Raw genomic sequence first — 72089 nt, 5'->3', positions numbered from 1 at the left:
ATTTTACATTAGACAGATAGTGTATTCGTACTACACTTCCTAGTAGATTGTCATCCACTTGTGACACCGGATTTTGGGGATTCAACATATTTCTCTTGATTGTATTCCTCTATGATCTTTTGGTTTATATTTTTTTTGCCTATTCGGACATTTAAAATAATAATATCCATATTTTCTATAAAAATGAGTGATTTTCAATCCTTATTACTTTAATTACTTTGAAATGCATTTTGGATTAACAATTAATGTACTGATATATTTGTTGGCTTGCCTAACGATGGCGTTGGGTGCCATCATGCCCTATAGTGGGATTTTGGTCGTGTTACGACCCCAAATACCGGGTCGTGATGGCACCTATCACAATACTAGGCAAGCCAACCCAACGAGTAACCACAGTCAATTTCTTTTACTAAAAACGTTTTTCTAACATTTAATTAAATCTCAATTTTCATAAGGAATTCATAAATCACTGAAATGTGCGGAAAACATTATAGAAAATAGACCAACACGACCCAAACATCTGGTGTCACAAGTCTATAGCCTCTAAATACACTGATCCGATTGTCTACTACATACCAAGTCTAAAAAAGCAGAAAACAAGGATAGAAAGAAGGAAATTAGGGTTGCGGACGTCGTGCAGCTGTCTTGTAATCTCCGATAAGCTATGGAAATGCTGAAAACCCTCACTCTGCCGCTCGGGCACCTGGATCTGCACATAAGGTGCAGGGAGTAATGTAAGTACGCCAACTCAGTAAGTAACTAAAGTAAATAATGTCTAAAACCAGTGACGAGCAGTTAAAAATCATATAAAAAAGTAAACAACAGAATATCAAGTCAAACTCAACAGTTTTAAAACCAGTTCCTTCATAAAGCTTCAGTTTCTATTGAAATACTTATAAAATCATTTAATTAGCAGTTTTCAACAAAGGCCCATTATAAAAGGAGAGTGAAATCAGCAAAAATATCAAATATGGGCCCCTCGGGAAAGGTATGACTCATAAACATAGCCTCTCGGGCAAGCCTCTCAGTCACTCGTGACTCAGCTCTCGTCACTCAGTACTCACACTCAGCACTCAGGCTCAAATACACCTCATAATAGTAATAATCATAATAACCGTTACAGCATGTAGTCCGATCCATAGTTTATAGTCGACTACGCTCACTGGGGGTGTACAAACTCCATAGGGGCTCCTACAACCCAAGCGTCATATCGCTATGACGTGCAGCCCGATGCAATATATATATATATATCTATCGATGCTTTGTCCAGCCCGATCCATAATATATACAATTAATATTGTTGTGGAGTGTAGCCCGATCCGTAATATTTATAATCCTCACCATTAGGTCCTCAACTTCTCTCAGTCATTAACCTTACAGCCACTTGGGCATAACAGTGGAATCAGGGAACTCAGTCCAAACAGTTCTCACATTTTAAGAAGTAGAGTGATAAAACCAGCTTTAAATAATAAACAAGTAAAACATGACTGAGGATATGCTTTCAAACAAATAGAGTGAGGAAAACAGTAAAAAAAAGCCCATAAGGGTCTCAATAGGTCGGCACAAGACCCCAAACATGGCATACAACCCATAATACAGTATAAATTTCTAAAATACAGGCTATCTTAATAGTTGCTACGGGATAAACTTAGTCACAATCCCTATTGGTGTACGCCCACATGCTCATCACCTAGCATGTGCGCCATCGCTTTTGTCAAAACAAGTCAAATACCGGGATTTTGTACCCTCAGTTCCAGATTTACAATGGTTACTTACCTCAAACCAGATGAATTACTACTCCGTGATGCCTTTGCCTCTCGCCTCGGCCTCAACTCGCACCAAATCTACCAAAAATCAGAATCATAACATTAAAATATGCTAAGGGGTCGAAGCCCAAGTGAAAAATCAAATTATACCAAAAATCCTGAAATTGGTCCAATCCGACCATCGGGCCAACGTCTCGAAATTTTATAAAAATCACATCAGCGGAATCCTTATCCTCCTACGAGTTCATATATACCAAGAATACCAAAATGCGATCACAAATTGCCCCTTAAATCCTTAGGTTAAAGTCTCAAGTTTCAAGCCCTAACTCCCCAATTTAGGCTTCAAATCTCCCAAATTTCATGTTTAATTAGGTAGAAATTGCAATAGGATCGAGTATTAAGTCAAACATTCTTACCTCCAATAAGTTCTCTTTGATTCCCTCGTCAATCTCTCTCAAAAAGCTCCAAAACCGAGTCGAAAACGGTGAACAAAGGCCAAAACTCGCGAAAATGGACTTTTAAACATTCTTCCCAGCGATCAGAAATCCTTCTTCGTGAACGCGGTCAAAGCCTCGCGTTTGCGAAGTAAAAAATTCCATTGACCAAAAATTCTCCTACGCGAACACGACCACCCCATCGCGAACACGATGCTTCAGCCTCTCGAACCTTCGTGAACGCGATATACCCATCGCGAACACGGTGAACAATGACCAGGCCCTTCGCGAACACGGGACCCACATCGCGAACGCGAAGGCCAATGCTCCTGCCTCACAACCCAACCCTTCGCGAACGCGAAGCACGATTTGTCTGCAACACTACAACAGATTTTTGTAATTTTCTTTAACTTGAAATTGTCCGTTCAACCATCCGAAACTCACCCGAGGCCCTCGGGACCTCAACCAAACATGACAACATATCCCATAACCTCATTTAAACTTGTTTCAACCTTTGGAATGCCCAAAACAACATCAAAACACAAAAATCACATCGGATTCAAGCCTAAGAATTCCAAAAAATTCCAAATTCCGCTTTCGATCAAAAAGTCTACCAAACCACGTCCGAATAACGTGAAATTTTGTACACACATCCCAAAAAACACAATGGACCTATTGCAACTCCCGGAATTCCATTCCGACCCCTATATCAAAATCTCATCTATCAACCGGAAAACGCCAAAATTCCAATTTTGCCAATTCAATCCTAAATCTACTCCAGACTTCAAAAACACTTTCCGATCAATCTTATAAGTCCCAAATCACCTCCCAAAGTTATCCGAACCATCAGAATTCACATCCGAGCCCTTTTTCACATAAGTCAACATCCGATTGAATTTTCCATCTTAAGCTTACTCAAAAGTGACTAAGTGTCTCAAACCTTACCAAAACCTCTCCGAACCCGAACCAATCAACACGATAACATATAATACAACTGATCAAAGCAAAGAGAAGCATAAATGGGGAAAATGGAGCGGTAATTCATGAAACGACAGGCCGGGTCGTTACATCCTCCCCCTCTTAAACAAATATTCGTCCTTGAACGAGTTAAGAAACACACCTGAAACCTCAAATAGGTGAGGATATCTGTTCTGCATCTCGCGCTTGGTCTCCCAGGTAGCTTCCTCCATGGGCCGACCTCTCCACTGCACTTTCACTAAAGCTATATCTTTTGACCTCAAATTTCGAACCTGACACTCCAAAATAGCTACTAGCTCCATATCATAAGTAAAATCATCATCTAACTGAACCGTGCTGAAATCCAAAAATGAGACGGATTGCCAATATACTTTCGGAGCATAGAAACATGAAATACCAGATGTACACTCGATAAGCGGGTTGGCAAAGTAAGCTCATAAGCTGTATCCTCAATCCTCCGATGCACCTCAAAATGCCTAATGAACCGAGGACTCAATTTACCCTTCTTCCCAAACCTCATAACACCCTTTATGGGCTAAACCTTTAGTAGAACCTTCTCACCAACCATGTAGGACACATCCCGAACCTTCCTGTTGGCATAACTCTTTTGCCTCGATTGCGCTGTACGAAGTCTCTCCTGAATCCTCTTCACCTTAGCTAAAGCATCCTATACCAAGTCTGTACCCAATAGCCTAGCCTCACTCGGCTCAAACCAACCAACTAGAGATCTACACAGCCTCCCATACAAAGCCTCATATGGAGCCATCTGAATAGTCGACTGACAACTATTGTTATAAGCAAACTCTGCGACCGGTAGAAACTGATCCCATGACCCTCCGAAATCAAAGACACAAGCGTGCAACATGTCCTCCAATTTCTGAATAGTTCGCTCGGACTGACCGTCCATCTAAGGGTGAAAATCTGTGCTCAACTCAACCTGAGTACCCAACTCTCGCTGTACAGACCTCCAAAACTATGAAGTAAACTAAGTGCCCCTATCTGAAATGATGGAAACTGGGACACCATGCAAACGAACAATCTCTCAAATATAGATTTCTACCAACCACACTGAATAATAGGTAGTACACACAGGAACGAAGTGCGTATATATGGTCAGCCGATCTGCAATCATCCAAATAACATCGAACTTCTTCAAAGTCCGTGGGAGCCCAACTACAAAGTCCATGGTGATCCGCTCCCACTTCCACTTTGGAATATCCATCTGCTGGAGTAAGCCACTCGATCTCTGATGCTCTTATTTCACCTGTTGATAGTTGAGACACCGAGCAACAAATCCCACAATGTCTTTCTTCATTCTCCTCCACAAATAATATTGTCTCAGATCTTGATATATCTTTGCGGCACCCGGATGAATGGAATACAGCGAGCTGTGGGCCTCCTCTCGAATCAACTCCCGAAGCCTATCCATATTGGGCACACATATCCGACCCTGCATCCTCAACACCCCATCATCACCAATTGACATCATCGTGCTGAACTCTGTCCTTAAGGACAAGCAAATGAAGATCATCATACTGCCGCTCTCTGATCCGATCAAATAAGGAAGACCGAGAAATCACACAAGCTAATACCCAACTGGGCTCTGAAATATCTAACCTCACAAACCGATTGGCCAAAGCCTGAGCATCAACTGCAAGAGGTCTCTCCCCAACTGGAATATATGCCAAACTCCCCATGCTAACCGCCTACCGGCTCAGAGCATCGGCCACCACATTGGCCTTTCCTGGATGATACAAAATAGTAATATCATAATCCTTTAGCAACTCCAACCATCTCCGCTGCCTCAAATTGAGATCCTTCTGCTTGAACAAGTGTTGGAGGCTACGATAATCAGTGAACACCTTACAAGAGACACCATACAAAAAATGCCTCCAAATCTTCAACGCGTGAACAATGGTAGCCAACTCCAAATCATGAACAGGGTAGTTCTTCTCATGGGGATTCAACTTAAGAGAAGCATAAGAAATAACTCTACCCTCCTGTATCAACCCACACCCAATACCAACTCTTAAAGAATCACAATACACGGTATATGAACCTGAAACTGATGGCAACACTAACACTGGAGCTGTGGTCAAGGTGGTCTTGAGCTTTTGAAATATCTCCTCGCACTCATCCGACCACCTGAATAAATCACCCTTCTGAGTCAACTTGGTCAAGAGTGATGCGATAGATGAGAATCCCTAAACAAACACGCGATAATAGCCCGCCAAACCAAGAAAGTTGCGAATCTCTGTTGTTTAGGACGGTATTGGCCAACTCTGGACCGCCTCTATCTTCTTTGGATCAACTTGAATACCATCGTTGGACACCACGTGCCCCAAGAAAGCTACTGCACTGAGCCAAAACTCACACATGGAGAACTTTGCATAAAGCTTCTCCACCCTCAATCTATGCAACACAACTCTCAAATGCTCCACGTGCTCCTCCCGACTACGTGTATACACCAAAATATTATCAATGAAAACTATGACAAATGAGTCGAGATACGGCCGGAACACGCTGTTCATCAAGTGTATAAATATTGCTGGGGTATTGGTTAGACCAAAAGACATCACCAAGAACTCATAATGACCATATCGGGTCCTGAAAGCAGTCTTAAGAATATTCGAGTCCCTAATATTTAGCTAGTGCTAACCTGAACGGAGATCAATCTTGGAGAACACTCTCTCTCCCTGAAGCTGGTCAAACAAATCATCAATACGAGGCAGGGGATACTTGTTCTTAATTGTAACCTTGTTCAACTGCCTATAATCAATGCACATCCTCATAGTGCCATCCTTCTTCTTCACAAATATAACCGGTACGCCCCAAGGCGACATACTAGGCCAAATGAACCCCTTATATAGGAGTTCTTGAAACTGCTCCTTGTCGCGCCCCCTTTTTCTAAAAGCAAAATCGGGTTCATGACATTTGGGAGGACAACTCGTTCCCTATTGGGAATTGGTTTTTTTGGGTTGAAGAGTCGCCACCTAATGATTAAAGTGCATTAGGACACTAAAGAAGAGTTCGAGTTGGAAAACCAGAGTTCGGGTAAGGGTTAGAAATTATCTCGAGCGGAAGGTGTTAGGCACCCCCCAAGATCCACTAGTGTGGTTCCCGGCCATGTTACAATTGTGACTTTAACTAACAAGTAAGTAAATAAAGGTCTCAAATAGAAGAGTATTTACACATAATGTTGCAAGTGAATTGAAAGTTTGAAGAAAGATAAAGAAAATAGAAATCTTAAGCAAATAGTATGGACAGTTAAAAAGGGATAACAAGTAAAGGGGAAGGGGTCCTAGGTTTACAAACAATATGGATCACATTAATGCAATACCCGGCAATCACTCCTCAGAAGAGGGGTCGCACGTGGTATTAGCGCACTGGTCATCATGTCCATATCTACCCTTTCCTACCCCGTTAAGGTATTAAATGAGGAATAGTGTCGTTACTTATTGCATGCTATTACCCGTATCGATCCTATCAGTCCCGGAGGCATTTGTGACTACTATTCCTAAAGGGAGGGAGGTTGGGGCTTTTCAGAGTTTTAAAAGGACAAAATTCTAATGCGACAAACAAAACACATAAGCAAGTAGGGGGAAACAAATAGCAGTTTAAGGGCTCAAATAGGCCCCCTCACTTAAAGGAGCAAATTATTTAGCATGACTTCAAATACTGGTTATAGTCTGAATTAAATTTAAAGCATTAGGACAAGCTGCTTCATCACGTATTTCTCAGATGAGGAGTCCGAATTAGGCCTTGTCTGGTTGCAATTTATTAAAACTAACACAGTTAAACAATTACCTACTGCTTACCTAGGTGGAAGTATACTGATTTTAAATAAGGGTTACTGATTTTAGAACAAATTAAATTCTGCAGATATTAAACAAACATTACTACTGATTTTAGACTTATAGATAAAATAGACGAATCAGATTCAGAAGACTGCTCCTATACGCATGATTTTTAAGCATTATTGTTTTTAAAATGATTATGTAAGTGCAGGAGCCCTATAGGCATGGTATCTAGAATAAAGTTGATTACTATTAAACCTATGATTGTCTGTATACTGGCAGATGAATATGCAGAAATGCAGAAACAAAACTATAGTCATGATTTCTATATGCAGAAACTTATAGGCATGACTTCTAATGCAGTAATGAAACAACTTATAGGCAAGACTTCTAAATGCATAAGTGCAGAAACTTATACATGATTTCTATATGCAGAAACTGATAGGGATGGTTTCTAACGTAATAATGAGACGACTTATAGGCAGGAGTACTATATGATATGCATAAATGCAGAACAGATGGTAATCCCTATGAACATGCTGTCTACCCATATACATACATAAATGACCCTCCCCTTTTTATCTAGAGCCCCATAGTTATTACAAATTAATACAGACCCGAATGAATAAAAAAAAATACATCAGAACTTCCAGCTGCAACCAAATAGCCTAATTCAGACTCAAGGTCTAGCAATATGAGATAAACCAACTTCCAGGATCCGTTTTCCAAAAGCCTTTCTCTTATTTGGGATGTGTCAAAGTTCCCAAGAGTCTCAAAGGGACTCAGGGCAGTGCTTACACCCCAAACAGATTGCAAAATTAGATTATAGTGTAGTGTGGAAGAGTCAACCCTCAAATGTCCAAGCTAAGAGGGAACATAGGGTCCCAAAGCATAGCTCATAAGAGGGGGACATAACTTACAATCTAAGAGTAAGTGTATGTGCATAGAGGGGGATTAGGGGAGGCCATGGCAGGCTGGTGGTCTGCCCAACAATTTAAGAGTGCTGGAACACTCTTGAACAGCCTGTTAGCCAAAATTGGGAGTTAGGATCCATTGAGGATCAGGTTTGGACCTGGGCAGTAATTTGGATACTGCCAGGCCATGAACCTTAACTCAAACACATAGAAGAGAATAGGGGTAGGGATTCATAACAGAAAATAGATACAAGGAAAGAACACATATAGTTAACATTAATCATGAACAACAAAGTAAACAAGATTGCAGAAAACTGTAAATAAACACATAGGGGTGAGGCAGGACAGCTAAATTAGAACATACCAGTTTTAGGGAAAACATACAAGTAAAAGTAGTCTTGAAAAAGCCAAGTTGCAAGCAAAAGTTCCAAAAGATCCCAGAAAAGAGTAGAATGTTGTAAGAGTATTGAACTCAAAGCAATAAAGTGTGTAAGTAAGTTGAAAGTATTGATCTAAAAGTTTGAGGTATTGAACTCGAAGTGCTCTAAAAAGTGCAGAAGGGTAGTCCCTTTTATAGTGCAGAGGAACAAGTAAGAAAGGCAAGAAAATATCGTTGAAATCAATCTCCCTTTGGTTAAGGGATTCTGATTCCAACAGGTAAAAGCTAGTTAAGGAAATAAATTTTAATTAAAACCTTTCAAAGTAGCACAAAAGGGGTAAATACATAGAAGTTATTTAAGGAAAACCATCAATAGGTTCACGGTTTGTGCCAAATATGGCAAGGGAATCAATCAAACAGCCATGAAACCAAAATTACAGGTTCAATTCGAAAGGAATCATCAGGTTTCTCAGAAAAAGAGTCTAACATTGAAAGACTTAGAGTCACAAACAAAAGGGAATCGAGTTCAGTTACTGACTCATAGTGAGTCTGAAAGCCTAGGGTCCTAAAATGGAACCCTAACATCACTTGCCAAAGAAACCCCCAAATCCTAGGGTTTCGAATTGAGTCAGCCATAGAGGTGAGAGAGCAGGTCATTGAAAGAGGCTCAGAAGTCTCTTCCAAAGACTTTATGAGAAACAAACATACATGATAGAAAGAACTAATTCAAGGTCATGAGAACATGTTTGAGAAAACTTGGAGTTTAAATAAGCTTAGAAGAAAGAGATGATACGAGCTCAAACAAAAGCAGGTGAAATATGCTTAGCAAGAACACAAACAGAGCTAAATAAAGTGAACAAAATAAAACAACTCACAGTAAACACATATAGTAGAAGAGTAAGGAAAACATAACACAGATTAACATATGAGTACAGGAGTACCGTGTATAGTAGAAAAAGGAAGTAGAAGAACAGTACATGCATAGTAAAAGAAGTCATACGAGCATAACACAAACAAACACACATAAAGAAAGAACAAAAAGAATCAGAAATATGCTTTCGAAAAACCTTTCCGAAATCCTAAATCGAAATTAAACAATTTTGAAAAGAGAATTTGGGGAAAACCTTTATAAAGTACAATAGAACACAAACATTTTCCAGATCTAAGAAAATAAACAAGTAATGAACCTAGGACAGCTTAGGGTTTCAGGGAAAATCCTAGAAATAAGAAAGGTCTTGAGGAAAGTCAGATCCTGAGTCGAAAAGGCTCATAGTGCTTGAATATGCTGGAGTAATGGCCGGAGAAGCCATAGATCTACAGATCTGAGAAGGATCTGAAGGAGACCATCGAGGTCAGGTCTCAAAGCTTCGAACAACCATGGTTTACTGATGGAGGGGAGTGAGTACCAACCATCCATGGCCTGAGAAGCCATGGATTCTGGTAGAGTGGTGGTTGAAGAGGGGTAGAAGGAGGCTAGTGTTTCAGAGAGTTTGAGAGAGTTTGAGAGACGAGAGGTTTCAAAGGAGGCTGAGAGATGGGATAAAGAGCAGAATGTTGTAAGAGTATTGAACTCAAAGCTATAATGTGTGTAAGTAAGTTGTAAGTATTGATCTAAAAGTTCGAGGTATTGAACTCGATGTGCTCTTAAAAGTACAGAAGGGTAGTCCCTTTTATAGTGCAGAGAAACAAGTAAAAAAGGCAAGGAAATATCATTGAAATCAATCTCCCTTTGGTTAAGGGATTCTGATTCCAACGGGTAAAAGCCAGTTAAGGAAATAAATTTTAATTAAAACCTTTCAAAGTAGCACAAAAGGGGTAAATGCATAGAAGTTATTTAAGGAAAACCATCAATGGTACACAGTTTGTGCCAAATATGGCAAGGGAATCAATCAAACAACCATGAAACCAAATCTACAGGTTCAATTCGAATGAACCAAGTCAAGAAACGTAAAGGAGGTCCAATCGAAGAAAAATCAGTGACAATTCGTTAGCCTTATTAAAAAGATTTCAGAATCAATCAATCAATTGGTAAAAACCTTTTGAAAGAGAAATTTCACATATATAAAGCATACCAATCAAATGAAAGGAATCGTCAGGTTTCTCAGAAAAAGAGTCTAACATTGAAAGACTTAGAGTCACAAACAAAAAAGAATCGAGTTCAGTTACTGACTCATAGTGAGTCTGAAAGCCTAGGGTCCTAAAGTGGAACCCTAACATCACTTGCCAAAGAAACCCCCAAATCCTAGGGTTTCGAATTGAGTCAACCATAGAGGTGAGAGAGTCGGTCATTGAAAGAGGCTCAGAAGTCTCTTCCAAAGACTTTATGAGAAACAAACATACATGATAGAAAAAACTGATTCAAGGTCATGAGAACGTGTTTGAGAAAACTCGGAGTTTAAACAAGTTTAGAAGAAAGAGATGATACAGGCTCAAACAAAAGCAGGTGAAATATGCTTAGCAAGAACAAAAACAGAGCTAAATAAAGTGAACAAAATCAAAGAACTCACAGTAAACACATATAGTAGAAGAGTAAGGAAAACATAACACAGATTAACATGTGAGTACAGGAGTAACGTGATTAGAAGAAAAAGGAAGTAGAAGAACAGTACATGTGTATTAAAAGAAGTCATACAAGCATAACACAGACAAACACACATAAAGAAAGAACAAAATAATCAGAAAGATTCTTTTGAAAAACCTTTCAGAAACCCGAAATCAAAATTAAACTATTTTGAAAAGAGAATTTGGGGAAACCTTTTAAAAAGTTCAATAGAACACAGACACTTTCCAGATCTAAGAAAATAAGCAAGTAAAGAACCTCGGACAGCTTAGGGTTTCAGAGAAAACCCTAGAAATGAGAAAGGTCTTGAGGAAAGTCAGATCCCGAGTCGAAAAGGCTCATAGTGCTTGAATATGCCGGAGTAATGGCCGTAGAAGCCATAGATCTACAGATCTGAGAAGTATCTGAAGGAGAACCATCGAGGTTAGGTCTCGAACCTTCGAACAACCATGGTTTACAGATGGAGGGGAGTGAGTACCAACCATCCATGGCCTGAGAAGACATGGATTCCGGTGGAGTGGTGGTTGAAGAGGGGTAGAAGGAGGCTAGGTTTTCGGAGAGTTTGAGAGACGAGAGGTTTCAAAGGAGGCTGAGAGATGGGAAATGAGGGATTAGGGTAGTCGTTTGGGGTTAAAACATGTAAGGGTGGTTTATGGCCGTTGATCAAAATGATCAACGGCCTGGATCAATAGTAGAAATCGGGCGGGTCATTTGGAATTGGGTCATGGGTTGGGTCCAAATGGAATTAGGCTGGTTTAATTGAGTCAACTTAAGGGCTACAATTTGAAATGTAATGGGGCTGTTATTGAAATAAAAATGGGGCTAAATATTAAATAGCCAATTTTCCTTTTTATAAAAAGAGTGAAGATGATTTTAAAAAGCAAATTAAAAGTACTAAAACAATTAATAGTATATATATATTGATTTAAAAATATTGGACCCAATTTTACAATTATAAAATGCTATTAATCTTAAAGTAGGCTATAATTACAATTATATGCAATTTAGTCTTTTAAATACCAAATAAATTTGTAAAAATATACAAAAATCACCTTAACTATATTTTAGTATAAATATGGGAATAAAATAAATTATTCACCAAAATTGATGATTTTGGAAGTAATTATTGGATTTTGTACTGCTAAAAATAGGCAATAAATTGATTTTAACATCTTAAAAACTAGGAAAAAATACCAAAACTCCTGGGCATGTTTATATATGCATATACATGTTATTTTGAAAGCATTTTGTATATAAAAATATATAGGAAAAAATTGGGTATCAACACTCCTTTAACTCCTTCAACTCCGCTAGTGCCATATGATACAGTGGAATAGAAATGGGCTGAGTGCCCGACACCAAATCAATACCAAAACCAACATCCCTATTCGGTGGCATACCCGGCAGGTCTACATGAAACACATCGGAAAAATACCTCACAACTGGAACAGAATCAATATTGGAGTCTCTACACCGACATCCCTCACAAAGGCTAAATATGAAAGACAACCATTCCCAACCACATACTAGGACTTTAAAAACGAAATCACCCTACTGGGGACAAAATCAGTAGAACCTCGCCACTCAATCCGTGGCATACTCGGCATAGCCAATATCAATGTCTTAGCATGACAGTCCAAAATAGCACGACACGACGATAGCCAATATATGCCCAACATAACATTGAAGTCTACCATACATAACAACGACATATCCACTTGGGTCTCCAGACCACCAATAGTACACGACCTGTACACACGGTCTATAACAACAATATCGCCCACCGGAGTAGATACACAAACAGGTGAAACAAGAGACTCACGGGGCATATCCAAATAACGAGCAAAGTATGATGACACATAAGAAAAGGTGGAACCGTGATTAAATAACACAGAGGCATCTCTGCAGCAGATTGAGACAATATCTCTAATCACAGCATCTGAAGTATTATCATCTGGTCTACCTGGGAGGGAATAGAAATAAGCCTGGCCACCACCTGATCGACCTCCCCCTCTAGGGCTACCCCTAGCAGACTGAACCCCACCCGTAGATGCCTGAGAGGGTGGTAAAGTAACTGGAGATGAAGTCGAGGGCTGACCCCTCTGCTGAGACAGACCCTCAAGAAGACGAGGACACTGCCTCCTCATATGCCAAAACTCTCCACACTCATAACAACTCCCTAGTGCTGGAAATGGTAATTGAAGGGAACCCCTGGCACCAGAATAACCAGTAGAAGGACCTGGCATGGAAGAACCCAGAGCTGATGGAGCACGTGACGAACTCTAGGCTGGAAGAGCATTGAGTGATGAATGACCCTGATAAGAACTGTAATAACATGGCCCAATGATGCCCCACGATAACCTAGGCGAGCTGACTGAGCCTACCTAAATGGACAGCTCCTATCGTGCTGAAGTTGACCTCTCGCAGGAGCACTACCAAAGCTACCAGATCCCCGAGGCTTCTTGGCCTTCCTCTTCTCTCGCTCTTGGCGACGAACTGACTCAATCTCACGGGTGATGTCAACAACCTCCTCAAAAGTAGCACCTGACACCCTCTCCCTAGTCATGGGAATCCAAAGCTGATATATAAGGCCATCGACGAATCTCCTAATCCTCCCTCGATCTGTGGGAACCAACCAGACCGCATGACGAGCTAACTCGGAAAAGTGCATCTCATATTGTGTCACAATCATATCTCCTTGGCACAACTGCTCGAATTACCTGCACAGCTCCTCCTGGCGAGATTGTGGCACATACTTCTCTAAAAAGAGAACAGAGAACTACTACCATGTTAGGGGCGATGCACCAACAGGCCTACACCTCTCATAATCCTCCCACCAAGTAAAGGCAGCTCCAGAAAACTGAAAGGTAGTAAATGCTACACACTGGTCTACAGAATACCTGTTGTACGAAGAATCCTCTAATAGTTGTCCAAGAAACCCTGGGCATCCTCACCCTTAGTACCGCTGAAAGTCGGAGGCTGAAGTCTACCAAACCTCTCCAATCGACGCTGCTCATCGTCAGTCATAACTGGTACCACATACTCATGAGCTGGTGCAACCGGATGGGCTGGAGGTGCCCCAGTGTCTGAGGTCTCTGCACAACCTGCTCAGGTGTGCGAGCAACGGGAGTAGGAGTGCCTCCCCCGGCCTGAGAAGTAGCTGTGGCCTTAGTAACCGAGACCACCTGAGCCAAACCAATGCACACTAATATAATCTAAGCTAGAGCCTCCTGAAGGCCAGGATCACTATAGGCACAACTGGTGCCTAAGCTGGTGCTGCTGGAGCGTCCGCAACTTGGGCCTGATGATGAACTAGGTTAACTAGTATATCTATAGGTGCTGCCCTAGCTGCTGAGAGGGCTACACCCCTGCCCCTACCACGGCCTCGACCGCGTCCCCGCCTCTAGTGGCCCCCGCTGATGGTACTAGTGGTCATCTATCCTGACCGGTAGCACATGTCCTCACCATCTGTAATAGAATGGGATAACAAAAATTTAGTACTCGGATCAATAGATTCGCACGACAAGAATTTCAAGAACAAGAAGTTTTTCCTAAAGGTTATGCAGCCTCCTGAGTATAAGTACAGACATCTCCGTATCGATCCATGAAACTCTACTAACCTAGCTCATGACTCACGAGACCTATGTAACCTAGGCTTTGATACCAACTTTTCACTACCCCAAATACTGGGTCGTGATGGCGCCTATCACAATACTAGGCAAGCCAACCCAACAAGTAACTACAGTAAATGTATTTTACTAAAATCATTTTTCTAACATATAATTAAGTCTCAATTTTCATAAAGAATTCATAAATCACAGAAATGTGCGGAAAACATTACAGAAAATAGACTAACACAGCCTAAACATCTGGTGTCACGAGTCAAGAGCCTCTAAATATACTAATCCGATTGTCTACTACATAACAAGTCTAAAAAGGCAGAAAAACAAGGATATGAAGGAGGAAAGCAGGGCTGTGGACGTCGTGCAGCTACCTTGCAATCTCAAATAAGCTTTGGAAATGTTGAGAGCCCTCACTCTGCCGCTCGGGCACCTGGATCTGCACACAAGGTGCAAGGAGTAACGTGAGTACGCCAACTCAGTAAGTAATTAAAGTAAATAAGGTCTGAAAGCAGTGACGAGCAGTTAAAAATCATATAAAAGAGTAAACAACAGAATATCAAGTCAAACTCAACAGTTTTAAAACCAGTTCCTTCATAAAGCTTCAATCTCAATTGAAATACTTTGAAAATCATTTACTTAGCAGTTTTCAATAGAGACCCACTATAAAAGGAGAGTGAAGTCAACAAAAATATAATATATAGGCCCCTCGGGAAAGGTATCACTCATAAATATAGCCTCTCGAGCAAGCCCCACAGTCACTCGTGACTCAGCTCTTGTCACTCCATACACATACTCAGCACTCAAGCTCAAATACACCTCATAATAGTAATAATCATAATAACCGCTGAGCGTGTAGCCCGATCCATAGTTTATAGTCGACTACGCTCACTGGGGGTGTACAAACTCCGGAGGGGCTCCTACAACCCAAGCGTTATATCGCTGCGGCATAGCCCAATCCAATATATATATGTCATTGCGGCGTGTAGCACGATCCATATAAGTATCGCTGCAGCATGCAGCCCGATCCATAATATAAACATATAATATTGCTACAGCGTGCAGCCCGATTCGTAATATTTATAATCCTCACCATTAGATCTTCAACCTCTCTCAATCATTAACCTCACAACCACTCAGGCATAACAGTGGAATCAGGGAACTCAATCCAAACAGTTCTCACATTTTAATAAGTAGAGTGATAAAATCCAGGTTTAAACTATAAACAGGTAAAACATGACTGAGGATATGCTTTCAAACAAATAGAGTGAGGAAAACAGTAAAAATGTCCCTAAGGGTCTCAACAGGTCGGCACAAGGCCCCAAACATGGCATACAACCCATAATATAGTATCAATCTCTAAAATACGGGATATCATAAGATTCCAAATCAAATATGCGGCTTAATAGTCGCTACGAGACGGACCGAGTCACAATCTCTACCGGTGCACGCACACATGCTCGTCACCTAGCATGTGTGTCACCTCATTTATCAAAACAATACGAAATACTAGGGTTTTGTACCCTCATTTCAAGATTTACTGGGTTACTTACCTCAAACCGGATGAAATACTACTCCTCGATGCCTTTGCCTCTCGTCTCGGCCTCAACTTGCACCAAATCTACCCAAAATCAAAATCATAACATTAGAATATGCTAAGGGATCAAACCCCAAGCAAAAATAATCAAATTATACCAAAAATCCTGAAATTGGTCCAACCCGACCCCAGGGACCACGTCTCGAAATTCGATAAATATCACATCAACGGAATTCTTATCCACCTACGAGTTAATACATACCAAGAATACAAAAATCCGACCACAAATGGCCCCTCAAATCTTTAGGTTAAAGTCTTAAGTTTCCAAGCCCTAACTCCCCAAATTTAGGCTTCAAATCCACCAAATATCATGTTTAATTAGGTAGAAATCACAATAGGATTGAGTATTAAGTCCAAAATTCTTACCTCCAATAAGTTCTATTTCATTCCCTCTTCAATTTCTTTTGAAAAGCTCCAAAACCGAGTCAAAAATGGTGAACTTAGGCCAAAACTCGCGAAAATGGCCTTTTAAACATTCTGCCCAGCGATAAAAAATCCTTCTTCGTAAACACGGTCAAAGCCTCGCGTTCGCGAAGCACAAAATTCCATTGACCAAAAATTCTCCTATGTGAACGCGACCACCCCATCGCGAATGCGATGCTTTAGCCCCTCGAACATTCGCGAACGCGATATACCCATCGCGAACACGGTGAACAATGACCCGGCCCTTCGCGAACGTGGGTACCACATCGTGAATGAGAAGGCCAATGCTCCTTCCTAACACCCCAACCCTTCGTGAACGCGAGGGTCCACTCATCAACACGAAGCACGATATATCTGCAACACTACAACATATTTCTGCAATTTTCTTAAACTTGAAATGGTCCGTTCAACCCTCCGAAACTTACCCGAGGCCCTCGCGACCTCAACCTAATATGCCAACATATCCCATAACCTCATTCAAACTTGTTCCAACCTTTGGAACGCCCAAAACAATATCAAAACACCAAAATCACATCGGATTCAATCCTAAGAATTCCAAAAACTTTCAAATTCTACTTTCGATCAAAAAGTCTATCAAACCACGTCTGAATGACCTAAAATTTTTCACACACATCCCAAATGACACAACGGATCTATTGCAACTCCCGAAATTCCATTCCGACCCCTATATCAAAATGTTGCATATCAACTAGAAAACGCCAAAATTCCAATTTCGTCAATTCAAACCTAAATCTACTCCGGACTTCTAAAACACATTTCGATCACGCTCCTAAGTCTCAAATCACCTCCCAAAGTTATCCGAACCATCGGAATTCACATTCGAGCCCTTTTCACTTAAGTCAAAATCTAGTTGACTTTTCCAACTTAAGCTTACTCAAAAGAGACTAAGCAATAAGACGTATAAATGAGAAAAACGAAGCGGTAATTCATTAAACGACTAGCCGAGTTGTTATAGGTCGTGTCAAAAAGGGTGACAAAAATTTTGGTTGGAGGAACTTTACTAGAGAAATACAAGAAAAGAAATAAATAAAATAACGTTAATAATAAAAAAGGTCAAAAAGAGTGATAAATATTTTGGAAGAAGAGATTTTACTGAAAATAATAAAACTAACAAAAATAATAAAATACAACAAAAATAATATATACTTAGACAAAAATAAAATAAAGTAAAGAAGAGTAAGAGATTATTACTAGAAAGAACAAAAAATATATAAAAATAAATAACCATAGAAAAGGAAAAAATGAAAAAAAAGAACTTAAGAGTATAGAATTTTATTAAAAACCTAATCGGTGTGATTTTGGAGGAAAAACTTTTAGTGGAAAGAACAATATTTAAAAGAAAAAAAAATTACAAAAAAAATAATTTAAAAAATCGGATAAATAATAATAAAAATAGGATGAAAAATAAAAAGAGTAAAGGATTGTTACTAGAAAGAAGAAAAAAAAGAATTGAAGTAAAAAGTAATTCCAAAGAAGGAAAGAAAATCAAAAAGAAACTGAAAAGTGTGTAGAATTTTATTAGAAAGAAAAACAAGTGAAAAAATATTAAAATGATAAAAGTGAAAGAGTTGACCGGATGTTGAATTATGTCTAAACAACTCTGGAATGGAGCTTTGATGGTTCTGATAGCTCCATATGGTGATCTTGGACTTAGGAATATGTTCGGATATTGATTCGGAAGCCCATAGGTCGTTTTGGCTTGAACTGGCGAAAGTTGGAAAGTTGAAGATTTTGAAGGTTGACAAGTTTGAACGAGAGTTGACTTTATTGATACTAGGCTTAAATTTTGGTTCCGAGATTTGGAGTAGGTATGTTGTATCATTTATGACATATATGAAAAATTTGATGTCAATCGGAGTTGATTTGATAGGTTTCAACATCGATTGTAGAAGTTGAAAATCCATTAGTTTCAATAGGCTTAAATTAGGGTGCGATTTGAAGCTTTGACTAAGTTTGCATGATGTTTTAAAAGGTGTTGGCATATTTTGATGGGATCCCGGGGGCCTCATATGAGAATCATATTCATTTCGGATTGAGTTTGGGACTTAAGGAAAATCAGTTATGCTTCAGTTCTGGTGCAACAACACCCGCGAGGTTTTGGATACCGCAGAAGCGGCCACGGGATTGCAGGTGCAGTCCAGAGTTAGTTGGACAGTGGTCGCAGGTGCAAGGGTATTTTCGCATGTGCGAGCCCACAGATGCGACGAAGAGCTCAGGGAATGAAGAAGCGGAAGGTTTCCGCAGGTGCGGGGCTTGGACAGCAGAAGCAGACCCATACAAGCGAGATTTGTGCCGCATAAGTGGCTGGTCGAGAGTTTAATGAAACTCCGCAGAAGCGAGATTGCTTACGAAAAGGCAACTGGTGAGTCCGCAGAAGCAGAAATGCTGGAAAGAATGTTATAATCGAGGGTTTTGAGAATTCTCTCATTTTTAGAATTTGGAAGCTCGGCTTGTGGCGATTTTTGAGAGGCGTTTCATTCTAATTCAAGAGGTAAGCAATCTTTGATCACTTTTGTCCAATAATATTGAACATCCATTGATGTTTACACCAAGAGTATATGTTTTTGAAGTTAATTTGAGGGATTTGTAGTCTATATATTGGCGAGTAAGATTTGGGGATTTGAGGTTCGTTTTGTGGTCTGAATTGGATGATTTTTGTATGATTGGACTCGTTATTGAATGGGTGTGTAGTGAACCGGCTGGTCGTTTTAAGAATTTATACCACTATCCCCTATTAACTGCTTTTTCCGTGTTTGTTTTTGCTGCTGTGAGTTATCGGGGGGAATTATTGGGAGTTTCGGAGAGTTTTGGGATACTTAGTCCCCAAATGTGAGCTTAAGTTGTGGAAATTTGATTGTGCTCGAAATAGTGTAAAGACAGCCTCAGAATGCAATTTCGATGGTTCCGTTAGCTCCATTGGGTGATTTTGGGTTTAGCAGCGTGTTCGGATGGTATTTTTGAGGTCCATAGCTAATTTAGACTTGAAATGCCGAAAGTTGAATTTTTAAAGTTTCTGGTTCGATAGTGAGATTTTGATCCGAAGGCCAAAATGGAATTTCAGAAGTTGGAGTAGCTCTGTAGTGTTGAATGTGACATGTGTGCAAAATTCCATGTCATTCAAAAGAGGTTTGATAGACTTTTTGTTCGAAAGCGTATTTTTAGAGTTTTTGAAGTTCTTAGGCCTGAATCTGATGCAAATTTGGTGTTTCGATATTGTTTTGAGCGTTACGAAGGTTAGGAGAAGTTTGAATGATGTTATGGGATATGTTGGTATGTTTGGTTGAGGTCTCGGGGGCCTCAGGTGTGTTTCGAATGGTCAATCAGACCATTTCAAGTTGTGAAAAGCTGTAGAAAACTGTTGTTAGGTGTTGCAGAAAAATGACCTTCGCGTTCGCGAGTAGGCCCTCACGTTCGTGAAGGGTTAGTTGGTGAGGCTGAGGTTTTAGCCTTCGCGTACGCGAGGGAGTCTCCGCGTTCGCGTAGAGGAAAGTTGATCGGCTGGGTTGAGGTTGATTTGTTCTTCGCGTTCGCGGAAGGGACGTCGCGTTCGTGGTGAGTATGAGAGATAAGCCTTCGCATTCATGAGATGGGTGTCGTGATCGCAATAAAGGAGTTTTGGTCAAAATAAATTTGTGCTTCGTGAACGCAAGGCGTTGACAGCATTCGCAAAGAAGGATTTGATGCCTGGGCAGAATGTTTAAATAGCCATTTGGTCCGTGATTCTGGCTTTATCTTCCACCATTTTTAATGGGATTGAAGCTTTTGAGGGTGATTTTCTAGGAAACCAAAGGGGAATCACTTGGATGTAATATTTTTGACTTCATAACTCGTTTATATGTGATTAAAGACCTAATTAGTGGTGAAAATTTGGGGAAAATGGGTAATTAGGGCTTATGATTAAGAGAACTTAACATGGGTATTTGAGGGGCCAATTAAACTCTAATTTCAGTGTTCTTGTTATGTATAGACTCGTGAGAGTACGAGGTTTCTGAAAATATAAATTTAACCCAGTTCCGAGACATGGGACCAGGGGCGTTTTGGTCATTTTATCTAATTTCGCGTATTAGCTTAGAACTTATTTGTAGAATTAGTTACTTGAAGTGTTATTTGCATTATGCAATTGAATTGAATAGATTTAGGCAATTTGGAGTCGAGTACTCGTAGCAAGAACGTGGTTTCAGGTTGATTTTTGAGCTGGTTCGAGGTAAGTGGCTTACCTAACCTTGTGTGGGGGACCTTCCCCTTAGGATTTGGTATATTTGGTAATTGAAATGCCTTGTACGTGAGGTGACAAATGCATACTTGAGGTGATGAGTGCGTACGTGAGGTGACGAGTGCGTACTTGAGCTAATTTTCTTGGTACGACATTGAGCTTAATGAAATATTCCTTGTGTTGTTGCTGTGTGTTTTACTTTAGGACTACGGGATGGCATCCCATGCATGTATTTATGATGTGAGTTGAGGTTCGGGGTAATGAGAGATTCCTAGCACGTGTATTGAGGATACAAAGAGATCCTTGGGATACCAAGAGATCCCAGCATATATTGAGGATACCAAGAGATCCTCGGGATACCAAGAGATCCCTGGAATGTATTGAGGGTACTAAGAGATCCTCAGGATACTGAGAGATCCCCGGTTATTTTCTTTGAGAGGAGTGGTATTCCTGTTGCTTGTTTCTGTTTCTATTTCTGTTGTAGTTATCCTTAATATCATGTGTTGGTTCTTATTGTTATATTTCAACTGTACTGGTTCTCTTATTCTGTCATCCCTTATATTTAATTTAATCTCAGTAGGGCTCTGACCTTCCTCGTCACTACCCGACTAAGGTTAGGCTTGTCACTCACTAAGTATCGCTGTGGTGTACTCATGCCCTTTCTGTGCATGTTTTTCATGTGCATGTCCAGGTACCTCCACTCAAAGTCATCACGCTTGATACGAGGTGCTTGTAGAGACTCCAAGGTATATCTGCCGTATTTGCAGATCGAAGAGTCCCTTTCTACTCCCCCTTTTTGTGTTAGCCCTTTTGCACTTTCGTTTCCTTGTTAGATATTCTGGAGTTAGATGTTTGTAGAAAATTCAAAGGCTTGTGATCTTGAGATTCCGCAAATTGGTTCCTTTTCTGCATTGTTAGGCTTACCTAGTCGTAGAGACTAGGTACCGTCATGATGGTTCACGAAGGGCAAACTGGGGTCATGACAAGTTGGTATCAAAGCTCTAGGTTCATAGGAGTCATGAATCATAAGCCTGTTTATTAGAGTCTCGCAAAACGGTACGGAGACGTCTATACTTATCTACGGGAGGCTATGTAACCGTTAGGAAAATTCCACTTCATTTGATTTCCCTGTCATGCAAGATTTTTTTGACATCACAATCCTAAACCTCTGTCTTCCATTCTTTTACAGATGGTGAGGACACGCGCTACCAGTGATCATCAGAATCTCGTGCCCCCTGCGAGAGCCGTTAGAGGTCGGGCCAGGGTAGAGGCCGAGGATGCACACGCGGTGCATCTAGAGCACCCGCGCAATCTGCTACTGAGAATCCACCAGCAGTTCCAACCAGAGCCCAGGCACCTGATACGCCTACTGCTACTACTACTCCAGCACTTTAGGAGACTCTGGCACAGTTCATGAGCATGTACACCACTTTGGTTCAGGCAGGGTTGCTTCCCCTTGCTGCAGCTACATCTCAGGCCGGGGGAGGAGCACAGGCTCCCGCCACCCGCATTCCTGAGCAGCGAGTGCATGTTGATCAGATCCCAAAGATTATTCCTGTATAGCCTGTAGCCCTAGGTCAGCCCGAGGACAGGGCAGCGGTTTCAGAGGATGAGCAGCGGAGGCTTGAGAGGTTCAAGAAGTATGATCCTCCTGTATTCAGTGGTTGGCCTCTGATGATGTCCTGGGATTTCTGGAGGAGTGCCACCGCATCTGCCATACTATGGGTATATCAGGATCGAGTGGGGTGTCTTTCACTACCTTCCAGCTTCGAGGAGCCACCTATGAGTGGTGGCGCACCTATGAGTTAGACAGTCCGGATGAGGTAGCTTCACTGATTTGGACTCGGTTTATAGATATGTTGCTGAGGGAGTTTGTTCCTCAGAGACTCAGGAATGCATGGTGCGCAGAGTAGCATTTGTGCCAGGGCGCTATGACTGTCTTAGAGTAAGCTATCCGTCCCACCAGTTTGGCTAGACATGCCCCAGCCTTGGTTTCTATTGTTTGTGACAGGGTTTGCCGGTTAATTGAGGGGCTTATTCCTAGCATATGGTCTAGCATGGCTCGTGAGTTGGAGATGGATATTTCTTATCATCATGTGGTGAGCATTGCTAGGAGTATTGAGGGTATGCATGCTAGGGTGAGAGAGGAGAGAGAGGCCAAGAGGTCTCAAGAGTCGGGCCATTATTCTAGAGCCTATGCCCCAGATGTAGGTCGTCATAGTATGAGGTTATATGATTCGCCCTGTTCATTCAGCTCTTCTAGCATCCAGTGGTATTCCAGCTCCTCCTAGGCCTCAGGAGCCTTATTATGCACCTCCGGTATCTAGCGCACTTCCTGCGTGGGGTGCTTTCAGAGGTTAGTCCAGCAGACCTGGCCCGAGCTAGTCACAGCCGCCACGTCCTCCCTGAGCTTGTTTTGAGTGTGGTGACGCACGCCATGTGGTGAGGGATTGCCATAGACATGGGAGGAGTGTGCCTCCACATACTTCTCAGCCACAACGTGCCTTGTATTGTTCTCAAGCTATGGTTACAGCTCCAGTTGCTACCACACCTACTCAGCCAGCTAGAGGTGGAGGTCGGGGAGGTAGAGGTCACCTTAGAGGGGGAGGCCAGGCCCAATACTAAGCCCTTCCTGCGCGTACCGAGGTTGTTGCCTCCGATTCTATCATCACAGGTATTATACTGGTTTGTCACAGAGATGCATCGGTTCTATTCTATCTAGGCTCCACTTAATTTTATGTGTCTTCTTATTTTGCTCCGCATTTGGGTGTATCTCATGATTCTTTGAGTTCCCCTGTTTATGTTTCTACTCCTATGGGAGACTCTCTTATTGTGGACTGCGTTTATCAGTTCTGTTTGGTTGCTCTTAGTGGTTTTAAGACCAGAGCCGATTTATTGTTACACATCATGGTAGATTTAGATATTATCTTGGGCATGGACTAGTTGTCGCCCCATTATGCTATTCTTGATTGTCACGCCAAAACCATAACATTGGCTATGCTAGGTGTACCGCGTGTTGAGTGGAGGGGTACTTTAGATCACACTCCTAGTATAGTTATTTCTTTCCGTAAGGCTCAACAAATCATTCAGAAGGGGTGTGACGCGTATCTAGCTTATGTGAGAGATATCAGTATTGATACCCCTTCAGTTGATTCAGTCCCAGTAGTATGGGATTTTCCTAGTGTGTTTCTAGTTGATCTTCCGGGCATGCCGTCTGATAGAGATATTGATTTTGGCATTGATCTATTGCCGGGCACTCAACCGAATTCTATTCCTCCGTATTGTATGGCTCCTCCTAGGATGAAGGAATTGAAGGATCAGTTACAAGAATTGGTTGATAAGGGTTTTATTAGGCCTAGTGTATCACCTTGGGGTGCTCCCATCTTGTTTGTGAATAAAAAGGATGGTTCTATGCATATGTGTATTGATTATCGCCAGTTGAACAAAGTTACAGTGAAGAACTGTTATCCTTTTCCTCATATTGATGATCTGTTTGACCAGCTTCAGGGCGTACATGTGTTTTCTAAGATTGACTTGCGCTCAGGTGCCAGATATCCCGAAGACTGCTTTCAAGACTCGGCATGGTCATTATGAGTTCCTTGTTATGTCATTTGGGCTGACCAATGCCTCAACATCCTTTATACATCTGATACATAGTGTGTTTCGGCCATATCTTGAGTCGTTCATCATTGTCTTTATTGATGATATTCTGGTGTATTCCCCTATTCGAGAAGATCATGAGCAACACCTGAGGACAGTGCTTCAGACCTTGAGAGAAAAGAAGTTATATGCTAAGTTCTCAAAATGTGAATTTTGGTTGGATTCTGTGGCATTCTTAGGCCACGTGGTGTCGATTGAGGGTATATAGGTAGGTCCGAAGAAAGTAGACACAGTACAGAGTTGGCCCATGCCATCCTCAGCTACAGAGATCCGTAGTTTTTCTTGGCTTGGCAGGTTATTACCGTCGTTTTGTGGAGGGGTTTTCATCGATTATAACCCCTATGACCAGGTGGACCCAGAAGGGTGCTCCGTTTCAGTGGATTGAAGAGTGTGAGGCGAGTTTTCAGAAGCTCAAGACAGCTTTGACTACAGCCCCAATTTTGATATTGCCTATAGGTTCGGGGTCTTACACTGTCTATTGTGATGCCTCGACAATTGGCCTTGCAGCGGTTTTGATGCAGGACGGTAGGGTGATTGCCTACGCATCCAGACAGTTGAAGGTTCATGAGAAGAATTATCCTGTCACGACCTTAAGTTAGCTGCCATTGTTCACGCCCTGAATATCTAGCGTCATTATTGGTACGGGGTTCCTTGTGAGATTAATTCTGGTCATCGGAGCTTGTAGCACCTGTTCGAGCAAAAGGATCTAAATTTGCGCCATAAGAGATGGTTAGAGTTGTTGAATGACTATGATATCACTATTTTTTTATCACCCGGGCAAGGCCAATGTGGTGGCCGATGCCTTGAGTCATCGGGCAGAGAGTTTGGGGAGTTTGACCTATTTACCAGCATCGGAGAGGCCTATGGTGATGGATGTTCAGGCCTTAGCGAGTTAGTTTGTGAGATTGGATCTTTTGGAGCCTAGTCGGGTTCTAACATGCGTGGTTTCTTAGTCTTCCTTATTTGATCGTATCAGGGAGCATCAGTATGATGACCCTCATTTGCTTTTCCTCAAGGACAAGGTTCAGCATGGTGATACCAGAGATGTGACCATTGGTGATGACGGGATATTGAGGATGTAGGGTCGGATTTGTGTAACCAATGTTGATGGCTTCAGGATTTGATTCTAGAATAGGCCCAAAGTTTGTAGTATTCCATTCAACCGGGTGCCGCAAAGATGTATCAGGATTTAAGGCAGCACTATTGGTGGAGGCGGATGAAGAAAGATATAGTTGGATTTGTAGCTCGGTGCCTCAATTGTCAGCAGGTGAAGTATGAGAACCAGAGACCGGGAGGGTTGCTTCAGCAGATAATGGTTTTCGAGTGGAAGTGGGAGCGGGTCAGCATAGACTTTATGGTTGGGCTCCACGGACTTTGCGAAAGTACGATGCTAATTGGGTGACTGTGGATCGGTTGACCAAGTCCGCACACTTCATTCCTGTGTGTACTACTTATTCTTCGAAGTAGTTGGCAGAGATTTATATTCGGGAGATTGTTCGTCCTCATGGTATTCCAATTTCCATCACTTTCGATAGGGGTACTCAGTTCACATCATGATTCTGGAGGGCCGTTCAGCATGAGTTGGGTACTCGAGTGGAGTTGAGTACAACATTTCACCCTCAGACGGACGGACAGTCCGAGCGCACTATTCAGATTTTTGAGGATATGCTTTGTGCGTGTGTGATTGATTTTGGAGGGTCTTAGGATCATTTCTTTCCATTGGCGGAGTTTGCCTATAACAACAACAATCAGTCCAGCATTCAGATGGCACCGTACGAGGATTTATATGGTATGCGGTGTAGATCCCCGGTGGGTTGGTTTGAGCTGGGTGAGGCTAGATTATTGGGCACAATCTTGGTTTGGGATGCTTTGGAGAAGGTTAAGGTGATTCAGGATAGACTCCGTATAGCCCAGTCCAGACAAAAACGTTACACGGACCAGAAGGTTCGTGATTTCAGTTCAGTCCAATTGAACAAGGATCTATCTTATGTTGAGGAGCCAGTGTCAATATTGGATAGGCAGGTTAGAAAGCTGAGGTAAAAAAATATTGCATCCGTGAAGGATCAGTGGCGGGGTTAGCCAGTCGAGGAGGCGACCTAGGAGACCGAGAAGGATTACCCTCATCTTTTCACTACTTCAGGTTTGTCTCTATGCTCGTTTGAGGATGAACGAATGTTTAGGTGTGGGAGTATGTAACGACCCGGTCGGTCATTTTAAGAATGTATGCCTCGATCCCCTATTAACTACTTTCCCTGTGCTTTCCCTATTAACTGAGAGCTTAAGTTTTGGAAATTTGACCATAGTCGGATCAGTGTAAAGTCAGCCTCAGAATGGAATTCTGATGGTTCCGTTGGGTAATTTTGGATTTAGGAGCGTGTTCTAATGATGTTTTGGAGGTCCGTAGCTAATTTAGGCTTGAAATGCCTAAAGTTGAATTTTAGAAGTTTTCGGTTCGATAGTGAGATTTTGATCTGAGGACCGGAATGGAATTTCGGAAATTGGAGTAGCTCCGTAGAATTGAATGCGATGTGTGTGCAAAATTTCAGGTCATTCAGACGAGGTTTGATAGACTTTTTGATCGAAAGCATATTTTTAGAGTTTTTGAAGTTCTTAGGCTTGAATCTGATGCGAATTTGGTGTTTCGATGTTGTTTTGAGCGTTCCGAAGGTTAGAACAAGTTTGAATGATGTTATGGGGTATGTTGGTATGTTTGGTTGAGGTCTCGGGGGCCTTGGGTGTGTTTCTGATGGTCAATCGGACCATTTCAAGTTGTGAAAAGCTATAGAAAACTGTTGTTGGGTGTTGCAGAAAAATGGACTTCGCTTTCGCGAGTAGGCCCTCGCATTCGCGAAGAGTTAGCAGGTGAGGCTGAGGTTATAGCCTTCGCGTTCGCGAGGGAGTCTCCGTGTTCGCGAAGGGGCTGGGGTCCTGTGCATCGCGTTCACAAGGTGATTCGGCGTTTGCGTAGAGGAAAGTTGAACGGCTGGGTTGAGGTCAATTTGTTCTTCGCGTTCGCGGAAGGGACGTTGCATTCGCGGTGAGTATGAGAGCTAAGCCTTCACGTTCGTGAGCTAGGTGTCACGATAACGATGAAGGTATTTTGGTTAAAATAAATTTGTGCTTCGCTAACGCAAGGCGTTGACCGCATTCACGAAGAAGGATTTGATACCTGGCAAAATTTTAAAATAGCCATTTGGTCCGCGATTTTGGGGTTATCTTCCACCATTTTTGAATGAGATTGAAGCTTTTGAGGGTGATTTTTGAGGAAACTAAAGGGTAATCACTTTGAGGTAACATTTTTGACTTCATAACTCGTTTATATGTGATTAAAGACCTAATTAGTGGTGAAATATTTGGGGAAAATGAGTAATTAGGGCTTGAGATTAAGAGACATTATCATGGGTATTTTAGGGGTCAATTAAACTTTGATTTCAGTGTTCTTGTTATGTATAGACTCGTTAGAGTACGAGGTTTCTGAAAATGTAAATTTCACCCGATTCTAAGACGTGGGCCCTGGGGAGTTTTGGTCATTTTACCTAATTTTGCGTATTAGCTTAGAACTTATTTGTAGAAGCAGTTACTTGAAGTGTTATTTACATTATGCAATTGAATTGAATATATTTGGGCCATTTGGAGTCGAGTACTCGTGGCAAAAACCTGGTTTCAAGTTGATTTTCGAGCTGGTTCGAGGTAATTGGCTTGCCTAACCTTGTGTGGGGTACCTTCCCCTTAGGATTTGGTATATTTGGTAATTGAAATGCCTTGTACGTGAGGTAACGAGTGCGTACTTGAGCTAATTGTTGAAAATCCGATTTTCTTTAAGTAATCTCAATTATATTCCTTTTTATTGTTTTATACTACTTGCAATTTAAGCCTGTTGTTAGCTTAGAAAAGCATGTTTAATTGACTTAATTTCTTATTTACTTAAATTGCCTTAATTGTATTACGTGAAGCATGTTAGGTTAGAATTACTTGTTTACTTGGTACGAAATTGAGCTTAATTGAATATTCCTTGTGTTGTTGTTGTGTGTTTTACTTTGGGACTATGGGATGGCATCCCAGGAGATCCCCTGCACGTATTTATAATTTGAGCTGAGGTTGGGGATAATGAGAGATCCCTAGCACGTATATTGAGGATACCAAGAGATCCTCGGGGTACCAAGAGATCCATAGCATATATTGAGGATACCAAGAGATCCTTGGCATGTATTGAGGGTACTAAGAGATACTTTGGATACTGAGAGATCCCCAGTTATTTTCTTTGAGAAGAGCGGTATTCCTGGTGCTTGTATCTATTTCTGTTTCAGCTGTAGTTATCCTTATTATCATGTGTTGGTTCTTATTGTTATCTTTCAATGGTACTGCTTTCTCTTATTCTGTCATCCCTTATATTTCATTTATTCTCAGTAGGGCCATAACCTTCCTCGTCACTATCCGACCGAGGTTAGGCTTGTCACTTACTAAGTACTGTTGTGCTGTACTCATGCCCTTTCTGTGCATGTTTTTCATGTGCAAATCCAGGTACCTCCACTCAGACTTATCACACTTGAGACAAGGCGCTTGTAGAGACTCTGAGGTATATCTTCCGCGTCCGCAGACCGAAGAGTCCCTTTCTACTCCCCATTTTTGCGTTAGCCCTTCTGTACTTTCGTTTCCTTGTTAGATATTCTGGAGTTTGATGCTTGTAGAAAATTCAAAGGCTTGTGATCATGAGATTCTGGGTTTTGGGAAATGTTATTAGTTTTCGATATTTGTTGTTGTATGTGCCAAGCGGTACTTTAAAATACTATCTTATTTCACTATTTTGGTTTTTAATTATTTCTTCCACAAATTGTTTCCTTTTCTGCATTGTTAGGCTTACCTAGTCGTAGAGACTAGGTGTTGTCACGAGGGATCACGGAAGGCGAATCGGGGTCGTGATAGGGTGTTTAAATTTTATAAATTTTATCGTGTTCCGAGGCATGGGCCAGTGGTTGACATTTTGAATATGGTTAATGAACTTAGCTATATCATATGGAATCAATTCCTAGAGTTTGTATTGATTATATTGAGTATTTTGTGAGTATATCTGAGTCGTTCAGCGGTCGATTCACGAGGCAAAGGTTTGTTGGAGCATTGAGTTGTGCACTTGGAGGTAAGTAACACTTCTAAACATGGTACTGAGTGTATGAAACCCTGACATACGTATTATATGCTTGGTGTTGAGGTAACACACATGCTAGGTGACAGGCGTGTGGGCGTCCACTATCGTGATTATGACACGGTTGATTTTGTGGTACTATATAGTTTTCTAATCTTGTTTTATCCGTGTAAATTCTACGTGTTTAAGTAATTAAGATGTCATACATGTTATAAATCATTTAAGGCTATGTCTTATTATGTTGGGACCCACTGAGGTCATTTTTGTTGTTGAGTTATTTGCTTAAGTTGCAATTATGTACTCAGTCATATACATTCATTTGCATATCATATTTCAGTCTTTGTTATCCTTCACTGCTACATGATGTTATCATTTTTTGGGCTGAGTGGTATGAGATTTGTAAGCCTGTGAGACTGGAGAGATTGATGACTGAGTTGGGACTTGAGAGCCGTGTTGTGAGTGATAGTGTGGATCAGGTTGCACACCGCAACAAGACATATGGCCACTCCGGGGTCTAACACACCAGCAATGAGCACCGGCATAGTGATATTTATACACGTGCTTTGGTGAGGGGCATTGATGCCAGGCACCCGTACAATGCTTAGTGATTGTGTGTGATGGGTGGGAAATGAGATAGACAGACTGACTACGTTAAGAGTGGAAGAACTTGGGATTGTCATTATGATACATTACATTTGATATGTAGGCATAGAGATGATATTCCTCATGCTAGCTGTACTTGGCATATTTTTATCGATGTTGGACTTAAATTATTGAACTTGAAAGCATGCCTAAAAATTTTTACTGTGTACGAGCTAAATATGGAAGTTTCTCTAAGTTATACTATCATTACCCTGTTATATCTGTGTTTTAATTATCTTGATTCGGACTGTATCTTTCTAAGCTCGTCACTACTTTCAGCCCAAGGTTAGTCCTATTACTTATCGAGTACATTAGGTTGGTTGTACTCATACTACACTCTGCACTTCGTATGCAGATCCAGGTACATCTGGACGCGGTGGTTTCTAGATTTGGTGCCAGTATCTACTTGGAGATGATTGAGTTAGTTGTTGTGACGCTCATAGACCTTCGCTCTCATTCCCTTTCATTTGACTCAGTACTGTTTTATTTTTTAGACAGTTGTACTAGAAATTTAGACTGTGTGGACACTTAGTTGCTCATGCACTCGGTAACAACAAGATTTTATGATTGTTGTAGTGGAGTTGCAGTTGTTTTTATTAGTTATTTATGAGACTTTCCACTATTGAACCTATTAAATCATATTTTAAATTTAAAATGCATAGCTATTATGTGATTGTCGGCTTTCCTACTAATGAGATAGACTCCTTCACGACAGGTTGGAATTTTGGTCATAACAAGTTGGTATCATAGCACTAGGTTACTTAGGTCTCACGAGTCATGAAAAAGTTTAGTAGAGTCTTGCGGATCGGTATGGACACATCTGTAGTTATCTTCAAAAGGCTACTGAAGCATTAGGAAACTTCACTTTCTTGTATTCTTGTCATGCCAATTTGTTGATTCTGTAAAATAAACTTCGATTATTCTATTCTCTCACAGATGGTGAGGACACATGCAACTAGATTAGGTAGACGACCATCAGTGCCATCAGTACCACCAGCTACGGTCGACAGAGGCTAGGGTTGCGGTAGAGGTCGAGGTGCAGCTCTTACTACAGCTAGAGCAACACTTGTGGAGCCAGCAAATACTAGATATGGTTGAGCCGGTAGGACTAGCTCGGGCACCAGCTGAGCCCATAATGATTCAAGGCCTTTATGATGATTTAGCCCAGATATTTACTATATACATGAGTCTGGCTCAGGCAGTCTCAGTTCCGACAGCACCAACAACTTATCAGGCCAGGGGAGGTGCATAGACTCCTGCTGCCCGTACTCTAAAGCAGATGTTTCAGGGACTTCAGACATCGGGGGTACTACCATCCCAACTTGTTGCAGCCACTCGGGCCCAGGTTGGTCTACCTATAAGTGACGAGGAGCAGAAGAGGCTAGAGTTGTTTGGGAGGCTCGAGCCTCCAAATCTTAGTAGGGCTGAGTTAGAGGATGCAAGGATTTCTTAGACAGGTGCCAGCGGATCCTTCGCACGGTTGGTATGTTACATCTCGCATTTTCGTTCGTTAAAATTTCGTTTTAAGTTAACCGACGTAGACTCGGGGATGAGATAATCGTGACGTTAACATACTTACGCTATTTATAACAAGCGATAAATAAGTGTTATGAAGGAAAATGGGTACACGGATTAAAGAAAAGAAAGTTTCGTTGAAAGTGGCCAATTTGGAATAAAATACGAGTCGAGTGATAATACCCGATAATTATGAACTAGTACCATCCAAGGTACCATATGACCATGGTAGTATAATATATAAAGTATATATGAAGTATTTTAAAAATAAATAAAATTTTAAGTATTTTGTGGTAATTTTTAAATTATGCGGGTAATTGATTAATTACCTGGTAAAAGAACATTACCTAGTTAACTAATAAGCGGAGAAAACTTAACTAATTATGTCCAAAAGAAACGTGGCACAAGGCCACTAATAAATAAAGGTGACTCATTGAATATATGCGTAGGTGTCTAAAGTAACTTAATCAAAGATAAGTCTTAAGTTCAAAGAAACTTGATATAACAATTTAACATCAAAATCCATTCTGGAACAAAGTTTAACCTTTAGCTTAAATCCATTCTTTGGTTCACAAAACATTAGAAGCAGAAAACAATTTCGTTTCAATCCAAGTGTAGATTTCACTCATATTTCGTAGAAGTAGAAGCTTCATTTCGTTCAAATAATTCAAGGAACAAGTATGTTAAGGCCATCCCTTCTTTCTTTTGGCATGGTCCAAATTATACTAAAGAAACGAGCAAACGCACAGTTTTCATAAATTACTCTATTCATAGAGATACTAGGGGTGTTTATATTCTTGATTCCTTATGAGAATTATATTATCTTGTGTTCATGTGTCTCAGAATAATATGCAGTTGAAAAAAATTTATCTGGAAGGAATATTGAGATTATTACGTATTTTTCATGCATTTCACTCATTTATACATGTGCATTGACCCATGACCATATGACATTATATATGCGTATATATATAAATATATGTATATGGGATATGGGAAAAGGTTACGGCATTATATACGCACCACCACCTGATCAGCTGGTATATGTTGATGATGTTGCCCACAGTAGCCGAGACGATATGATGGGATGCCCTAAGTGGCTTGATGATATTATGTATACCCATACCTATGCATGGTACGACATTTATACGCACGTGCATGACATTATAAACGTTTCAGTATTTACAAAGTTATTCATATTTAAAGATGTGTTTCCTTATTCCATGTTTTACCTATGTCTTTTACGTACTAATTTTCATGCCTTACATACTCAGTACATTTTTCGTAACGATGCCCTATTTCACAGTTCATGCATTTCATTCCTGCAGGTGCAGGTAGGCAAGCTGACGGTCCCCCTTCTTAGGATCCCTGATCAGCAAGAGTTGGCGTGCTCCACTTGATCCGGATCTACTTTTGATTTTGGTACGATACGTTTGTATATATATATATATATATAGATATGACTTGGCTCAGTTCCGTCTTTGTATAATTATGTTTCTATTAGAGGTCTGTGGACAATATGTCTAGTTGGGTTGTATGTGGCCTTGTCGGCCTTCAATTTTGAATGTATAGTTGTCTATAGATGCCTTGCCGGCTCACCCACTGTATCGTGCATGTATACGTATATATGCCTTGTTGGCAGATTTCCCTCATATATGTTATTTTCATAATTAAGCAGATATTATTTAGATTCCTACCTTAGATGCATGCTTAGGGGTGTTTGACAGGTAGGACTCAGGCACCTGTCGTGGCCCATCGGTTTGGATCATGACAGGGTATTTTAGAGACTAGTGGAGTCTCATTTACTACTTTTCAGTTATCGGGGGCAGTCTTTAGATGGTGGAGGCCTATGAGTTGGGTAGGCCAGCCGACATTGCACCACTTATGTGGCATGAGTTCTTAGTTCTCTTCTTAGAGAAGCTTGTTTCATAGACCAGTAGGGAGGAGTTGTGTAGGCAGTTTGAGAATCTACACCTTGAGGGTATGTCAGTGACCCAGTATGAGATGAGATTTTCAAAGTTGGCTCATCAAGTGATAAGGTCGGTTCCCATAGAGAGGGAGAAGATTAGGAAATTCATTAATGGCCTTAATTATGGGCTGCATTTCGTCACGACTTGAGAGATTGTGTCGGGTGTAAGGTTGGAAGAGGTGGGTGATATTGCTAGATGCCTTGAGCAGGTTCGTAGTCACGAGCGTGAGGAGAGAAGGCCAAGAGGCCTCGTGGTTCGGGTGGTATTAGTAGTGCCTCGTCTAGAGGACAGTCCCACCATAACTGGGTTCGTCCTTATAGGCCAGCTCTAATGGTTCATCTTGGTGCATCAGCTAGCCATGGTTCATATAGTGCTCGTCCAGGTCAGTCCTCTCTCAATGCCCTCCCAGCTTAGAGTTCATATCGTGATCTATTAGTTCAAGGTTCATCTGTACCATGTCTTTTTAGTAGTTATTCTGGTTCTCGGGGTCCAATTTAGTCCCCACCGTCATTGATAGATCGGAGTTGCTTCGAGTGTGGAGAATTTGGACATGTGATAAGGTATTGTCCCTATCTTTTGGGAGGTCCAGTTCAGTAGAGAGAACATGAATAACTTCCGCACCAGTTACTTCACCACCTGCTCTGCTAGCTTGGAGTGGGGCTCACACAACTAGAGCTCGCCCAAGAGGGGGAGGCTGATTAGGTAGTCGTCAGGCTCGATGTTATGCTTTTCCCGCCAGGCCAGAGGTTGCTGCTTCAAATGTAGTGATCATAGGTATTGTTTCAGTGTGCCACAGGGATGCTTCCATAGTATTTCACCATGGTTCCACTTATTCATATGTATCATCGTATTTTGCTCGTTATTTGGATATGCTTCTTGATTCCTTAGTTACACTTGTTCATGTGTATACACCGGTAGGTATTATATTATTGTACATTATGTATATCGATCGTGTGTGGTGACTATTGGGGATTAGAGGCAAGATTTGATCTCTTGCTATTTAGTATGGTTGATTTTAATGCGATTCTAGGCATGGATTGGTTGTCCCTATGTCATGCTATTCTTGATTATCATGCTAAGACCATGACACTGGCGATGCTGGGATTGCCTGGAGAGATTCTATGGACTAAGTTCCCAGTATGGTGATCTTATATTTGAAGGCCCAACGGATGGTTGGAAGATTTGTCTGGCATATTTGGCCTTTGTGAGGGATGTTTGTGATGATACCCCTACTATTGAGTCTGTTTTGGTAGTGCGAGACTTTTCAGATGTGTTTCTTGAAGACTTGTCGGGCATACCACCTAATAGGGACATTGATTTTTGTATTGACTTGGTGTTGGGCACTCAATACATTCTATTCCTCTGTATCATATGGCACCAGCAGAGTTGATGGAATTAAAAGAGCAGCTTTAGGAGATTCTTAATAAGAGGTTCATTAGGCCTTGTGTGTCGCATTGGGGTGCTCCATTTCTGTTTGTGAAGAATAAGAATGGTGCTAAAAGGATGTGCATTGACTATAGACATTTGAACAAAGTTACAATTAAGAACAAGTATCCTTTGTCATGCATTGACGACCTGCTTGACCAGTTTCAGGGAGCTAGACTGTTCTCTAAGATTAATTTGAGGTCTGGGTATCACTAGTTGAATATTCGAGACTCTAATATTTTGAAGACGGCCTTCAGGACCCGCTATGGTCACTACAATTTCCTTGTGATGTGTTTTGGGCTGACCAATTCCCCAGCAATATTCATGCAACTGATGAACAATGTATTCTAGCCATATCTTTATTCGTTTGCCATAGTATTTATTGATGATATCATGTTGTACTCACGTAGCCAGGAGGAGTATGCACAACATTTGAGGATTGTACTACAGACGTTGAGGGAGAAGAAACTTTATACTAAATTCTCCAAGTGTGAGTTCTGTCTCAATTTTTTGGTGTTCTTGGGGCACGTGGTATCCAATGAGGGATCAAGGTAGATCCAAAGAAGACTGAGGTAGTTCAGAGGTTTCCCGCGCCGTCTTCAACTACTAAGATTTGGAGTTTCCTTGGCTTGGCCGGATATTATCGCCGTCCTTCAGATAGTAAGATTCGCTTAACTTCATACCTCTAAGCGCTCATGACTATTCGATGAACCTTTGACTAGATTGACCCAGAAGGGTTCCCCATTCAGGTGGTTTGGTGAGTGTGAAGAGAGCTTTTAGAAACTCAAGACTGCTTTGACCATAACTCCAGTTATAGTTTTGCCTTCAGTGGGTTCATATAAAAGATATTGTGATGCTTCTCAGATTGGAATTGGGTGTGTGTTGATGCAGGAGAGTAGATTGATTGCTTATGCTTAACTTTAATTGAAGCCTCATGCGAAGAACTACCCCGTTCACGATTTAGAGTTGGCAGCCATTGTCCATGCATTGAAGATTTGGAAGCATTATATCTACGATGTGTCTTATGAGGTATTTACAAATCATCGGAGTCTACAACACTTGTTCAAGCAAACGTATCTGAACTTGAGGCAGTAGAGATGGTTGGAGCTATTAAAAGACAATGATATTACCATTTTGTATCATCCCGGGAAGGTCAATGTGGTGGCCAATGCCTTGAGTAGAAAGGCGGTGAGAATAATAGCCTTGCATATATTCCTGTTGGTGAGAGACGACTTGTATTAGATGTTTAGGCCTTAGCCAATCAGTTCGTGAGGTGTGATGTTTCGGAGCCTAGATGAGTTCTAGCTTGCGTGGTTTCTCAGTCTTTTTTATATGATCGCATCAGAGAGCATCAGTATGACGAGCCCCATTTGCTTGTTCTTAAGGATACAATTCAACACGATAATGCCATAGCATTCAACCCTAAGACGGACGGACAGTCCGAGCGCATAAGTCAAATATTAAAGGATATGTTACGCGGTTGTGTTATGGATTTTAGGGGGTTCTTGGGATCAGTTTCTACCACTTTCATAGTTTGCCTACAATAACAACTACCAACCGAGTATTCAGATGGCTCCTTGTGAGGCCTTATATGGGAGGCAGTGTTGGTCTTTAGTTGGTTGGTTTGAGCAAGGTGAGACTAGGTTGTTGAGTACTGATTTGGTTTAGGATGCTTTGGAAAAGGTCAAGTTGATTCAGGATCGGCTTTGCACGGCACATTCTAGACAGAAGAGATACGCCAATCAAAAGTTTCGTGATGTTGCCTATATGGTGGGAGAGAAGGTATTACTCCGAGTTTTAACTATGAAGGGTATTATGAGTTCAGGAACAAGGTCAAGTTGAGCCCTTGATATATTGGCCCTTTTAAGGTGCTTGAGATGATTGGAGGGGTAGCCTACAAGGTTGCATTGCCACCTAGCGTATCGAGTGTTCATCTAGTGTTCCATGTTTCTATGCTTTATAAGTACTAAGGTGATCCATCTCATGTTTTGGACTTCAGCACGGTTTAGTTAGATGGAGATTTGGCTTATGATGTGGATTGGGAGGTTATTTTGGATCAGCAGGTTCAAAATTTGAGGTCAAAGAATATAGCTTTAATGAATGTTTAGTGGAGAGGCCAGCTAGTTGTAGAGGCTAATTGGGAGAGTGGGAATTGCCAAGCAGCTATCCATACCCATTTGAGACTTCAGGTATGATTCTAGACTAGTTTGAAATGGACGTTTGTTTAAGAGTAGGAGAATTTAATGATCCGACCAGTTATTTTTAGTATTGTAGCCCTGTTCCCCCATTTATTTCTTAGTTTATGTTTGTTTTTTGTTATGTGACTTACCGGGGTGATTTGTTTGGTTCCAGGGATGTTTTAAAATGAATTGAGACACTTAGTCCCAAGGTTGAAAGCCTAAGTTGAAAGAGTTGATTGGATGTGTGACTTATGTGTAAACGACTCTAGAATGCAGCTTTGATGGTTTCGATAGCTCTCTATGGTGATATTAGACATAGGAGTATGTCTGGATATTGATTTAGAGGTCCGTAGGTCGTTTCGGCTTGAATTGGCAAAAGTTGGAAAGTTAAAGGTTTGGAAAGTTGAGAAGTTTGACCAAGGGTTTACTTTGTTGATACCGGGCTCGGATTTTTATTTTGGGATTTAGAGTAAGTTCGTTGTATCATTTGTGATTTATTTTCAATATTTAAGGTCAATAGGAGTTCATTTGATAGGATTCAGCATCGATTCTAAAAGTTGGAAATCCATTAGTTTCAATAGGCTTGAATTGGGGTGTGATTCATGTTTTTAATGTTGTTTGGTGTGATTTGAGGCTTCAACTAAGTTCGCATGATGTTTAAGAGGTGTTGGAATGTTTGGATGGGGTTCCGAGGGCCTCGGGCGAGAATTGGATTGATTTCTGATTGAGTTTGGGATTTAAGGAAAATCTGTTATGATTCATGTTTACCGTGAAAATGGTAACAACAATTAAATTTATAAATGTGATTCTAAAAATATGTGATCTATTTTCTTGCTAGTTGTTAGAGTAGATGATACTAAGAATATGAAGTTAAAAGATGAAAGCATGCTAAAATGTGACAGTGATCGGACCGAGCGGCTTACAGCCATGGCTTCGGACTAGTCGATGGGGGACCTCGGGGTCGACACCTGGGCTCGATCTTAAGCTATTGGGGGTAGTCAGGAATGAGATAGCAGTTAAGATATGATTAAAAAGGCTCTTTATGGCCAATACCAAGCTATAAATGAAGAACAAACGGGAGAGCAGTAAGTGCTAAAGTGGCCTCGAGCTAGTAAGAACAAGCAAGTTAGAGAGAAAACGGAGAGAAATAGATAGAGAGAGATATTATTGATCTTGTGTAGAAATGGTTGGAGCAACATCAGCCTCTACAAAGTAGCGAGGGTTCCCTTTGTATAGGAGGGGAACTCGGCTATAAAACAACATGCATTAATTACAAAGTATGGAGATGGGATGGCTAGACGCGACGTGTTAGCATAGGCTTTGGATAGGCAGGCTTTGTCAGACTTAGCCATGTGCCTTGGAAGCTTCCTCTTCTATCCTCGCCTTGACCTTCGTCTTCTTCGAGTCGAGCCTCGATGAGCCCCAAGGGAGGGGAATCGGTTGTGGCTCCCCGCCTTTGGGGTCTCGAGGCATTCTTCCGAAATGACTTGATAGCAAGAAATTAAGTCCTCCAATTTTGCCGCATACAGATAGTCTCCGCATTTCCTAGAATGAAGCGATGGGAAATGATTCTAACACTTGATTCTTCGAGCTTCTTGCGGTGACGTCATGCCAATGATGCAACCCGTGGTGCAAGATTTTGTGGCAACCGGGGTGTCCCATGGACTTGTGCATTTCAACTTCGTTCTATGAATTGCTAATTCCCATTCTCCAATGTGAATGTACTACCGTCAATTCAATTTTTCAAGAATGCAGTAATTCCGCCCGCCGGTCAATCTTCCAAAGCCTCGATGACCGTGTCATTACCTTATATGAATGGGGGTGCCTTGGCATTGTTTTTCCTATCCCAGTACCTTCGTTGGCCCATTTGCCCATTTCTTCTTATCATCTTCTTCTATCTTCGAACATCATGCTTGGGGCTCATGGCCTCAAGGCCGTTTGGTGGAATTCGCATAGATCGTGTTGTGAGATTTTGCCGGGGCTTCCCCTTGTCGAGCGTAATCACGTTGTCATATTGTTGTTGTGGTTGTTGATATGTTTGCCATTGCTGTTGTTGTTGGCCCGAGACAATGACGGACGAGGAGTCGGTTTTCCCCTTATGTAAACAATCATTTGGACTATGCATCGCTGCTCACTCTCCCACCTAGACTTGGTGTGGCACTTCATCCCTTGGGTTTTTCCTTTTCCAAGGGATAAAATGGGACTACCGGCCGTCAATGCTGGGGACCGCCGAATCTTCAACCTTTGGCTTTGGTGGGCCATGTCTCTTTTCTCTGCCTCCTCTACATCCCCTCCTTTTCCTTTTCTTTATCTTTTCCCTCGGCGGGAACCACCTAGGGGATTAAGCTGGGAACCTAGAGGAGTAGGTGGTCAAAGAAATCTCCCTCGAGGATGTGCACTCAAGGGGGTGATGCTCGGGGATGCTGATACCGGAGATGGACCTTCGAGGATGGACCGGGCTCTTTGGTTTCATCACATATACATCATTCTATTCCTCCATTTTTGTGTAGAGATCCTCTGTGGGCTTTTGTAATTGTATGTAAGGACCCCTCGAGGGCTGTTGTACATGGATATTTATGAATATGAAGATACTTTTTTGATTTCTATTTTCGACTCTTGCCCCATTATTGTACGCTTTCATGCCCTCCGAGGCCTTCGATTTTTTCCCTTTGTTGTTAACTACTGATGTCTAATTTGGACGCGAGTGCTTTTTTCGATCTTCTGCAGATTGACATGGCTCTTTTCCGAGCCCACCGTTGTACCCCGGACCAAGCCTGAATTGACCTTATAGGCTCGGGTTGTCGGGACCTCCGAGCTGCATGGAGATAGTATGTTGAGTTTTTGGAGCTTTCGAGAGTGGTATCTTGAGCGAGGATCGACTTCGGGTATCTAGGGGCCTGCTCTGATATTGATGTAGATAGCTTTTCAAAGCGTAGTGGATAGACTTCTGTTGAGGGGTTGCCTTATGCTCAAGTGATGCCTCAAGCTCTCTTAGAGCTTTCATGATCAGAGCTTTGAGCGCTTATTTTTCTTTTGATAAAGGGAAACCATGAGACTGGGTACCGCCTCAAATTAAATGATGGCATTGAGTGCTTCTCTAAGCCCGACTTCTCTTTTTTGGCGGAGATCTTCAAGGTCGGGCACTACATCGAGACTGGAGGCAACACATTTGACTCTTTAAGGCATAACTTCTTGTCGATGGATGCCTCTTTACCGCTATGAGATCTGTATCGAGGCCGTTGGCCTCCCGAGCATACTCTGGATAGGTGAATCGTCATTATTTCCTGCATATATGTGTGTCAGACTTTGTTTCTTTGGAAGATCTCATTATTACGGATAGCTATCCCTCCGCCTCAGCGTTGGGTCCTTTGTGTTTTTAGGCGCAAAAAGTGTTGGAGCGTGTTTTTGCCTTAGTCTGTCGATTTTACCATAGCCATGGCAACTACTTCGGGGCCGGCCCAGCAGGGAGGGAAGAGTTCCACGCCCAACGTTCAGGATCTGCGGGGGTTCCCTCCAAAGACTGTGTCTTTGATAAGAGAGGAACATCTAGGGATGGTGAGGAGATACTGCGGATGGAGCGAGGAGATGATGTTGCAGGAGCTTTCCCCAGGTGAGAGCATTACGGACTCTGCTGATGGAATCTTGAGCGTGTACCTATATCCCTTCGCATTCGGCCACCTTAACAGGGTCATGCGTGATATCTGCCTGAAGTATCAGGTTACTTTAGCACAGATATATCCATCATTTTGGCGAGTGGTGTTGATGATGAGGTTATTAGAAGGTTGGGCTTGAGTTCACGCTCAGCCACCTTGAAAAGCTGTATCGGCCCTTTCACCATCAAGGCCTGTTAACCTTGCGGTGCCGTTTTTCCACGCCTTTTGTTGTTGGTGATAAAGAAGGTGATGACCAAGAGTGGATCAGTCGATTCGTTCGGGTCCAGACGACTGACATTGTCCCCGTGGGACTTATGCTGTTTCCCGAGTGTTGGAATTATACTCGTGAGTGGAATGCCTGACGCTTTCTCAAGTTTTGCTTATAGCGAAAGTCAGTTGAGCAATTGTTTTTCTCCTTTTGTAGCAATTTTGTAGACGCCGGGCGAAGTTCTCAATCTACCTGGCTGGGTCCGGAGGTTGGTGAACCATTCGACCTGCGACGAGTGTAGGTGGCGAGCTGTGTCCCATAAGAGATGGGAAGAGAAATACAAAGGTATGCACGTACGATGCCTTTACCTTGGTCTTCATACATTTGAGATGACACTTTCCTTTTTCTTTGGCACTGGTATTGTCGTTGCAGGTATCGAGCGGCTCCTTGAGGGGAAGATGTGCTCTTCCGGAGAGGGGAAGGAGTCGTCGGCCTTCGATCTGAGGGACGATGGTGACAAACGGGATTCGTACCCCTAGTGTGATGGAGCTTTTAGTGGGGATGAACGGGCCCGTGTCTTCAAGGAGAGGGCATCGTCCGAGCCTGTTGTTCCCAAAGTGTTTGATTCCCGGACGGCAGTTCCTCCGAGTGAATATGCTTTGCCCGAGGTTGGTTCTCCTGTGGACGAATGGGCAGGATCAATAGGACTATGCTATGACTTCAAGAAAGTCCATCAACTTCACTTCATGGTGAGTTTAGGTGCAGTTCTTCTGTATTTTGCATCCTTCTTTTCTTATCGAGTTTTCCTTTTGCAGGCCCTTGATAGGCTCAGGTCTGAGTTGCTCCGTCAAGGGTCCGGGCTTCGAAAAGCTCTAGATGAGGGTGAGTCCCTTAGGCTCCTTAGCAAGGATAAGGAGGTTGTGTTGCTGCATTAGAGATATGAGCATACCGGAGCTTGAACTACGAGCGCTACTTGATGGAGCAGGCAACCTTTCGTAGTACACACATCGCTCTTTTCTACCCTTAAGGTTAACCCCCTTTTGCCATCTTAGCTGCAAAAGAGAACAGAGGTCTTGTAGTACCTTAAGGGCGATACTGACCGCGTCAGGAATGCTTGCGATGAGCTAAGGGCTCAGGTGCAGGCTCAAGCTTTAGAGGAGAGAGGTGCTTTGGGCAAGGTCCCTGCCTTCGAGGCCTAGCTCCGCTTGGCTCATGATAACGCTATAGTTCAAGCGGATATGATAGGGAAACTCGAGTCCGATATCTCGAAGATTAGGGATGAGATAATCGACACCCGTGATGTAGCAGCATTAAGATGAACCAAGGCTGATCAGGAGATGGCGATTCGTATGAAGGATGCTGCAGATGCCCAAGCCGAGCTGAAGCAGGCCCTCGACCGTGAGAAGAGGATCGAGGAATATGTTCGTTGTAGATCCCGAAGAGAGTTACTCGAGGAGATCGGCGCAAGGGGCTTCGTTTTCTCGGAGGAATTGGCTCGAGCAAGGGCGGACGAGCATGATGCTCGGTCACTTCTTGTTGACGTCACGGAGAGTGAATCTTAAGCTGGCAGGCTATAGCCTTTTGGAGCGGAGTGTAGATTTCGTTGTTTTTCCGTTTTCTTTTTAATACATGCAGAGCATGTTTTTAGATGGAGAGTGCGCCTTTTGCATATGTAAAATAAGAGAAAACTTGAAGCTTTATTTCTTCTGCATCTCTTTTTGTGTTGCTTTTGACCAGGCGGGCTGGTTTCGGTGTTTGGCGGGATCCTCGTGGGTCCGGAACTAAGCAAGCAGACCCGGAGGCTTTTTAGTGCAATTTTTTATGTGAATAGGCATTGGGGTCTTTGCACTTTGCCCAGCTATTTAGGCTTAGTCTCTGAGTCAAACCATGACTCGAGCTTGCCTGACCTTCAATCTTCTATGCTCGTGCGGGCAGAGTGTAATTTTTCTTATTTCATGCCCTTGGGCATTTGCTGTTTCAACATTTTTGGGTCTAGTTTCCGAGTCGCGTTGCGACTCGAGCTTTAATGGACCCTTAATTTCTTTCCTGCCTTCATGGGCGGATGACGATAGCTTTTTGCTCCGTGGCCCGGAGGCTCATTTGGCTGGCGACAATGGCATTTATGTCGTGCCCTTAGGCACATTGTAGTTAACTATTTTGGATCCGATCTCCGAATCGGGTTACGACTCGAGCTCATTTTAATCCTCAAGTTTTCAATTTTCGAGCTGGTGACAGTTGCTTTTACGTTGTTTGGTCGTTGAGACCTTTTTAGTGTGCGGCCCGGAGCCTCGTTTGGCTGGCGACTGGCTCTTACGCTTTTGCCCGTGGTCTTTTTTGTAGGCTTTTTTTTCCTTTCGTTAAGGTCTTTTTGAAATTATTTTGCCTGACCCGTCATCGGTTCTGGAAGAACCTCGATGTCAAATCGTTAGCGGCGATGTTTGAGCACCTCGGAAGGTTCTTAGCTCGTAGGCTGAGTAGCTCGAAGCCTTGTGATTTGGAGCTGACATGGTCAAAGCTCATTTTGCCTGTTGAGGGAAGCCTATTTTAACCGATTCTTTTCAAAGTATATTTGAAGTAATGGCCTACGATTTTGTTAGCAACAGTCGAGCATCCTCGAGTTGCGTTAATTTGGCTGGAGCAACCATATTGACCGTAACTATATGTGTTCGGCCAGAGCCATTTTTTATCCCGAGTGATAGTTTAGGCGTCTACACCGTGGGTATGCCCTTTTTCGGATTCTTACAAATGCGACGTATAGCCTAAACTTCGGGATTGAGTTTTACGCATGTAGTAAGGTCTTACAAAATTTTCAGGCCTATTGAGGTCTTGCAGTTTGTCATGCCTGTTGAGGTCTTACAGTTTGTCATGACTGTTAAGGTCTTATAGCTTTTTCATGCCTGTTGAGGTCTTACAGTTTTTTCATGCTTGTTGAGGTTTTACTGTTTTTGTTGCTATGTGGAATAGATCTGGTTTTACCGAGTCTGCCTGTTCGGGGTCTTACGACTACAGGTTTTCCGGTGTAGGACATTGGCATCAGTCTCCGAGTCATCGAGTTTGTTTAGGCTCGAAGGCCGATATTTGTGAGCTCGGAGTTACCTTATTGGGGCTTCATGAGCCCGGAGTTCCGACCCTGGGGTCGTGCGGGTGCCAAATTGTTAACGCTAAGTCTCTGAGTATTTCGGGCCATATTTGGTTGAGGGATCTCTGCTGAGAGTATGCTGAAATGTCCTTTTCTGGAGTGTGAGCTGTTGAAAGATATTCTTTATTGCTTGGTGTAAATATATATATTCTTACATCCTTGTGATCTCGGCCTTCGTGGGCGCGGCTCCTTGGACCGTTTGGTCCGGTACATCATTTCCTATTGAGACTCAATCTGCCATTCTCTGGACCTTCCGAGCGGATGGCGTCCTCAAAAGAGGATCGTCGCTTTTCGTTTGACTGTGGAAGAATGTTTGTGATCTTGTCGGACCCTCTTCTAGGGTTATGTTGCTCTGCTAATAACCTTGCTGGCGAACCCTCCTCGGGGTGGAAGTCCGACCGAGGGGAAAGAGCGCAGCGGGTTCTGTTAAGACCTTGGGATCTTCGAATAGAGTTAAAACTTCTGAATGTCCCGGCCAATTGTCTGCATACAGGTTAGTGAAAAAATAACAAAGGAGTGAAGCAGATCTTCCTTATTGTGGGGTGTGTAGGGGATGTTTCGAGGTTTGGTATGTTCCTGCCTTTTCAGGGTGTGGGCTCTATACAGCCCTCTGTTATGTTTACTCGGGCTTGGTCGAAGATGTGGTTCGCTTACCCTTTGGCTCTTCCGAGAATGGAGATGTTGGTGCTGGCAGTGTGTTGTGTGATGCGGAATTTCCTCTTGCCGCGTGTCGCTTCCCTTCGATAGTTTTAACTCCATCCCTTGCGTGGAATTTTTTCCCCTTTTTGGCGAAGTGGGGACGGCTCTATCCTCGGGCTATGCGCCCGAGGTCGTCTGAATAAGGCATCCGTGCCTTGCGCTTTCTTAGATGACATGGAGCTCAACATTCCGGTCTGGGCCAGTCATGCTATGCTACGAGAAATTGTCTTCCCCCCTTATTGTAGTGATCGCCGTTTGGAGTCTATCAAGGATTTGGGAGGTTGTTATGTTTTGATCCGTCGGTCCAACAGTGTTAATCGAGTCACCTGAAATCATGAGCACATGTTTTATCAAAAATGGATCGAGTATGGAAGATAGTTACCAGTACATAATCGCGAGATCGAGACGAGGTCTCGATATCAGTTCTCGGTGGCGATTTTTATAGAGTGGCTTCACGTCTTTCCTTTGGTACTGGTGGCTACCTTCGGCCCTACCGCTGCACTTGATATGTAGTTCCCGTGCCAAGATGCAATTTTTTTGGGGGAATTCGATCGAATTGGTCCGAGCTATTTGACGTCCCCAGTTTCGTCTATGGCGAGCACGATGTCTGGTATAGCAATGCAAAAATTGTACTCTGGAGGAGACGCCTTTGCTGGCCATACATCCTCGTCGACTCTAGTTTTGTTAATGATTCTTTGAGGATAATGACCTTGGGTCATTCTTCGATCATTATGAGGTAGATTGCATCTCGGGGTGTTCCTCCTGTCTGCAATGCACGGGCGGTACCTCTCTCTGTTTGATTTCTTCATCAAGAGCTTGTTTGGGTATGTTAAGACCGAGGAGGCTCCCAGACAGGCATCCTTGACCTTAGTTTGTGACTGAGGCCGGGTACGGGCATCCGACCAGGTCTTGGCTGGGTAACTAATCAAGCTTTGTTTGAACTGGCCTGAAATCATCGGGCTCGATTAGTTGAGGCTTTAAGTGAAGACCTGTATTGCCAAGTCATCTGAGTCCGGGGGTAATCCTGTTCGTTCCATCGAGGAACGAGGTGTGAATCCCCAAAGCATTTCATTCTCCCTTTGCTCGGCTCTGGATGTGTCGGGCTTTCTCGTCGTGTTTGGATAGCGCTAGCGTACGCCTTTATGAAGGAGCCTGACGGTACGATAGGCAAGTTTATGGGATTGAGTGCTAGGTTGTGACGCCATATCACGGTCCCTGTCGAGAATTTTTCCCCAAACCTCTTTAATAAGAAGGGCTACATCTCATCATCTTTTGGGTCATTGTCTTTTTCCTGCGCACGTATAGGCGGTGATGTGTTCGTCGGGATCTGAGGTCCCGCTCTACTTAGGGAGTTTCGGCATTCTGAACTTCTTTGGGATGGGCTTCGGGGCTGCTTCCTCAGGGAATGGCCTTTATATGAACTTCTTTGAGTCCGATTCAATCCTGTTGGAGAGATCCCCAAGCTTCTTTGCTATGGAAGGGTCGACTACCAATCTGTTATTGCTTGACCTCTCGGGCATTTGCTCGGCGGGGGGAGCCGCTTCCGGTGCTGCTGTGTTGGGAGTCCCCGGGTGGCTTTGTAATTGATCAATGGCCAACTGTTGTGCCTGCAATATTTCAAAAATAACATGAAGACTAACTTCCTATTCTTCCCGGGCTGGGGTTCTTTGGGCTTCCTGTCAGTCGCTATGCCGTACGCTCCTGTCGGTGTGTGAGGTTTCATCAACATGTTGTTCGTCCTGTAAATCTGCGTCCGCTGGAACTGGTCTGAGCGCGTCATTAGGATTTTATGGTTGCTCTATGGCAGTTGGAGCAACCACGCCATTTTCCCTGTGGTTTTCAAGGTTGTCGTTCTCGACTCTGTTCACCGAACGAGACATTTTGACCTGAAGAAAAGAGATCTTGGACTAGGAAATGTGTGAAAGATAACTTATGTTTTTGTGATGGAACCAACGAGAAAATAATCACTATTATTTTTAGCTCCATGGTGGGCGTCCTGTTAAAGAAATTGTGTACATGCCTGCCATCTGTCCTTACTTCCACCTAATGGGCCTTCGAGGCATCCAGCCTTATGCCCCATATCGGGTGTTGAGACAGTTGGGAAGATGACAGGTAGTTCCCCAGGATGAAGATCTTAGTGTTCATGCAGTTGAAATCCGCTCTAATAGCCAATTTCATGAAGAAGTGGTTCGTCATATTTGGAACGAGTGCCATTATTTGACAGCAAACACCCAAGTACGTGACTTGTCCAGAGGTGAGGTCTCGCCTGGTTATCTTGCTTGGTATAGAAAGAAGTTCACTACAAGGGTCGAACCTGAAAGGCCAACCAAAAGGCCTCACATCCAAAAATGTGTTGAAGAGTCGCAAGAACAATGGGCCTAGTTGACCAAAGAAAATGAATATAGGGTCACCATATGCAAGTTAGAGGGGAAAATCAGATACCTTAAATTTGATAATGGATTGCAAGCCCTACAGATGAAGGTGAAAAGAAGAAGTTGGCCGAAGAAAACGAAGTCCTCTAAGCCCAGATTTAAAGAATGAATATAGCTGCTGAAAACACGGGAAGGAGCCAAACAGATGAAAGACTCAGAAACTGTCTTAGGCGGAAAGTATATGAGTATGGGACTGATTTGGAAATGTCTAAAGGTAGACTGGCAATAGCCCAAGCAATATTGGCGAAGAGCGCAAAAGGACAAGTAGAGTTTATTCAGCAATTAAACAGAAAATATGATAGATAGGTCGCAAATCTAAAGAAAAAGCTAACCACCCTCGAGAATGAAATGGCTAAACAGATAAAGAACTTCAAGGCAGAGAGGGAACATTGTTATGCATTGATGTCTCGACTAGAAGAGGACATGCAACAGTTGCAGGAGCAAAGCCATCATGACACCCAAGTTATAGAAGATAGGTCTCAACAAATTGGGCACCTACTCCAAGAGAAAGGCATCATTAGAAAAAGGATTAGAGGAATTGTTGACTACATCATCATGAAATGCCATAAGTGTGAGGATATGACTAGATCCACTTTCTTCGCCGCGGTGATGACTTTTGTTCGCCAGATAATGCCTCCAAGGAGATCTTTCACGTAGGCCCGTGTCGAGACCGACTGATGTCCCGCGGGCCCTTGGAGTAGTTTTGGAGGCACTTATGTATTCCTGATTTTTCTTTTCGAGTCTGTATTTCAGTTTCCTTTTAGAGTCTATTTTGAGTCTGTTTTTGTTTCTCAGTTCTTAAGTATGTATGATGGAGTCGTTGTAATAAAGAAAATTGGAAGTTTTTATTTTAATGAAAATTTGAATAAAAACCTAAAAATTGTTTCTTTCTTTTATTTCACATTTATCCCCTAAACTACGTAATGATCTGATTCACACGTCATCATGATACGTAGAAAATCCCCATCGGATCTAGTCGTAGCTATAAATAACTCGAATAAGAGATAAAATGATTAAAAGAGGACACAAGAAAAAGAGAGAAAACAAGAATAAGAGATAAGACAATGCAAAAGAGAGAGTGCAAAGAAAAGAGAGAAAATAATGAAAAACGCAAAATAAAAGAAAAGATTCAAAGATCTGGAAGATAACAAAAATCGGGATGAGGCACCCAACTATTGCAAAACATGTAGAAAAACATTTAACTATCTAGGTGCATTGCATTCCCCAACGTGCGATTCCATATGTGTTAATTGTCTCAAACTAACCGGTTTGTTGTGTATGCTGTTGAGACCAAGTTCTGTTTTTTAAGGTGATTGTTTTTGTGGTAACCTGGCTTCGCACCCTTCCTTTACAAGATCCAAAGGAAGTGTCAAAATGACATCTGCGAGTCATATACCAATAATTCCCCCCTCAGAGGACAACCCGTTGTTGGTTATCCCGACGTCAGAGTCAACATTTGCTAAAGAGAACAGGACACTGCACCTCCGCATGTTGGAAATGTGGGACGCTTGGTCTAACGGTAGAGAGTCGCGTAGTGCAATACCTGGTTTTCCTGAAGTGATTCCTATAAAAAGTGGGACCTCCAACATCCCCATAAACTACTCGGCCACCCCACTTAGATACCCCACTATGTCGGCCATTTTGCCGGAATGCCTTCTGTGGTTAGCCCCCAGGCATTGATTTCAGGAGTGTCTTCTAACATATTCACCGAACCACCAACGTCGGCTACGGCACAACCAACATTACCTAGACCAAATTTTGAGCCGTCATCCTTCACTTTCCAAATACCACCATTTCTATCGGACACGACTCATGTCACCCCAAACTCCTACCCTCAACAACCCCGGTATGAGTTTACCATGGGACAAGAGAGAACTGTAAAGAATCCCGAGCAAGAAGAGACCACTCAGAAAATGAAAATCTTAGAACAAAGTCTCAAGAACATACAAGGCTAGAGTATCCATAAGAGTGTCTCCTATGTTGACTTGTGCATGTTCCCGCATGTTCATCTGCCCATCAGTTTCAAGACTCCCAAGTTTGAAAAGTATGATGGACATGGAGACCCCATAGCTCACCTGAAAACGTATTGCAACCAATTAAGAGGAACGGGTGGAAAAGAAGAACTCTTGCTGGCTTACTTCGGGGAGAGTTTAGTCGGAATCGTATCCAAATAGTATATGGATCAAGACATCACCCGCTGGCACATATAAGATTATTTGGCTCGAGACTTTGTCAAACAGTACCAGTACAATATGGACATAGCTCCAAATCGAAACTCTTTATCCAATTTCAAAAAGAAGTCTTCAGAGAGCTTCTGAGAGTACGCTATCAAGTGGCTGAACAAGCTACTAGGGTGAAACCCCAAATAGATGAGACCGAGATGGTCACTGTCTTCTTGCAAGCCCAAGAGGCTTATTACTTCCAGAATATGATGTCCGCTATGGGTAAGCCGTTTGCAGAATCCATAAAGATTGGGGAAATGGTAGAAAATGGTTTGAAAAAGGGTCGCATCCTGAGCCAGTCAACTATAAGAACCACCTCTCAAGCAATCCAGAGCAGGTCAGGGGCAGCAGCAAACCGGAAAAAGAAAGAAGAAGTGGCAATGATAGCCTCAAGTCTGAGAAACCCCTGTCAACCCCAAGGATACTTTGGTTCCTCTTCAAACACCCTGCAACATTACTACCCTTACCAAGATGCGGCATATGCCATGACTCCTTAGACTTATGCAGTAATGAATGTCCAGCCATACGCTCAGCCACAACAACATTATAACCAAAACCGAGCTCCACCTCCCAAAAATAACCTTCCTCACCAAGTACCATATAATCCCCGTCCACCACAGGATAACTTTCCATATAATGCTTGTGACCGTGAGCCACCCAGAAAAACTAACTTCACACCCATCGATGAATCACATTCTAGCCTTTTCGCAAAGTTGGTCCAAATGGTTTGTTGTAGCCCGTACCTCTAAACAGGCAAAACCCAGAATGACCCGGCACCTGATGCACTTATCATTCATGAGCAGAAGGGCACGACACTGAAGATTGTTAGACCCTTAAGAGAGCAATCGAAAACCTGATAGAACAAAAGCGGGTAGTGTTGAGGGATGAGGAGGTGCCCAATGTAACCAACAACCCATTGCCAGCTCACATAACTGGGCCTAGCTTTGAATTCTATCATTGCTATTTTCTATGTTGAAAAGAAGCCTAAAGCAGAAATAAAGCAAACTAAGGATGAGAAAAAGAGCAACTCCCCTCCTCAAAGCATAGAAAAGGCTATGGGAGCCAAGACATGTGTAGTACTTCCTAAAGATGTCGTTCTTTATGTCCCTAGGGCCCCCAAAAAGAGCAGTTTGTGTTGAGTCCTCCCAAAAGGTTCGAGCAAAAAAAGGTTACACTAGAGGTACCAAAGATGTACATACCAAAGGTGACTTATGTGGCGCACGGGCCGATAATTTCACCTAGGCTGAATGAACCCATGGTTATCAGCCACGCACCACAGAAGCCCATGAAGCATCCCACTGACATCCCCTAGTACTACAACAAAGCAGTGGTAAAATACAAGGGAAAGGAAATCATGGGGGAAGTAAATGAAATGAACCTATCTGGAAAGTACATCAACTTGGAAGAATTGGACAAGACCAAACAGAAGTGTTTCCCGCATAAAAATCTAGTCAGTGGTTAAGAGGCAGAGGAATTTTTCTGAAAGATGAAAACCTCGGACGACGATGTGATTGATCAACTCAGGAAGTCCCCCTCTCAAGTATCACTTTTTTCCTTGCTGATAAGTTTGAATGAGCATTAGAAAGATCTGATAAAGATGCTCAATGAAGAATATGTTCTGGTCGAGACCTCGGTTAAGCAATTGGAAAGAATGACAGAATGATTTTTTGAAGTCAACCGGATCTCCTTCAGTCGAAATGACTTACCACCAGAAGGGGCTGCCCACAACAAAGCTCTTCATTTGACCATTAAGTGTGAAGGTTACTACATGAAAAGAGTTATGTTGGATAGAGGATCTGGGTTAACATGTACCCTCTCTCGACCCTACAGAGAATGGAAATTGGGATTGAAAGGATTAGGCCCCGTAGGGGTATTTTTGTCCAAAATTTTCAGCCTAGTATAAATAGTTTCTTTTCCCATTTTTAGGTCAGCAGTTTTGTTTTAACGATGAACTGTACTCGTGCACAGTTTTCCTTTGCTATTTTGAGTAATTTTAGCTTAGTTTCATCATTGAATAATCAAGTTTTATCTAGTAATTAAATATTGTGGGTTTTTGTTCATCTATTTCTTTATTTTCTTACATAATCATGAGTAGCTAGACTCATTAGGTAGGGTTGTGGCTCAACCCTAGAGTGGATAATTGATGGGTCTTGTGTTTTAAGGCTTAAATATCTATGGGTGTTTGATATTTGGACTAATTTATGGTTTAAATGTTGAATTAGTGGTTGCAATCACTAGTTTATGCCTAGTTGATTTTGGCTCTTCTTGAGAAAGAGATCTTAAGTCCATAAAATTGGTCCAACAAGGAATTGAGGCGTATTCAATAGATTGATAGCCTCAATTAAAGGGTTAAACCTAGAGATAGTAATACCCGACTTGAACCTCTATTGCTTGCACAAATTATCATACCCAATTGGTCTTGAGAAAGTCAATTAGGGCAAAATGACTCGAACTACAGAGAGGTATAGAGTGAGTAGAATCGTGCAATAGTTATATCATACTCTCCAAATTTAACGATCTATCCTTAGACTCGAGAATTTACCCACCTAGGAGAAAGTCACTTCCCTAGTGCCTTTTACCTATTTAGACAACCTTCAATAGTTTACTCTTAGCTTCACATAGCCTAATTTAGCATCTTTGTATATAAAATTAGTATCAAAACCAATTATGAATAGAAGTGCAATTAGGAACAATTACGCAACTCCAATTTAGATAGAAACTAAACTTCAATCTCTAACTCCCTATGGAAATCGATCCCGACCTTCTTGGGTAAAAGCTGCTTCGACCACTCTTGCTACTTTGTAGTAGTACACGGTTGGCCTCGATCACTCGCCAGAATGTTTGTTATGCCAAGGTACACAGAAGAAGAAGAAGAAGAATAAGAAGAAGAAGAAGAAGAAGAACAAGAAGAAGAAGAAGAAGAAGAAGAAGAAGAAGAAGAAGAACAAGAAGAAGAGGCCTTCACGACCGAAGAAATTGAGGATATCTGTAGGGCAATGAGGCAAATGTTATATGAGGCTCGCATGGTCCAGCCAGGTGAAGGCTCAAATACTGCTGAGGTGTAGTATATGGAGCCAGATGCCAAACTTCTAAATTGGAAGGCTACTCTATTCCCAGTCAGATGGGAATCCCGATAGTTCAGTCTTGCCATCTTTTCTGCATTCCGAGTTATTTCAGGGTGTAACTCGAATGTTTTTAGTTTATTGTCTTTTAAATTCTGATGTAAACCTTTCTATCTTTATTTTTTCTGATTTTTGTTATTTTTATTATCTCTCTTTTCCATTCTAATAATGCGGACATAAATAACATGACATGCTTGCGGACTTCATGCCAGATCCTAACATGTTGTCTAACTGTGAAATAATGAATCAAGAAACAGAATATGATGAAAATGAGGCTTTTAGGGAAATAAACCGAAAACTGGTACAATTTGAGAATAAGCCTAAGCCAAACTTAAATGAAACTCAGCCAGTTAATTTGGGTAGTTCAAAAGAGGTCCAAAAAACCAAGATAAGCATTCACGCTGATGAAAGAACTAGGGATGAGTTGATACAACTTTAGTTCAAACTCAAAGACGTGTTTGTCTGGTCCTATGATGATATGCCAGGACTGAGTGTTGATTTAGTGGTGCACAAATTGCCAACTTACCCCAGTTATCTCCCTGTCCAACAAAAATAGAGAAAATTTAAAACAGATATCAGTGACAAGATCAAAGAAAAAGTCACCAAATAGTTGAACGTGGGTGTGATCTGAGTGGTCCGATACACCACATGGTTGTCTAATGTGGTCCCAGTTCGAAAGAAAGATGGGAAAATACGAGTGTGTGTTGATTATCAGGATTTGAACAAAGCAAGCCCAAGTATAACTTTCCATTACCAAACATCCACATCCTTGACTGTGTCAAACATGAGATACAGTGTTTCGTGGAATGTTATGCCGGGTATCATCAAGTTCTAATGGATGAAGAAGACGCAAAAAGATAACTTTTACAACACCTTGGGGTACTTACTACTATAGGGTCATGTCGTTTGGTTTGAAGAATGCCGGGGCAACTTATATGAGAGCTATGACCGCCATTTTTCATGACATAATGCACCAAGATATTGAGGTGTATGTGGATGATGTGATAATTAAATCCAGAAGGCAGGATGACCATGTGCGAGATTTGAGAAAATTCTTTAAGCGCTTGTGTAAGTATGACTTAAAGTTGAATCAAGCTAAATGCGCATTTGGAGTACCATCTGGGAAACTTTTGGAGTTTATAGTCAGTCAGAGAGGCATCGAGTTAGATCCAACAAAGATAAACTCTATTCGGGATTTGCCACCTCCGTGAAACAAGAAAGAAGTTATGAGTCTACTAGGAAGATTGTATTACATCAGTATGTTCATTTCTCAGTTGACTTCCACGTGTGATCCCATATTTAAGTTGTTGAAGAAAGATGTGGTGATTAGATGGACAGATGAGTGTCAGGAAACTTTCGACAAAATCAAAGAATAGTTGTCGAATCCGCCATTATTGGTTTTGCCTGAGCCTGGAAGGACTTTGTTTTTGTACTTGATAGTGTTGGAGAATTCTTTTTGATGTGTTCTCGAGCAACATGATGTGACCGGGATGAAAGAACAAGCCATATACTATTTTAGCAAGAAGTTCACTAGTTATGAAGCCAAGTACACTTTGTTGGAAAGAACTTGTTGTGCCTTGACTTGGGTCGCTCAGAAGCTTAGGAATTACTTGTTGGCCTATACCACCTATCTCATAACCAGATTGGATCCTTTGAAGTACATATTCCAAAAACCGATGCCCACAAGGAGGTTAGCAAAATGGCAAATCCTACTCACCGAGTTTGATATAGTCTATGTCACCTGCATGGCGATAAAAGCTCAAACATCGGCAGATCACATAGTTGAGAATCCTGTTGATGATGAATATCAGCCTTTGAGTACCTACTTTCCAGACGAGGAAGTAAATTTAGTTGAGGTAAATCTAGAAGACACCAATTCTTAGAAAATGTTCTTCGACGGAGCTGTGAATGCAAAAGGTATTGGGATTGGTGCCATTTTGATTTCTCCAACTGGTCAACACTACTTGGCCACAACACGACTTTGGTTATTTTTTACAAACAACACTGCTCAGTATGAAGCCTACATTACGGGTATGAATATGGCAGTTGACATGGATGTGGAATAATTGTTAATCATGGGAGATTCTGACTTGATTATTCGACAAGCTCAAGGTGAATGGGAAACTCGGGATATAAAGCTTATTCCATACAGGCAACATGTGGAAGATCTTAGCAAGCAGTTCAAATCCATCGAGTTCAGGTACATTCCTCGATTTCACATTGAGTTAGCCGATGTACTAGCTACTTTGAGCCTCGATGCTACCGTATCCATGCAATGTCCACGTTGACCCACTGGAAATCCGAATCCGAGAAAGACATGGTTATTGCAATATAGTTGAGTTGGAACCAGATGTTTAGCCATGGTATCATGATATAAAAACATTTTTGAAAACAAAGGAATATCCCGAGCAAGCCAATAGAGACCAAAAGAGAACCATTAGAAGGCTCGCCAGTGGTTTCTTCTTTAGCGGAGAAGTCTTGTATAAAATGACCCCAGATCTGAACCTTTTAAGATGTGTGGGTGCCTAAGAGGCTGGAAGAATCATGAATTAAATGCATGCAGGAGTATGCGGACCCCATATGAACGGATACATCCATGCAAAGAAAATCGTTCGAGTAGGTAATTACTCGATGACCATGGAAAAGGATGCAGTTTTGTCCGAAAGTGTCATCAATGTCAGGTACATGGTGACCTGATTCATGTACCACCTTCAGAATTGCATCCTATGTCGGCACTGTGGATGTTCGTTGCTTGGGGTATGGATGTCATTGGCCCAATCTAGCCGAAAGCTTCAAACGGGCACATATTCATTTTAGTTTCCATTGACTACTTTACAAAGTGGGTTGAAGCAGTCACTCTCAAAGACGTTACCAAGAAAGTAGTGGTGGACTTTGTGCATTCCAACATTATCTGTCATTTTCGTATTCCTAAAACTATTACTACGGACAATGCTGCAAATTTGAACAGTCATTTGATGAGGGAGGTATGTGAACAATTTAAGATCACGCATCGAAATTCTACCCCTTATCGGCCCAAAGCTAATGGTGCTGTTGAGGCAGCAAACAAAAACATCAAGAAGTTCCTTAAGGAAAATGATTCAAAGTTCTAGAAAATGGCATAAAAAGTTACCTTTTGCATTGTTGGGATAACGCACAACTGTGCGCACCTCAGTTGGGGCAACACCCTATCTATTGGTTAATGGCACTAAAGTCGTAATACCCGCAGAAGTTGAAATTCCATCTCTTCTATCACGACCCCAAACCGGACCCAGTCGTGATGGCGCCTCTCGTGAAGACAAGGCCAACCGACACAATTCCCAAATTTATTTTTAAATATTTTTGATAAATTAATTTAAGTCATTGATAAGAAATAAATCCCTAAATTAAGCGAAATAAAACAAGTGTGGAAATAGATACAGCCCGAAATCGGGGTGTCACAAGTCACGAGCATCTACTAAGGTCTAAATACAATGGAAAGTCTGAAAAATATACTAAATACAGTCTAATGAAATCAAGAGGGAGAAAATAAGTGTTGCGAACGTCGGGCAACTACCTTGCTAAACTCCGATGACTCTACCTCTGAGCAACTAACACCCACTACCAGGTTAAGAAATACATGAATCTGCACACAAGGTGTAGGAAGTAATGTGACTACTCCGTCTTAGTGAGTAATAATAATAAATGAAGACTGAGCGATAAGAAATCACGTAAAGCACATCAACATGCTATATAGAAGCAGTATAAATCCAGTAAAAGCAATGAAGCAGTGAAATCTCTTAAAACATCTTAGCTCAGTTTAAACTTCTTTAAAACACCTTTTTGACAATCAAACAATTATATGGAAAGTAGCTAGAACAGATAAGCACAAAAATTCCTCCCCTCGGGCACAATACCAACAGAAACAGCCCCTGGGCCAACAACATGGAACAATACCATCCCCTCGGGCTATATCTCACATCACAATGGGTACCCGCGCTCACTAGGGTGTGCAGACTCCTAGAGGGGCCCCTTGCGGCCCAAGGGCAATATCAATCCATCTTATGGCATAATCACATAGTCTCTCGTCCTCATACAACAAGCAACCTCGTGGCATACAAATCTCAGGCCCTCGGCCTCATAATTACAATCAGTGTATCCTCACAACATAAGCCCTGGGCCTTACTCGGTCAGAATCTCATAAGCCACTCGGGCAATAGTAAAACATGATGTTCAGCCCAAATTATCATTTTAAAATATCATTTAATGTATTAAAACAGAGTAGACATGGCTAAGTTATGAAAACATTAGAATATAGCATAACTGAGTACAAGTATAAAGTCAAAACAGTGAGGAAATATCAGTAAAAATCCCATAAGAGTCCAAATAGTTGGCATTCATCCCAAATATGGCATTCAGCCCAAAACATAATGATAGCAAATAGTTTTCAATCAAATACGCGGTAAAATAGTCATACGGAATGGACAAAGTCACAATCCCCAATGGTGCATGACCCCCACGCTCGTCATCTAGCGTGTGCGTCACCTCAATATAGTACAATGATGTGCAATCCGGGGTTTCATACCCTCAGGACAACATTTACAATCATTACTCACCTTAAACCGGTCCAAACTCTAGCCCGCGATGCCTTTGCCTCTCGAATCGGCCTCCAAATGTTCCAAATCTAACCAAAATCAGTATATTATCATTAATATATGCTAAAGGAACAAAGCCCAGGTGAAAATAATCAAATTAACTCAAGAATCCCGAAATTGCTCAAACCCGGGACCCGGGCCCATGTCTCAGAATCCGACCAAAGTCTCAAAATCCGACAACTCATTCAATTACGAGACTATCCAATCTAGTTTCACACAATTTTGACTTCGAATCGACTTTCATATCCTAAAAAATCATTTTACGAAGTTCCACAATTTTTCCCAAATTTACATCCCAAATTTCTACTTAAATGATGAATCCAACATTATAGTCATGTATTTTAGCCAAAATTGAGTTATAATCACTTACCTCGATGGTTTTTCTTGAAAATCCCTCGAAAAGTCACCAAAGCCCAAGCTCTCTAGGTCAAAATATGAAATAAAACCTGAAATCTCGTATTTGTAGAGTACCTTCCGGATCCCCATCACCGCTGACCGTGGTAAAACCATTGCTACAGAGGAAAATGTTGACTGCAGTGACATACTTTAGTATTTTGGCCATAACCTTCTCTGCAGATGTCCAAATTATGATTTCGTTACCTTTCTGGAAACTAGACACGAAGGGCTACAATTTTCATTTATGAATAATCTCAAAATTCCTTGTAGATCAAAAGATATGGCTTCCGAAGTTGGACGAACGACCGCGGATCACGGACCATTTTTCGAGACCGCAATAAAACCACTGCGCCCAGCGGTAAAACTTCCACCTCAGCTGTAAATTTAAGCACCAGAACCAATGCCTGAGTCCCAGTAATGCCCAGACTTGCTCAAAACTCACCCAAAACACACCCGAGGCCCTTAGGACCTCAACCCAAACATACCAACACCTCCCATAACATCATTAAAACTTAGTCGAGCCTTCGAATCACTCAAAACAACGCCAAAATACCAAATCAACTTCGGATTCAAGCTTAAGAACTTAGGAACTTTCAAGTTCCACAAACGATGCTGAAACCCACCAATTAAACTCCGAATGACCTGAAATTATGCACACACGTCACAAATGACACAACGGACATATTCCAACTTTCGGAATTCTATTCCAACCCCTATATCAAAATCTCACCCACAACCCGGAAAATTCCAAAATCCCAATTTCGGCAATTCAAGCCCAAACCTTCCACGGGCCTCCAAAATACATTCCGATCATGCTCCTACGTCCCAAATCATCTACTGGAGCTAACCAAATCATAAAAATTCCAATCCGAGATCATATAGTAACAAGTCAAATCTTGGTCAAACCTTTTAAATTTTAAGCTTCAAACTAAGAACTGTTCTTCCAAATTCATTCCGATTACCCTGAAAACCAAAACCGACAATTTACATAAGTCATAATACATCACACGGTGCTAGTCATTCCCGAGAACTGGTGAGAGAAGTGCAAAAGCTCAAAATGACCAGTCGGGTCATTACATCCTCCCCCACTTAAACATACGTTCATCCTCGAACGTGCCCAAAGTTGTTCCAAAAGCCAATCAATCGCTGAATAACCTTACCATGCACATACCCGGGGTAACCACACGTCACCCTATCTCATATATGCCCGATAACACCATGCAACTGTAATTTCACAATCCAACCTAGCCCATAAACCTTAGAACCGGATTTCCACTCCTGAAATCATCCACAAGATCAAAATCTCACATCTATACTCTGAATAAGCCCGAACAAGCTGTAACAACCCATACCTATAACCTCAGGTGCAATTACATGACATACCACATAACTTCTAATCACAGCAGCTGCACACAACAACCGAATACCGATAGTAAACCTCTTATCAACTAAAGTCTCATTCCAACACTTTCATATACCGCCAATGACAAATGAAACACGTAGAAAGTCATAACCATTCCTCATATCAACCATTCGTGAAGCCACTTCTCCTTTGGTAAGGACCATAGCAAATTTCTGAGCCAAACATTGATATTATCCTTCCAACACGCTGAAACCGAATTTGTTTGTATCCATTATAGATCCCAATGAATCTCTCCCAATCCAACACTACTACTTTAGTGACATGGCACATCAATACAAACTATATCCACAACTCGTGCAATTCGCGCACCAATAAGCAACAATCCGAACATACTCAAGTCATGAAAGTAACTCAAATGAAAGAGTTGTACCGTAAGATCACCAGTACCACCACAACAAAATGCTGGGAATTCGATGTCTCGAACCAAAGCAAGACATCATAACCACAGCGAAGCAATTGACATAACATTAAACAAACCCGAAAGAACACAACCGATGCGCCATCCGCTGAGCAATACCCAATACTCCTCCCGCTTGAATTTCACTGAGAGACCCCAATAACACCGCACCACATGTTCCTATAACAAACAAATCCCAATTCCTCGCAACACATAAATGTAACTCATAGATCTCCCGAGATTACTAATAAGCTCAATAACAACTGAATCAACATATCCCTCAACAATACAACGAACCCCTTATCAAGGAAACACCGAAGTTGCTCCTACAACTCCTTTAACTCTGATGGTGCCATGCGATGCGGTGCCCGGCACCAAATCAATACCGAAATCAACAACCTTTTCTGGCGACATGCCCGACCACAAGAAACACATCCGAAAAGTCCCGCACCACCGGAACTGACTCAATGGTAGGAGTCTCTGCACTGCCATCCATTACGAAGGCCCAAATAAGAAAGACAATTCTTCCCAACCATCCGCTAGGTCTTCAAAAATGGAACCACCCTACTAAGAACATAATATGTCAAACATCGCCACTCAATCCATGGCATCCCCGGCATAGCCACGCCACTGCCTTAGCGCAACAGCCCAGAACAACACAACACTAAGACAACCAGTCTATACCCAATATCACATCAAATTCTAACTTACCAAGCAGCAAAAGGTCCACTCGGGTCTCCAAACCCCGATAGTCACTACACAGTGCCGATACACTCGACCCACAACTACAACATAACTTGTTTATGAGAACTCTCAGTCTCCAACTCTATATAGCACACGAATCACCATATCTGATCCCAACTCCGCCGTCTAAACACATACCACACCTCTAATACCCAATTTTTCCACGAGATATACTCCAAGAATCCTTCCGTGCCACCAGGCAAACTCGAATATCAGCAGTCAATCAAACAAACGAGTGTCGCAATACTACTGAAGTATCCTCAACTCAATCACTTGCCCTTTTTTTTTAAACGTATACCCCCATCAGGCCACACCAATCAGTAATATCATTTCCCAAGTCATCTGAAGATGCTTGTGCTGCCTAATAATTTTATGACCTTCCTTTCAGAACTGGACCCTGACCTTACACATGCAAATCTCAATCCTACACAACATACCGCATACACCATACCATCCTAGGATAATCATGAGAACATCATATCCCTTTCGAGCCACAAGCAACTACGTACTCAACCAGCCAAGAACTTTTCCATTGGATCCCATCTAGGAGAAAATCACTATACATCTCATGCTCCTCATGCCCGCAGAAATATACATCTCTAACTGTGGTAGAAATCATCAAGATCTTTCTGAATTCCATTCACACAAAACTAAACCGTCAGGACTGAATCCTTCTAACTAAACCAAGCTATGCAGGCCACTAAAAACCACAGAGAATTGCTGCAAAACACCTACAAAAACTTGTTACTTTGGAAGCATCCAAAGAACTAATCATGACCCTACCATGCCGATCCGACCTACTACCAAGCTATCCTATATATCCAAGTTTCCTTCTGATTTACCTTTAACTTGATACTCTTTCTTGCTATAACACTACAATTCCTCAACCTAGATTTACCACACGAGACCCAGACATAAAATCACACCGTCTAAGGCTCATAAGCCGCTGAATACTCTCTTTACTATTCCCAAAAGCACCATATTCAAAATACCTACTTTGAAGAGACTTCCTACGAATTCGGAACTATTAACTTCCTAATTCTGATATATGGAATCCCGTAATTGATATAGAAATGACACAAACCTTGACACCCTCCAATGCAAACCTCAGTTTCTATCCAAATTATACATTTGAAAATTTCCATTTTTTTGTACATGTAAAATCTTGAACTCATTAGAACCATTCTCGAGAGTCCTCCACTCTACTCAAACCTCAATTAGACTGATCAAATGAACTGAACAACTGGTGCCTCGTTAGCATTCCAACACTGTAGAATGTAACCTCACCTTAATACAACCAAGCAATTTCTTGTTCTATGCATCGCACATCCTTTACCAATAACCACTCAAGACATTTCATGATTCTCATACACCTATGAAGCATGACATAAACTTTACTAAAATTTCCTTTACTCGAGCCATCCTCAGTCTCAATCTCCGTAAGCCATAACTGATTCACCAACACGCCTCAAACTGGAACCAACATAGCACATAATCGTGCAATCAACTAATCAATAGTAAACTCCCCCACTTGGCTCGAAGCCATAGATCAAAACACATACAATAACTCATAATGCATATACTCTATTACTGCCATAATACGATAGTGAGATTAAACTCAACCCTTCATAAGCTCGTGAAACACGGACCATCTAGTACTTTAAATCTTCTGCAAATCTCGCATTCACCCTCGCAACAGTCAAGCCCATTCTCTTCGGCGACTCAAATTCAAACTGCAACACATATATTCCACTGGTAACAGAGATCTTCCAATAAATGACATAAAGGATCACGCAAACTTCAGAACAATCCGCAGGAGATAACCCACCTGCTTTACCCCAATTAACATTCCTTTATACCCTTCCACTATCATAGACATTACGCAACCACTTAATCTTCCTTAGTCTGAACTCATATCACAACGTGAAATCCACTTTACTCCCCCAATTAGAAAACATGAAAAGATTTTTCACACACTCATAACTCGGGGCTATACCTCAAATCAAGATGGAAATCAAGAACATATTAGTTCTTCTATCCTCCAGCAGACCCTTCTCGTCGCTTTCCAATCATATGAATACATCTCGCAGTCATATCATACTCATCACATAGCTACCCAGTCATCACTCCCACTAACAGGGACACTACCGGACATACAAATCCACAAGCATGTACTCACAAAATCAATGCCTCAATGCTCAAGCTGTAGGCAAAAACCCGGCCTCAAGTCCTCCAGACTAGCCCAACATCCATACACAGAGATCACGTTTTGCCCCTCGATCAGGGGATCATAAGCCATCAATGCATATCTTATACGGAGCGCTCATGCACACATACATGAAGATTTATTTCATAGAGCCTCCAGAAAATACTACCTTTCCTACTAAAAAATCTTATCTCAATACCCTTATCTTTTCAAATGATATTACTGCATCAACTGCATCACATGAATTATCAAAATTTGGCTTGGTGCTAAATGATGAAGTGGATGCCCCAACTGATCCATCAAATTTCATTCCTATTTCTCTTGAGGAGAAAAATAGGATATATCAACTGTGGCAACATGCAGTAATTATAAAGGTATATGGTCGAAAGGTAGCACATCAAATACTTCAGTAAAAAATCTATACGTTATGGCAACCTACTGAAAATCTACCTCTAATTGATTTAGGATCGGACTTTTTTCTTCTTAAATTCCAAAAAGAAGAAAATAAAAATCATGCATTGCATGATGGACCTTGGTTCATTTTAAATCACTTTCTATCGGTTCGTCAATGGGAACCTAAATTTATGGCCTCTGAAAAAAAATCAATTACTCTGCTATATGGTTGCGATTACCTGAATTACCTACAGAATTTTATGATTTTCAAATTCTTCAGAAAGTAGGTAACAAAATTGGAAAATTGTTAACAATTGATACATGTACTTCCTCCACAACTCGAGGAAGTATGCCAGGTTATGTGTTGAAATACCGGTAGATCAACCTTTACGTACACATATTTACCTTGGAACTCATAAGCAAAATATCCTTTGCGAAGGCCTAAACTTACTATGTACTAAGTGTGATCGAATGGGACATAATTAAAGGGTTTGTACCTATATACAAGATCAAAATATCAATTCTTCAACCAATTCCACCCCTAGTTTATCACCTAATCATGTTAAGCCCACTGAGGAATGGAAGACAGTGCAATTTTCCAAACGGAAAAACTCCATACAAACTAATCCTCCCAAGGTAAATCAAATGCAAGCAATAATACAGTTTGATGCTACTCCTACAAATGCTTCAGGTAAGTATATCTCTACTACCCCTAATAATCTCCCATTTACAAAATTATCTTTTAATAGTACTAATCCTATACTTAATCCTCCTAATACTTCTCAACCACCTATAGCCCTTATACTAACGAATAATAAATTTGCTACACTAATACACACGGATTTGGATCAGTCCAATCAAAGTAATGCAATAACTAATAATAATCTACTCCCTCCCTTAATCTCCAATCAAGTGGCTTTCTAGTCGACCCAATCACAAAAGGAGCCAATGCCAAGCCATGCAAATAGCCACGATAGGCTCTCCCACATGCAAACCACATTCCTTGGTCCAAACACTCATTACTCCTCACCCCAAGAAAACCTAATACATTCTCTACCCAATCACCCCACTGCCGGTTTACCAACACCAATGACTAACCCTATACCTTCCATGCAACTAGGGTATGATGAGCTCTCCACCCCTTCAAACCACTTCAACACACAACCAACAAATAAGTCATTCAAACCGCCCAAATCTACCATATAATCAACTTAATCTATAGTTCACTCAAATCTGGACCTTCTTCATACCACTAATTCCAACACTACAATTACACCACCATCTCAATCCATCAATACAGAAAATATTTTCACCAAATCTAACTTACCTTCACAGACCACAAAATACACCCAGACAAACACCTCATCGTCTCCACCACAATCCTTAACTCACTCCATTCTCCCACCCTCCACCACAACTAATAATGGAACCCAACACTATTATTTACACAGCACAAAACCCACATGCACCAAGATAACTCACTTCGTGGCTAGCGATAGACTTACAGAATCATGCCTTAACCTTCACGATAGAGGTGAATCACCAAGAGGTGACAATTCTAATAAACCATCTAAGGGACCTAGCACACATCGTAGCGGAAGACATGTAGTTAGGAACAGAGATTTATGTGAGATACCATTGGTCCATGATGCAAGCACCATACCTTGCTCCTTATCAACCAATTCCTCTACCAACACCATATTGGGATCCCTTACATCTCCACCAACATCTTCTTCACATGCCATTTTATCCACCACCCACTCCTTCCACGCCATGGATCCAACCCTACACGGCTCCACCAACAAATATTTCACTAGAACCACTAACTCCTCCAACTCCAACTCTATAACCAACGAACTCACCACCCCTTGTTCCCAATCCAGTAGAATAAAACATCAACTTTCAGGCAGAACTAGAAGCGGCAATTGTTTACAACAGAGAAACACGACCAATTCACTCATGTCTCGATGGAATCAGGGTCTTTGTCGAGAAGGAGGAGTACGAAAGAAAGATATATATAAGGTGCCCTCCGAATCTACTCAAAGTATCATTCAGACTAAGGCCAACTACAAATTTAGACGTGGGAAAGTATGCCATGCTTCTACTTCCCACGTTTCTAATTTGCCCGGGGCAGTCAAGCAGCCACAGGAATCACAGGACCAGTCCAAAACCTGACACTCTTAACTATATGAATTTTATTATTTGAAATTGTCGGGGTGCTCAATCAGATGATTTTAGAAGAAATTTTCGTTCCTTACTGGACTACAATAGACCCTCATTGGTTGTTTTGTTGGAAACTCACTACCAAAGCCATCAAACGGTTAAGGAGGATTTTAATTTTAATGGCTTAATTGAATTTGCTGCCATTGGACAGTCAGGAGGATTGCTCCTTTATGGTTTTCAAATGTGATTCATGTGGAACAAGTGGTCATTACCTCTTAGGAAATCTATTGTCATATTTAGGTGCTTCCCTTTCCGTTTACTTTTTTGTTTATTACCATCTACGCTAGTACTGACATAGCAACTAGACAATCGTTATGGAAAAATATAATGCATGTATATGATCATTATAAGGGTCCTTGCTTGCTAGGTGATGATTTCAATAAGATATTGCATGCAAATAATAAATTTGGTGGTTTATCTATTAATAATTCTAGAGCTAACAAACTATTACACTGTCTAAATTATTCACGATTAACGGATTTAGGATACAAAGGCAGTCGTTATACCTGGACAAATGGTAGGCATAATAGTTATAATATACTTGAACGTATTGATCGTATTACGGCTAATTATGATTGGCTTAAACAATACCTTGATGCACTGGTTACACATCTTCCTCGCACATATTCATACCATTGTCCTAGAAAATTAGAACTTCAACACTGTCATTTACCTCATAAAAAATTCTTTAGGTTTGAAATTATTTGGACTACACACCCTACGTTTACAACTGTAGTTCAACAAGAATGGCTTGAAAATGTATATTTGCTACCTGCCATTAATAATTTTACTACTACAGTACAAGAGTGGAATAAATCTACTTTTAGTAATTTATTTGACCGTAAAAAAAATTTAATGGCTCGTTTGAACGGTATTCAATCCTCTATGCATTGCCCAACTAGTATTTTTCTTCATAATCTGGAATATACTTTAAATATGGAATTTAATAAAATCCTTAGACCTGAGGAGGATTTTTGGAAATTAAAGTCATGTATTGATTGGTTAAATGATGGAGACGAAAATACAAAATTATTCCACCTAAGCACTTTAAATCGTATAAGACATAATCGTATTACTGCCCTTCATGACCAAGGGAGAAATGGGATTACAAATTATTATTATATTAGGGATCATCTTACTTATTATTATCAACATCTTTTTACTACACAACAAGTCAGTTCTACTACCAGTAATCATTTACAACTTTGCAATATTTTAACAATCACTAATCAAGCAGCTTTAATTAATCCTTTGCAAGATTGTGAAATTATCAATGCTATTAATTCCTTTAAACCTATAAAAGCACCAGGACCAGATGGACTTCATCCACTATTTTATCAAAAATATTGGCACATAATTGGTAACTCTGTTAAATACTTTTGTCACAAAAAAATTTACGAACACAAGATTGATCCTACTATCAACAAAACCTTCATTTATTTAATACCTAAGCATAAAACAGCATCTACAATATCACATTTTGACCTAGTAGCCTTTGTAATACGATCTATAAAATTATTACAAAAATTATTGTAAACATACTAAAACCTATTTTGGAGAATATTATTCATCAAACTCAATCCAGTTTCCAGAAAAATAAAAGAGCAGCTGATAATTTTGTCATTGTAAAAGAATTGATTACCAATTTTAAAAAGATGAAGGGTAATAACATAAACATGCTCTTGAAACTGGACCTGGAAAAAGCTTTTGATAAATTAGAGTGGTCATTTATTTATAATACCTTACTCACCCTTAATTTCCCACCATCTTTTATCCAACTCATTATGTCTTGTATAACAACTAGTACAAACTCTATTTTACTAAATGGTAACCATACTGAATACTTCATACCAATGAGAGGTATCCGACAAGGAGATCCTTTATCACCTTACTTATTTATTCTATGCTTGGAAATGCTTTCAAGAAAAATAAATGCATCAGTGGATTATCATAATTGGATTCCAATCTCAATGGGGAATAAGGGGCCTCAGTTATCCCATTTATTCTTTGTCGATGATATTATTCTCACTTCTAAAATAACTGATAAGTCATGTCAATCCATTGTTAATACTATTGCTCACTTTATATATCACTCAGGACAAACTATAAATTTTGAAAAATCTAAAATATTCTTCTCCAATAATTGTTCTCCTAATATAAGAGATACTGTTCTACAACTTTTCAAGATGAATTAAGGGAAAAGCTTTGGAAAATACTTAGGCTTTTCCATTTTTACTAAGAAGCCTACTAAGCAAGATTATCAATTTCTTCTTGATAATTTTAAGAATAAATTAGCAGGATGGAAAACCAGTTTCTTGTCAAAAGCAGGCAGGACTACTCTAATCCGTTCTACTTTAAACCATCTTCCTAATAATCTTATGCAATACATTAAAATTCCTTCGTACATAATTTCCTATCTCAACCGTTATCAACGTAATTTTCTTTGGGGAACAACTCCAAAAAAGAAAAAAGTCAATTTAATAAAGTAGGCTACCATTACACAACCTCTAGCTCAAAGAGTACTAGGTATACAGAACCTCTCTATCAAAAATCAGGCTTTACATGCAAGCCTTGCTTAGCGGTTATTTCAGAACCCTAATCAACTATGGGCACAGGTTTTAATGCATAAGTACATAAGACCTTCTCATTCCATTAAAAACAAGTTTCAATGACTTGGCATAATATTCTACAAGGCTGGTCATACTGTAATTTATGATATAAATGGAACTTAACCTCGGGACATCATGTCAAATTCTAGAATGATCCTTGGATTAGTCAGAATACTTTAATTCGTAATTGCATATATAAAACCCTTCCACAATATAAGGATACCAAAACAGTTTCGCATTACTATTACAATCATCAATGGCATTTCAATATGTTACCTATTTTTTACCTCCTCACGTACAAAATGACATCACTGATATTTATATGCCCTTTGCCTCTATAGCCTGTGATCAAATATTTTGGGCTCTCACACATAATGGCATATTTTCAGTCAAATCAATGTATAATGCTATCATTAATAATAAAACTCCAACAACTACTGATCTTAATTATGATTTTGAATGGATCTGGCACTTGCATGTTCCTCCGAAAATTTCTTTCTTTTTATGGTTACTTTGTCGTGATCGCCTTCCAACAAATGCATATCTCACACGACTAGATATTCTTAATTCCTCTATTTTTTCACAGTACCATATGGCTCCTGAAACATTATAGCATCTCTTCCTAGAATGCCCTGTTGCTGTACAACTGTGGGCTAAGCTTAAGAGGTCAACCATTAATGCAAACTCGCTTCTATTTCACAATGCTACTATAACTTGGTTACACCATTTTATACATCAGCAATCAACATACAAACATGATACACTCCCCAACACCACCCTTATACCTTTTGATTTATGGGAGCTTTGGCTTATTCGTAATAAAAATACATTAGATCATAAGAAAACTCTTTTAAATATAGCTATTATTCTAAAAAAAAAAAATACTGCAGAATTTTATTACCTCACAAACCCAACATCAAAAACTCACACTCTAATACCTCTTTATATCAAATGGCACCCCCCAAACAAATCCTTTTACAAGTTTAGCATTGATGATTCTTGCTCATTCCAACATAATACCTATGGTATTGGTGGTATTTTCCGTAATCACCTAGGAGATTGGATCGTACGATTTGCAGGGAAAGAAATACATGGGACACCTATCCAAACAGAATTTCTTGCTTTGTTCATGGGCTTGAAAATTGTTGTGCAAAAGAAACTCACACCACTCGTTATTGAGACAGATGCACAAGCCTTACTAGGTATGTTTACTAGCACTACAATACAATACACTAATATCCATAATGATTGTAGGTTATTACTCCTACAACTGGATAGCCCTCCTCTCCACAACATCTACATGGAGCAAAATATTGTGACAAACTGTTTTGCCAACTATGGAGCTCTGCATGCAAAGGAGATCTGTCTCGTTTTTGAAAGTCCACCACCTTTTGCTTCAACTTTACATGAACAAGATCAATCATGGATGCTTAGACAAAGGATGATTAAACGTCAGTCAGTTTTGTGTAATACTAACTCTTCTACTAGTACTGTACTAGGTAACTATAGTAATGTGTGCCCTAGTTCTAGTTAAGTTTCTAGTATTGGTTCCTATACAGGGACCTTAGTACCAACTATTACTAAGGTAAATATGATGTCTTTGATGCATCTTGTAAATGGCTCTCTTCCACGAGCTTAGCTATAATATATATAACTATCTTTTTCACCAAAAAAAAAAACATCAACAATTTATTTAGAAATGGCCAAGCTTTCTTTACTTATATATTTTTTGATGATTAATGTTCAACTCCATTTCGTGTTAGATCGAGCAAAAGAAAATGAGAATGAGATAAAAGATCAAGTATGGATTAATTTTCGTTCACTTTTCTTTTTATTCTCTTAGCCATTTAATCCCCTTAGTTCCCCCCTTTCTTCCTCGTAAAAGTGATTAAGTGAACCTAAACAACTTACGAAAATTTTATGCTCACCCAATTTATAGTTTTCCCACACACAAGGCTCTCATTACCAAAATCTCTCAAATCTAATATTAGACTGATTACCAAGATGTCAAATCTTCATGGGGTTTCCAAACTAGACAGATTAAATACGAGAGTTATTAATTGGGGGAGGGGGGAGTTATTCAATAAATTAGTTAAAGAAGATTTGATGGGGTTGAATACCAATGGCCAAAAAGGATACCGTTATAGACTAATATTATGTTGTCAGAAAATTGTCCTATATTATGGTGGGCAATTATTTCATCACTCCTTGAGTAAAATAGCAAAGACAAGCATTGGACCTTGCATAAAAACTTCCGAATTGAAATGAAAGCAAAAAATCACTATATATACCTGCATACGCTCGTATATACAAAATGAGCAACACTTTATTGATATTGAAAATCTGAAAAGCTAATTTTTTTTTTTTTTTTGTTGAAGTACGTCTCAAAGGATAATTTTAAAGATAACTGTACAGTAACGGAAGGCACATAATACCTTGAGCTCAGGCTTGAGCTCTCATGGTGGAATCTAAAAGCTTCGATAGAGAGAGAAGACAATTTGGAAATGAAGTGCAATCTCATTAGTTCAGTATGTGAGTGCATATATACACACATGGGTCCTCCACCCAATACAAGTAACTAACTAACTAATTGACAACTACACTAATAATAGTAGACCTAAGTAAATAAACTAAGAACAAAAAAATGCATAGCTCTATACTCTCCCTAAAGTTGGAAGTGAGGTCTTCACAGCCAACTTGTTCAATACAGTGGAATGTTTGATGCCAGTAAGAGCCTTAGTGAGAATGTCTGCCAAATGGTCATGTGTACCAATGTGATGTAAGGACATTAAACCTTCTTGAAGCTTATCCCTCACAAAGTGACAATCAACCTCAATGTGCTTGGTCGGCTCATAGAACACAGGGTTCCTACCAATGTGTAAGGCTGATTGACTATCATAATATACAGTCACAGGAGCACAAAAGGGAACAACCAACTCCCCAAACAACTTGCATAACCATGTCAACTCCTCAACCACCTTTCTAAGGGACCTATATTCTGCTTCAGCCGAGAAAAGAGAAATGGTTTCCTACTTTTTGGACTTCCAACTGATAGGACTACTACCCAACAATACCAAGTAACCACTGGCTAACCTCCTAAAGTCTTGGCAGATAGCCCAGTCAGAGTCACAATACTATTTAATGGTGCAATCATGATCATTGGACAGAGAGATACCAAGAGTAGGATCACCCTTAAGTTATCTGAGTAAGTGGAATGCATTCTGTAGGTGGGGTTCTATAGGATCCTGCATAAATTGGCTCAAGTATTGTACACTATAGGCAATATCCAATATAGTGTTGGTGAGAAAGTTAAGCTTGCCTATCAGTTTTCTATAGTATGTAAGATCTGAAAGAGCAGCTCCCTCTTTGGCCCTCAGCTTGACTTTGGGATCAAGAGGAGAAGTAAGACTACTGCAATGAAGACAGTCATACTCCTTTAAGAGATGCAGTGCAAACTTCCTCTGGGAGATGATAACTTCATCTTCTTTGTAAAGGACCTCCAAACCATGAAAGTAATGAAGGTCTTCAGCTCAGTGATCTATGTGGAACTAGTGATAGTGATAATGAAACCATCAACATATACAGCAAAAATGATAGTGGAAGAAGTTGATTTTCTTGTAGAAGAGAGAATAGACATGGAAAGAAATGAACATAACTCCTGGAACAAAGAGTAGTGGCCAATAGCATACCACTATCGACTAGCCTATTTTAGGCCATAGAGGGATTTTCTTAATTAAACTACTCCAGGTGCGTCCACTACTGAACCATGTGGAAATTGCATGTATACATCTTCCTCTAAATCACCATAGAGAAAGGCATTGTTAACATCAAGCTGGTAAATGTCCTAGTGTTTCTTAATTGGAGTGGCTATAAGTTCTCTCACAGTAGTGATTTTCGCAACAGGTGTATAGTTCTCTATATAGTCAACCCCAACCTACTGAGTGTAACCCTTTACAACTAACCTAGCCTTAAAAGTCTATATGTTCTCATCTGCCATGTGTTTGACCTTGTAGACCCATCTACAACCTATGGCTTTCTTCCTAGGATGAAAAAGAACCAGGTCCTAGATGTTATTTGCATGCAAAGCTCAAAACTCCAAAGACATAGACTCTTGCCAGCAGGGTGCACGACTGCCCCTACATAAAAAGATGGCTCACTATCATGACAAACATTTTGCACAAGTTGTTGACTATCATGATGATGGTTGGAGAACAAAGAACTGAGAAATAGATGAGAGGAATTGGTAATAGGAGGTTTCAAATATGGTATGGAGCATATGTAACCCTTCAGGTGGTCAGGCAATTTATGGTGTCTAGAAGATTTCGTGGTGGATAAAGGAAAGGCAATGTGACGACTCG

Source organism: Nicotiana tabacum, chromosome 7 (genome assembly GCF_000715075.1).
Source record: "Nicotiana tabacum cultivar K326 chromosome 7, ASM71507v2, whole genome shotgun sequence".
NCBI lineage: Eukaryota > Viridiplantae > Streptophyta > Magnoliopsida > Solanales > Solanaceae > Nicotiana > Nicotiana tabacum.
Note: the sequence above shows the minus strand (reverse complement) of the source record.